Source organism: Phocoena phocoena, chromosome 21 (genome assembly GCF_963924675.1).
Source record: "Phocoena phocoena chromosome 21, mPhoPho1.1, whole genome shotgun sequence".
NCBI lineage: Eukaryota > Metazoa > Chordata > Mammalia > Artiodactyla > Phocoenidae > Phocoena > Phocoena phocoena.
Genome location: NC_089239.1, coordinates 30803582 through 30875670, shown reverse-complemented (window position 1 = coordinate 30875670; position 72089 = coordinate 30803582). Strand labels below are relative to the sequence as shown.

Here is a 72089-nt window from a genome sequence, read left to right as displayed (position 1 = left end):
TGCATTTTGACCTAGCTGGACATAATTGATAAAGTGGATTATCGTGAGATAAAACTGAGGTAGCAAAAAGCCTCAAGACTCCATATATTTAAAAGTTTCCAAAAGGGGATACTGTAGGCTATTTATTCCAATTAAACTGCTGTTGAATAAAGCTGCCCCCTGTTGACTGTGACCTAATTATGGTAATTGTGTGCTGGTGATTTATGATGATGTATTTTTATATCTGCATGCAGAAGTGAAAGAGAAAAATGGATCAGCAATTGATAATTATATTTATGACTCATAACTGACCAACAAGTATCATTTTTACCAGTCACAGTCGTCCCAAGAATTCAAAGGCTACTTTTTATCTTCCCAACTTCCTTCAAATAATATTTATTGGGTTTTTTTTTGTCCTTGGGAAACCTATGGATCAGGGTATAATTTCTCTTTAATGTTCAAGCCCAGGAACCTGTTTTGTTTTAAGAGAAGAATGCAGGCTCCATACGGACAGAGACTGTCTTGTTTACCACCATCTGCCCAGTTAACATGTAGAGGCCCTCAGTGAATATATTTTTATTGAACAATGAATATCACAGAGATTTGATGGAGTTAGACCAGGATCTTTCTATAATCATAAAAGGGTAATTTTATCAAAGACTTTTCTTTTCTCTGCCTTGTTTGTTTGTTTACTTTTAGTGCTACTCAACCTAGCAACAGAAACTCAAGTGCAAGGAATCACTTTCCTACTTTTTATGAATATTGCGATTGTTTGTTAAACTCCAAGAATCAACGCCTATTCCTCTATTACGTGTATTGAAAAATAAATGCTTCAGGTATTTTGAACGGCCTTTATTTCAAAGGACTTAGGCGTAACCATTTTAATAAATATTATTGATTTATTGAGTGAGTGACATAGAGCTTTACCTTCATTCCCTCGTTCTTCTGCCTGCGGGTTACGCTTAAAAAGTCAAAATAACTTTGAGTGTAATTCCTCGCCTATTGTTCCAATCCTTTGAGAGATTCTAAACATGCTTAAAGTTTAACAGGGACCCTTTGGAGGGGAATACTTCTTCTGAACTCCTTATGCCTTTTCCTAGGTATAGACACTCAGGTGATCTCTCTCCCCCCTTTCCCTCCCCTGCACTGAGAGACTATTCCGATTGCTAAGTGTAGGGAGAAAAATCTGGGCATGCTCCCCAGCATTCCATGTTCTACCTCTTGGGAGCTAGCTTCTTACCAGGAGGAGGCATCTCTGCTGCCCCGTCAGGGGCACACTCTTCCCTGCCTTGCAGAGCGGTCTAATTCCATCCAGGATTGCCAGCAGTTGGGTGGATAAATGTTCCTAATTCCTAGAGCAAATGGATGGTATCTTTCAACCTAGCATCCCTTGGTAATAAAGGTGATACATTGCCCCCCATCTTCCTAACTATTTGTCTTGTTCCTTGGGGAGGGATAAAAGGTGTTATTTACTGGACGCCCTCAAGCCTTCGTCATTTTGTTACATTGGCCGGGGTCCCTGAGAAATAAGTGAAAAGGAACAAAACCCAACACGGAGTTGTCAGAGCCTGGGCTTGGGGCCTGGACTTCCTGTGGGGCAGGGCATGTTGGCCTGATGTCAGGGACAGCTCACCCTGTAGACACAGTAAGCATGGCGCCTAAAGCCACGATACTTTCAGGGGCCCCTGAAAGTGTTTTCATTTCTCTTAAAATCTGAAGAAAAGAAAGAGATATAATCCAGTTTGGATTTGTCTTTATACCAATGCAGTCATAAAGCATAATTTTTGATAAATTTGTAATAATTTTTTAAAATTTCAGAGCCGTGGTCCCTGGAGGCATAGTGCCTAGGGTCCACAAAAGACTTAAAGCAGCCATGCTGGGTGGCCTGCAGGAGCTTTTCTTAGACTGGTCAGCCGCCCACAGTGGTGCACTCAGCTTCTCACTGCTCCGACCTAAGTTACTCTGGCCGTGTGGATGTGGCCCCCGCTGGGGGTGCGCAGCTGTGACCTCTCTATTTTGCCCACGGGTGAGGGGCTTCTCCTAATAAAGGTAGAACTGCAAGTAGGGGAGGCTCTGAGCAAACAGCGCCCGGTCAGCGTCTTTCTGAAACAAAGGCACAAGGACATCAGCACAGGTGCAGTCTCGGGGTACAGGTCACTACAGCTTGCCCCCGAGGTACACCCGGCAAACATTTGCAGAGTGTGTGACCTCAGCGATGATAGTGCGACATGAGCCGGAAGGAGTATTCATTATAGAGAAACAGGTCTTTCTGGAAAGACCTTTTAGGTACAAGAAGACAGAAGGTATCTGCTGCTTTCAGAAGGTAGGATAGCTGATTGCTGTGCTCCCACAAAACACTAGAAACGTTTTAGAATTAAAATTGAGATGCCCCCGGGCTTCCCTGGTGGCGCAGTGGTTGAGAGTCCGCCTGCCGATGCGGGGGACACGGGTTCGTGCCCTGGTCCGGGAAGATCCCACGTGCCGCGGAACGGCGGGGCCCGTGAGCCATGGCCGCTGAGGCTGCGCATCCGGAGCCTGTGCTCCGCAACGGGAGAGGCCACAACGGTGAGAGGCCCGCGTACCGCAAAAAAAAAAAAAAATTGAGATGCCCCGATCTACATTTAGGTGCTAGCTGGTCCAAGGGACAATGACCTTGAATTCATGTGGCTTATCCATGGGATTAAATATAAAAATACTCAAAGATGCAATAGGTAAACTTCAAAGGGACAGAGTAGCATGAAGACTAGAACCAAGCCGCTGATCAAACCTGTGCCCCCAGACTGAAGAAACACGCTTGGGATTCTAGAATTCACAGTGGAGCAAAGAAAGCACCTGGAGAAATTCATAAAGGCCTCCCCAGGCCTCTCAGGAAACAGGCATTAAAAATCCCCAAAGTAGCTTTCAGTTCAGCAGTTTGTTGAGGGTGATTTTCCAGTTGGAACAAATGTGGAGAACTTGCTGGACACTTTCTCTGAGATACAAGTCTCTTAAACCTAAGCAATTCCACAAGAAAAGACAGTGGCGGCAGCCTCTGTGGCACAAGACTAAGAGTGTCTGCTCACAAGAAACTGTTGGGACCAGCCCCCCCGGGGGGCTCACACACAGAGCCCAGAGTGCCCACGTGTGAGGCTCGAGGGGAAATGGAAAGGATGATGTTTCACTGGGTGGACAGAAAAGTACCCCAAACAAGATCCTGCGACTGGAACCATCTGCAGTGCAAACTCTGAATCTCTGCAAAAAGATTTCAGTGTCACAAATGTCACTCTAAGAAAGAAGAGTGTATATGGGTGGGCTTTTCCTTCCAGACATCAAAATTCCATAGTACACGAATTCAGCTCTTGCTGACAAATGTCTTCTCTTTAAGTTCACGGCATAGATGTTGTACAGTTCACATCCTTTGATAGGCAATCTGGTGAAGGTAAAACCCAGATTTTTCTTTTTTTTTTTTTTTTCTTCTCTACTCTCGTACGCTCAGATACTATTGAGTTTCTGCCATGGTTTTGGCAATATTAATACTGGGTTCTAGGAACGTAATTTTTCCTGGGATAACTGCCAGGACCTGGGAATTGGTTTATTTTCTGCATTTGGGATGGGGCTCGGGCTGTTGACAGTCCTTTATGACCTGGTATCTCTTTGAACTTTCCGATAAGTGAGGAATATCCAGGACCTGGCATTGAGCTGGTAGGACTTCTGATGCCCTGACAGTCATTCAAGTGAGAATCTAGGCTGCAGAGGTTGTAGGAACACTCCACCTCTACCCAGTTCCTGAGAACTCCTTGGACTGAGCAGAATAAGAAATTAGTAGAATCACGTTTGGATCTTATTTTAGCTTGAGATTTTTTTTTTTACTTTGAACTGGTAACCCAGAAGAGCAAATGATTTTGAATTTAGATTCCAGCTCCTTTACCCATTAACATGCTAAGGGACATACTCCCTTGTTAAAATTTGTGAAATTCAACAACATTGAAAAATGCACAAAACAAATGTATATCGTAACCAAGTATAAAGCGGTAACTCAGGTTCAAGAAATAGGATGTTGCCCCCTGCCATGTGCACTTCCCTTGTCACACCTCCTGCCCCTCAAAGATAACTACTAACCTGGTAAAACACTGCCTAGCTGTTCTTCATTGTACTTTTGCCACCTAAGTATGTGTCCCTAAAAACAATGGTTCAAATCTGCCTTTGTGTGAACTTTATCTAAATGAAAGTGTACAGTAGTTTTTGGGGGGTATAGGGAATCATTTTCTCAGCAGTGTGTCTGTGTGAGGCGTGCATGTGCACAGCTGCTGTTTGTTTTCATAATGAACTGAAACCCTGGGTCTGGTTCACTGCCGGTTTGGTCAAGCTGAAACCAGATGGTGTCCTTGGGCTGCAGGAGCTGTCCAGCCTCAGTGCCCGCAATGCAGACCTGCAAATTGGATGTGGTCTCTCCACTTGGTGGGTGGAATTCGATTCCATTCTCACAGTTCCAGCCAGCATTCCCCTTGATGAGCCCCATTCGTTAGATTTTTGTTGATTCTTGGGCTGTTGCCAGTGGCCTAGCTGTTCGGTCTCAACTTGGAAAACCACAAGCTCGCAAATTGAAGACACGCCTCTCGGAGGCCACAGATGATGGTAGCAAACAGTGCTACTGCACGAACCACTTGGCTCCCTCGTGTCGGCGCCCGTGGTAAGGGCCCATCCTGATGAGACCAAGCCAAGCTGCTGACTGAGCCTGCACCACCCAGTTTGCAAACATTGCTGCCTGGATCCATCATGGCACTGAACATGGCGACACATCCATCATAAGAGACTGGGCCAAAGGGAAAGAGTCTGGTTTTGGTGCAGAGGCCAACACTGCATGAGACGCGACCCCTGTCATTTGTCTCCAAGTGAAGGGGCTGCGTGGCCTGGGGCACGCCACCCGCCCCCCACTCCTGGCAGAGTGACTACATTGGAACTTGACCCTCTCCTGGACCTATTGGTGGTGCCTCACCACTGTTAACTTTTTTCTGTTTGTGATATTTTCTGTGTTTCCAGTCCTATCAGCTAAGCATGGGGCTCTTGAAAGTAATCTGCGTCATGTACTCAGCTTTCTGGACCATTTTCAGTCCCTCAGTGGTGTGTCTTTATCACAAAAACTACTCAGCATCAGATGGACAGTCAGGGTGTTGGATGAACCTTCCAAGCTCCCTGCCATCCACAGGCATCGGACACTTGATCATTGGAACGGCTTCCTTAAAAATAAACTAAAAAAGAATTTCTGACTTTACCTTCCTCGTTTCCTCCTGGGTCCACACACTTTGAGGAGGCAGACCAGACTCTGACTGTGGCTCTCTCCGGAAAAGGAGCATCTCCCCTCATCTGCTTCCTGGTCATGATCAGAATGAAAGGAGTGGGGAGTTACACGGATTCATTTTGAAAGTTCAGGATTCTGCCCTGCCCATTCCTAGGCATAATGCATCTTTCTTTCCCCCAGTGGTGACCCAGCCTGGATAGTATACCCTCCCGGTGACAGCCCCGACAAAAGGGGCCCATAGGGATCCAAAGTGATTTCTAGTTGAGCCACCTGGATATATTCCTTTGGAGTTGCCTGGTCCTAGATCCTCAGGACAGGGGTGTCTGTTTGTGGACACTGCTTGCCATCTCCCACTACAACGGGCTACATAGGCTACGCTCAGATGCAGGGGTCTCTGTGCCTTACAAAAATCCCCTTGTCCTTATTGCCTCTGACCCTTCTGGACAAAAGTTCTGAGTGTCAGTAAAGGGTAATCAGGAAAAAGGTGAAGTTACAGCTCTTGGAATGGAGGAAGACCATTTTGGGTCAGTGGAGGGGGCCTATACCCTGGGCACATGAAGAGGGGACACCTTAGACCTGGGAGGTGCAGGAAGGGAGGGACATCAATGATCTTTGCCCTTCAGATTTGCCCCGAGAGCCTTCCTCCAAAGAAAAATGGGCTGTTGCAGTTTTCCCAAACATTTAGGGCTCCTTCAGCTTAATGAATAACAACCTGGCATCTCCAGACAAGTGGTGCTAACCACCTCACCCCCTTTAACCATGTTGAGAAGTCTCTTAGAAAGAGCAGGGGTGACCTCAGCTCCCGCATCTCCCTGTCAATATCTCCGAGTGTTTTCTGCACTTCTGCACCCGTAGCCATCACTCAGATTTTCCTGAGGGTGGGTGAATGCTAGCAGCTGTAGCGGGGACCAGACTGGACCAGCTTTACCGACTGCTCTCGGTCTCTTTAAAAATAAGGCTAGATTCAATTATCAAACTAAACTGGGAACCCCAAGATTGACCAGCCATTGGGAGGCTATGTTAGAGATACCACCAACCCAAGTCCCTCTCCCCCTAAATAATGGAGGAATCACTCGGGGTGGCCCAACAATTGTAAATGATACTTTCTGTACAGGGACACCATGAGCATCCTTGGAATTGTCCATCTGTGTGGAAACCAGGCATTACCTTGCCTCCATCCTGAAACCAAAGTGCCTTGCACCTAAGAAGTGATTTAGAAAACACCACCAGTAGCTCATGTAGCTCTCAGAGGACTGCATAGATCTCTCCAAAATGAGGCTGCCCTTGATTACCCAGAGTCGCTCCCCAGAGAGACAAGTGACTCATTATTTATGCATACTCTGAGGATAATTATCCTTACAGTGGAGTCTTACATTTAGAGAAGATGGTTCGAAATTTGTTCCTAACTTTAGCTGAATTGATCAGTTAAACAAACTCGGTGCTGGAAAGCAGGCATGGATGGTTTAGGGGACTAGTTCAGCTGGTGGGGTCCAGGACTCTGCGGGGGAATGGTTGACATCAATACTGCAAGGTTTTCCTCATCCCGCTGTTTGGAGCCTTAATTACATGCTGTATGAGACACACTGGAGGGGTTTGGTCCCAGCCTCTGTTGATCAGATTAGTCACAGTGGCTGACACTGTGACGGACTCATGGGAAAATTAGCCAGAAACCAGAAATCATGGGAAAATTTGCTGGCACACAATTCTCCATGGGTCTGTGTGTCTGTGCTCTTCCGTAAGCAGAGGTACTTGCTGCCGTTTCCCTAGACTATCTTTTCGAGGACGTTTGTATAACATTCTTTGGGAGCTAGAGATCAGTGTCTTTCTCTGGAGCAGAGGGCAGGTTTGTGTATTACACAGTATAATAAAGATAATGGTCTCCCTCCAGGGCGAAGTTGAGGCAAGCTTACCGCCCATTAAGAAAGATCTGGGTTCCTAAATCTTAGAGTTCTCAGCTGTGACACAAACCACATGTGCAGGATATTCCTGGGACCCTGAGGGACGTGAGAGGCTGGAGGAATTGATGCAAACTCCTCTTGCTACCTTTCCGTACCTTGAATCATGGAGTCCTTTGACTTGAAATAGCCTTTGACCCAGGAGGCTGGTGTGTTCTGTCAGCAGCCATGAATCTATGGCAGGTAACTTATTACATTTTAAGTAGGGTAAAATCTCAGATCCTTCACGTTCTTGACAGGGGGGATTTTTTTTTTTTTAATTAGCCTACTTGGGAGTCATTGGGTTCTTGAATTTGTGGACTGATACCTTCCATTTGTGTTGGAAAATTCTCAGCCATTATCTTTCCAAATTTTGCTTTGGACCATTCTCTTTTTCCAAGACCTTGATTAAACATATGTTAGATTTTCTACTTGCATCTTCTCTCCCTCTTGTTCTTTCTTCTGTCTCTTTCATCTTGGCTGGTTTCTTCTGACTCATCTTCAGATGCACTAACTTTCTTTTAGTTAAAGCTGACCTGCTGGTGTACACGTCCATTGCTGACAGCGAGTCTTACAGTTCGCAGATATCTGTTTTCTTTAATTTTTTGCTTTCAAATCTGCGATGTCCTTTTTAAAGACCCCATTCCTGGGCTCCCCTGGTGGCGCAGTGGTTGAAAGTCCGCCTGCCGATGCAGGGGACACGGGTTCGTGCCCCAGTCCGGGAAGATCCCACATGCCGCAGAGCGGCTGGGCCCGTGAGCCATGGCCGCTGAGGCTGCGCATCCGGAGCCTGTGCTCCGCAACGGGAGAGGCCACAACAGTGAGAGCCCGCGTACCGCAAAAAAAAAAAAAAAAAAAATTAAAGACCCCATTCCTGCTGAGATGTTGTTTGGCATCTGTCTCTATAAGCTTAGTAAAATACTTGATACATGTTAGATTTCTGGAAACTTCACTATCCCGAATATTTATGGGTCTCTTTCTGTTGTTCTTTGTGCTGGTTCTGATTCATATCGATACACCTTTTTGTGTGTTTCCTTATTTTTCAATGAGTGCTAGATATGTTTTTAAAAAGATGTATAGAAATAATTTAAGGCCTGTGATATTGTCTTCTTCCAGAGAGCATGCTTTTTGTTGTTTCTTTCTGACAGGTGCCTATGAGTACTAGCAATCTTGAGTCACCTTAATCCAATCTGCAGGGTAGAAATTTTCTAGACCATGTAGATTGTAGTCCTTGAAAGCAGCTGGCTTACTTCTGGTTCATCCTTACTTCTATATTTTATGGCTTTTGGATATCAGCTCTAAGTGTGAGCCCTGTACCATGGTCCTCAATTTGGGCAGCCCTTGTACTTCAACTTTTATTTGTCCTTTCCTCCAGAGACTGTTAGGAGGATTGGTTAACCTCTCTGCCATCTCTTCCTGTCCCTAGGGCAAATGTGGCCCCAAACCCCTTGCTCCCCCCTCTGGATTTTCCTCTTGTCCTAAATTCTTGGTCCAATTACTTCTCACTTTCTTCAGAGTTTGTTGATATTACTAGGATCAGGGTCTTAATATTTCATCCAGCAATGTTTGTTGTCTCCACTGGGATGTCTGCTCTGAATTAACTAGCCTGCCATTACCAGAAGCCAGCATTTATTTACTTTGTCAGTTTTTATTTGATTGCATGTAATTCACTTAGAGTAAAATGCACAGATCTGAAATATACACTTGAGAAGATTTTTTTAAAATATCTATTCCATGTTACCAGCACCCAAATAAAGATAGATAATACTCCCATCTTCCTGGAAAGATACCTCATTCCCCTTTCCAGTCAATCCTCAACTCCAACCCCAGAAATCATCCTTTTAATCCATATCGCCATATATTTATATTGTTGATCTTGAACTTCCTATAAAAGAAATAATATAATTTGTACTCTTTTGCTCAGCGTAAGTTTTTGAGACTCTTCTATGTTTTGCACACATCAGTAGCTTAATCGGTTTCTTGTTCAACTGTATTATGTTTTATACATGTACCACAATTTGGTTATCCATTTCCTATTGATGGACATTTGGACTATTTCCAGTGTTGATTCATATGAATATATCCATTAGGAACATTTTTTTAGGATTCATCTTTTCTCATGGAAAATGAAAGGGCGTTCATATTTATATTTAGGGCATCTCTGTTACTGGAGATTCTTACACCAAGGTACATACCAAGCTACATCTTCCAACCTCATCTTCACCCGTTTGTTTCAGTTGCCATAGTTTTTGTTATTTTAAAGTTTATTTATTGAACAGCTTCTTGTAAAGCACTTAGTATGTGTTAGACATTGTTCCAAATACTGTTAAATAGTAGCTTATTTAATAGTCCTGACAACCAGTTGATGTCGTTCTTATTACTATTCACATTCTATGAATGAAAACACAGAGGCACAGAAAGCTTTAACTGACTTACTGCCGGTCCCAGAAATGGCAATTCAGAGGGTCAGGATTCAACGGCCCCAGAGGCATTGCTGCCTCTCCGGAAGTGTTCATATATGAGCAGGCAATACCTACAACATACCCTCCGATAACCCGAGAATAACTAGGCCCATTAAATATGCTGCAGATGTTCTTTATAAGAAACCATTGTGCAAAAGAAAGTGGGTCAATATTAAATGTGCTTGTTTGAACAGCCAGATTGTGAAACGGAAGGGACTTATCCCAACTCAGAGAGAGAGGAAAGATACACTTTAAAAACCTATTTGACCCCAATTAGCTCCTCACTGATGTTCCCTCACTTACTCAGACACTGATCTTTCGCTTTCTCCACATATGAGTTGCCAAATCCCCGTGACAAATACGTGAAGGGGTGAAGGGCACCCCAGTCTCTCCAGGACCCCCAGTTGTCTCGTGGAGTCTGCCTTCCCCACCCATCCACAAGGGTAATCTTATCTTGGTTTCGTGGACCTCAGCGTCATACATATTCATCTTTGTTTCTGCAAAATATTTCAAAAGCCCACTCCTGCCTTTGGTGATATTACAGACTAAGGCCAGTTTGGGGAGCTCCCCAAGAAAGCTGGACCAGACCAAACTCAGAGGCAGTTACCTCGAAGAAAATCAAGCCACAATGTGACTGTAAGGAAAAGCTGAGGGTTGAGAGTGTTTCCTGCATCAAGTGAGAAAGACAGGCGAGAATATAACACACTGAACCAACGTTGAGGTTGGTGGTCAAACGAAGGCTTCTCTTGACTTTTTGCCCCTTTTACATTCTGGGCCATCAGATAAAAGAGCACAAAAAGTTGCACACTCTCAAGAAAATCTACTGTAAAAAACTGGATGTTTTATTTGTTCCGCGTCCGGGCTGAGTCAGCTGATGTTGATTTAACAGTGTGAGAGCAAGGACCTTGTCTGCCTGCTGTGCGGCGTCTCCCAGCTCACAGGACCTGCCCCAGCAGATTGTGGTGAACCGGGAGCCCTATCTCGACCTGCTCAGCAGAGGCGTAGGTTGTGGTTACTTAGTAGTCAGAAACTGCAATTTATTACTGGAGGGTGAGCTTGGTTATGATTTTAGAAACAGTGATAAAATCAGGGGCTCTCAAATTCAGGGGTTGCCTTTATTTAAAAGGAAATCGAACAAAATTCAGGCCAAATTCTCATACACTCTTACAAGTCTGTGATAGCACTATCATCCCATTTCATAGGTAAGAAAACAGGCCAGAGGTTTAAGGAACTTGCCCAGGTTCACAGAGTTCACAGCTAGAGCTGGGTCTCTGAAAGACCTCACCCTAGCTCTTTGTGCTGCCTCACCCAGTTTATCCGGGGACATGTGTGATGCCAGCTGACAGATGCTCCTCAGGGGAAATGGCCAGGCTTTCAGATGGCCATACAGCTTCCACTGTCTGCATTCCCCTACTTGTACAACTTTAATTCACGGGCTGGTTTCGGGTTGCTGTAATACATAACAAAATATATTGTGCTGTTACCATGGCCTTATTACCGTTGCAATGATCACATCTTCAGATAAGGTTTTGCAGTTCCAGAACCTTGGTTTCTTTCTGTCTTTCTATTTATTTATTTATTCATTTATCTTTGGCTTCATTGTGTCTTTGTTGCTGAGCACGGGCCCCCTCCAGCTGTGGCGAGCGGGGGCTACTGTTCGTCGCGGAGCACAGGCTTCACACTGCGGTGGCCTCTCCTGCTCTGGAGCACGGGCTCTAGGCACACGGGCTTCCGTAGTTGTGGCGCGCAGGCTTCAGTAGTTGTGGCACACAGGCTCTAGAGCGCAGGCTCAGTAGTTGTGGCGCATGGGCGTAGTTGCTCCGCAGCTTGTGGGATCTTCCCGGACCAGGGCTCGAACCCGTGTCCCCTGCATTGGCAGGCAGATTCTTAACCACTGCGCCACCAGGGAAGCCCCAGAACCTTAGTTTCTTAAACGAGGAACCATGGATTCTAATGTGAGATCAGGTTTATTTCTAAGACCTGGAGTGTCTGCTCTCTTCCCTGTATCCAAGACTGTTGAGCATCTTTGTCCTGGGCCTGGGAAAATGAATAAAATATTCCAAAATATTTGTGATGAACAAATTTCTTAGGAAGTTATAGCTATCCTTCATATCTTGAAGCAAAATATATCAGTTAAGAAGATGTATACACACACACACACACACACACACACACACACACACACACACACACAAAGGAATATTACTCAGCCATAAAAAAGGAAGCAATGCCATTTACAGCTACACGTATGGACCTAGAGATTATCATACTAAGCAAAGTAAGTCAGAAAGAGAAAGACAAGTACCATATGATATCACTTATATGTGGAACCTAAAATATGACACAAATGAACTTATTTGTACAACAAAAACAGACTGACAGTTATAGAGAATAGACTTGTGTTTACCAAGGGGGAGGGAGCGTCAGGGAGGGATGGATGGGGAGTTTGGGGTTAGCAGATGCAAACTAGTATCTATAAGGATAGATAAGGAACAAGGTCCTATTGTACAGCACAGGGAACTATATTCAATATCCTGTAATGAACCATAATGGAAAAGAATATGAAAAAAGAGTATATATATCTCTGAATCGCTTTGCTGTACACCAGAAAGTAACACAACACTGTAAATCAACTATACTTCAATAAAAAAATTAAATATATCATTTATTTTATATAGAACATTGGTTATGAATCCCAGTTCCAGAAACGGGCCTATTTTCTTCTTTCTTTTTTTTTTTTACATCTTTATTGGAGTATAATTGCTTTACAATGGTGTGTTAGTTTCTGCTTTATAACAAAGTGAATCACTTATACATATACATATGTTCCCATATCTCTTCCCTCTTGCATCTCCCTCCCACCCTCCCTATCCCACCCCTCTAGGTGGTCACAAAGCACCGAGCTGATCTCCCTGTGCTATACGGCTGCTTCCCACTAGCTATCTACCTTACGTTTGGTACTGTATATATGTCCATGCCACTCTCTCGCTTTGTCACAGCTTACCCTTCCCCCTCCCCATATCATCAAGTCCATTCTCTAGTAGGTCTGTGTCTTTATTCCTGTCTTACCCCTAGGTTCTTCATGACATTTTTTTTCTTAAATTCCATATATAAGTGATATCATATGGTACTTGTCTTTCTCTTTCTGACTTACTTTGCTTAGTATGATAATCTCTAGGTCCATACATGTAGCTGTAAATGGCATTGCTTCCTTTTTTATGGCTGAGTAATATTCCATTGTATATATGTGCCACATCTTCTTTATCCATTCATCTGATGATGGACACTTAGGTTGTTACCGTCTCCTGGCTATTGTAAATAGAGCTGCAATGAACATTTTGGTACATGACTCTTTTTGAATGATGGTTTTCTCAGGGTATATGCCCAGTAGTGGGATTGCTGGGTCATATGGTAGTTCTATTTGTAGTTTTTTAAGGAACCTCCATACTGCTCTCCATAGTGGCTGTACCAATTCCCATTACCACCAGCAGTGCAAGAGGGTTCCCTTTTCTATTGGGCCTATTTTCTAACACCAGAGGGAGTTTAATAGATTTCTTTTATGTGAGTACATGTCTGTAGTTGGCAGAGAGTAAAGTACTGTTGGAATTTGGACATTTAATTAGACAAACACACAGCAAAATTGTAGTGTTTATTATGCAATGGATTCTAATTTAAATAACAAAATAATAGGAATCATTAGTTTTTTAAAACTATTAGTTTATTAAAACTAATAGTTGCTGGGCTCCTATCATGCACCATGAATGCTATGCATTACTGCATTTAAACCTGGCAACATGTGAGGTAGATTCTTTCATAATAAGGCTTATAATTGGAGATTTAAAAAATAGATTTAAAAGGAGAGCATACAGGCAGTACACGTGCTGTCAAAGACACTGAAATCTTAGCATCCTAGACAGGGGCACTTGTAGATCCCAGTTTTCTTAGCCAGTTGGCAACAACCCAGGGCAGTTGACATGTTTTAGCTCTTTGAAGAAATGATAACTATTAATTGTAAAAGTATACCTATAAAAGTATACCTATAAAAAAGTATACCTATAAAAAGGCAGATGAGATCGCCACGTTGTACCTGAAAGATCATTGTAACATCATTTCACTGCTCAGACGGCCTCACGCTCTGGATCTTCAAAACGATGCCATAAAGTGGAAGTCTTCCCTTTAAATCGTCTTGAAAATAGGTGGTTTGTTAAAATGAGAAGGTTACAACAAATTCTTAATCACCAACGATTTGGGCGGGGCCTGTCAGCTTCAGCCCAATGATATACTTGAGTATTCAGTTAAATACTATTTATAACCCAAATATGGCACAAACGTGCACTGTAGCTCAGGCCGAGATAGGGTGGGAAGACAGTGAGTACCCCAGACAATACGAATGTTGCAGCTCTAACCTGTGAGTGATAACATGAGAAGAGCTGCGGTGACAGAAGCTCAGGCATGAGTCCCAGCACGTCCACTTGAAGAGGCAGAATCTCAGCAGATTGCTTGGTCATTAAGTCTCTGCTTCCTCACCTTGTACAGAAGGGATGAATGATGCCTATGGTGTATTTTCTTTATAAGGACTCAAGAAAATATAAATATATCAGGACTTTTCCTGTAAATGTGAGAGAAATCCCAATCCACATGGGTTTAATTAACAACTAAAAGGAATGTATTATTTCATTTTACTGTCAAATCTGTATTACCATCAGGTCTGGCTGCTTCAGGTGCAGCTAGATCCAGGTATTCAGATGAAGGTGCCATGACACTACCTCCCCACATCCTGACTATGCTTTCCTTCCCATAGCTCCTAGCATCTTTAGGGTTAGATCTTGTTGTCTTAACTTTCCCTGCTGAATAAAAGCATCTTTCCCAAAACTCTAGCAGCAGTTCCAGAAATATCTTCATTGGCCTAATTTGGTCAACTGTCCTTTTCTGGAGCCAGGAGGTCAGGAACACGGACTGAGGTTGGGTGAGATATGATCCTCTAAACAAAAGATGGGTTTGCAGAAAATAAACAAACAAAAACCTCCATTATAACAGGTGAAATATCTAGAACAATGAGTGCTTGGCATGTAGTAGGTGTTAATAAGTATATATTAATTTTAAATTAGAATATATTTTTTAAACCCTCAACTATGTAGAGCTGCCAGCTCTCAGCCAAGTTTTTCTGGACCCCATATATGACTAGAATCTTTTTAACCTAAAGGAACCTCTACTCAGGGCTGACCGCATAGGTCGATTTAACGTGACTCAATTTTTAGGATAGAGGCTGTTCTGAGTTTTGGAGAAAGCCTGCAATTTTTCCCCAGAGAGCCTGGATGAAATCTAAGTCAATCACAACTTTGTGGATAGTATTTTATTCTTCTTATGGATTCTTCTAATGCTAGCAGGAATTACTCTTTTGTTCTGGAAGTATGGCTAGAGGCCAGAAGCAAGAACTTACCCCCCAAAAGTACAGTCAAACAGAATAGAACATCTCTCGTCCCAACTTCCCCCAACTAATAACATAAATAATTAATATGATGATTATAATCTTTATGAGCATTTATCCTTCATCAATAATTAGAGATATCTAATAGGAACCCGGGGCATCAGTATCTATAGTTCTGCTGTGAGTACGTTATTTTTTTAGGACAGAGGCATTACATCACAGTGCCTAAGTCCACGCCAGGAGTTTTGACAACGTACTTTGTGAAGTGTCTATTTCCATGATTACAGCTTTTGGGTAAGTGTAGATAAACTAATTAAACAGAACCTACAGAATGGAGATAAGGCTAAATTCAGTTATTAATTCCCTTTAAGGATTTCAACTTCAAGTGTAAACATTTCTGTTTTTCTTCAAATTCCTATGTATACAAACATGTAAAGCTCCCGTGTATTTTAACCATCTCAGACCTTTATTTTTTTCCTCATGAGATTTCATAAAATTAAAAAACAAGAGCTATGTTTTTAATGGTGTCTTAAGCACAGCAGTGAGCTATTATCCCACCGATAGCAACTTGCATATTTTTTTCTCTTTCATTTTATCAGCCCGGCCACCATTGAATTTCAGATTTATGAGCAAATGACTTTTCTCAGTTTGTATTCACTGTGCACAAACCCTCCTCAAAATCCCTGTTCCGGAGCAGGGAAGATGACTGCCATTGTACCGAACATTAGTAACTTTGCTATTTGAAATGTATCCCTGTAATTTTATTTTTTGGAAATTAGCAATAAAAAGTCACTTAGAACCTTTAGATTTCTACCAGAGAATATGGGATCACATTTTTTTTTTTAAAGGAAATGGTTATTTCAATGGGGTCACTCTATTTCCTCTACATAAACATCTTAAAAAAAAAATCTTTATGCTAAGATCTATCAACTGGAAAGCACTAGAAACAGGCAATTTTTATGATATCCCCTTGACATTTTTAGTATAACAGCTTGGGTCAAAACTGCAGTTAGGTCAAAACAATTTAGCACCATAATCTCTGGAAATGAAATTCTCTCTTCTATGAGAATTTGAAGACTAATCTGGCCACATTTGAAAGTCATTATGATATTCAGCATCTGAATGACATGAAATTAAGTCTCTGAAGCGCGTACGTGCGCGCCCACACACACACAGACACAATGCCAATTCACATAGTACCTGGGATGCTAAAGGAAGCTGATCAAGAACCTAGAAAGGGGAAAGATTAGGGGACGCAGGGGGCGCCTTACAGAGGAACTGTCCTCTGACAGCTGTACTGTGGGGAGGAGCAGAGACAATACCCAGAAAGGTGACAAAGGGAGGAACCCCAGGGGCCCTTTTTCTCTGGACATTGCTCTGAGGATCACCCCTGATCACCGGAGTCCTAATTCCTACTCCATTATCCTGTTGAGATACTGAGTTGAAGGTCACCAGCGAACGCCTCCTGTCCTTTCCGTGATCCTCATTCTTTTTGTTTTTACTCAGTTATTTGACCCTCTTTTGAACATTCAGCGTTGTTTTCAATGAACTAACTCTCGACTGCCCTGTTCTTTGGCCCTTCTATCGGCTTCCTCTCTGCTGTTTTCATGGGAGCTGCTCACCGACTCTTAACCTTGAATAATCGAGAAGTATTAGCCCAGTCACCAAACATTCCCCTTTTCCTTAGTTCCCAGGTATCAAGCACACACAAGATTCCATCTCATGTAATCATCAGAGCATGAATAGCTGCCCCACTCATTTAGGTGCTAATTTAGGTACCTGATTAAATGCCGTCTTAGACCGACCTCTCCACTGTGTGTGTAAGTCTCTGTGACTCTGTCTCACTCTGTATGTACAAATCGCACTTGCTCGTTCAGACGGTAAGTGCTTAAAAATAGAAAATATGGGCAGTAACTTGAGCACGTATTTTAGAGTCATAACTGTGTTCAAATACTCTTATAGGTCACTAACTCCCTGAATTACACTTTCTTCATCTTTAAAATGTAAATGACAATAATACCCCTCCAGGATAGAATAAGATAGTAAATGAGAAGATTTATGTAAAACATGTGGCTTATAGTGAACTCTCAATAAATGATTTCTGAGTTTCCCTGGTGGCGCAGTGGTTGAGAATCCACCTGCCAATGTAGGGGACACCGGTTAAGCCCTGGTCCTGGAAGATCCCACATGCCACGGAGCAACGAAGCCCGTGTACCGCAACTACTGAGCCTGAGCTCTAGAGCCCGCGAGCCACAACTGCTGAGCCCACACACTGCAACTACTGAAGCCGGCGCGCCTAGAGCCCATGCTCTGCAACAAGAGAAGCCACCGTAATGAGAAGCCCGCACACTGCAACGAAGAGTAGCCCCCGCTCCCCGCAACTAGAGAAAGCCTGCTTGCAGCAACAAAGACCCAATGCAGCCAAAAATAAATAAATAAATTTATATAAAAAAATGATTTCTTCCTGTGTTTTTATCTCCTCTCACATCGCCCATTCTAGTAACAAAACTGTTGAGCTCAACTTTGGTTTGATTGATTGATCAAAACTAACAAGATCAGTTGGGATATACTGGCTAATCACCAAATCATTCTACCACATCCTCTCAACATGGTAAATGATAAAAGGATTTATCTCAATAAACCCCTTAAATTACTAATCAATATTTTATTTTTTAAGAAAACACAAATGCCAGGAAAATAGGTGCACAATATTTTTCATGTGTCTTTTAAATATTAATAAAATAACTTATGATGTTGCGTGGAAGGGTCTATAATGTGAAAAATACAGCATCTAGTTTATATTTGATGAGTTCACTTACTATGAGTTATTTTATTTAGCCTTAATTTTTATTTAGTGATACTAGAACTAGAGATGGTAAAAGTTGCCAAGGGAGAGTTTGTGCTAACGAAAGAACTAGAGGTGGGAAATCAAGGAACTCATTAAAATAAAGCGTGACATCTTGACATAAAATCCTAAATATTGGAGAGCAGTATTTTTCTACTAGTAAAAGTATAAGGAGTTAAACTTACTGCTCCAATGATAGCAGCCTTATTGAAATAAAAGTGTTCCTCAACCCCAAAGAATCCAGTCCCCTGATGAGCTGATGTGGAGATAATTATAATAGCTCTTACTGGTAGAGAGGAAAGAGTGAAACCTTAGAAGACACTGAGGCATGACTTAGGTGGGTTTTATTTCGGATTCTAAAGCGCTGAACTGGATGTGGGTGCAGTGACTCAGAGTATCGTGATGGTCCAGCTGTCCACGGGGCATGCCTCTCTGGTGCCCACTCATGCATCGCCACGCCTGGGGAAAGACTAACTGGAGGGTCACCTCCTCCAGTCACTTAACTAACACAATCTCACATTTAGTTACTTCGTCTTCTATACTCTGCAGTGCATTTTGTGTGTGTGTGTGTGTGTGTGTGTGTGCGGTACGCGGGCCTCCCACTGTTGTGGCCCCTCTGGCCGCGGAGCACAGGCTCCGGACGCACGGGCTCAGCGGCCATGGCTCACGGGCCCAGCCGCTCCACGGCATGCAGGATCCTCCCGGACCGGGGCACGAACCCGTGTCCCACTGGAGCCAGTGGATAGCTGCTTAGTCTAGTTCTCTGCCTGTGAGAGCAAGACCAAGGGGCATTTCCAGAAAGAGGGCAGTGACTGCTTTCTAATATTTTATTTTATCTAATTTATTTTTCTGGGAACCACGCAGTCACTGGGGAAAGAAGAAACCTGCTTTATCTGACACGTTTACTTTACAGCAATACCTCCTTTGTCTTAGGGACGTTTCATATAAATCAGTGCAAGAAACACGGCATGAAAAGCATGCAGCACTGACCACTATGACCAATCACTGATATGCTCCTTTATTCCCAGAAAAGCCACTTCTGTTTTCTTGTTTTTGTTATTATTTGTGATTCCGGAACTTCTCGCAAGAATCGGGAAGCAGTACGACAATTAACAGGCCCCAAGCCTGGTCATATAAATGTATAAACAAGCCCCCTGTATAATATGTCATTTTGTATCTTGGCGTATTCTTGTTGGCTTAAATGCCAAAATACTGTCACTCTACATTATTGTTCTTAAATAACTTACTTGATTTCTCTTCTAAACAGATAGCTTGCCTAAGGATGCCCTTATAAGCAGTTGCACCTCATTTCTAAACTACATCAGATCGGGTTTCACAAAGATTATGGGGCTAAAAAATATATTGTTTTGCTTGGTTTGGGAGAGTCAAGATGAAATACTTACATTTACTTGAAATTCTCTGGATATTATATGTCCTCCAGGAAGCCTTTCTGGACTCTTCGCTACCAGGATTAGGCCCTTCCTCTTTGTGCTACCCTGTCCTCACTTGTATTTATTTTATGGTTGTTTCCTCCTCTAGACTCTGAGATCCTTGTGGCAGGGATTGGTCTGCCAGCATCCAGCAAAATACCTGACATATAGTAGGTGCTTAAAAAAGTGTTCAGTGGATGAATAAACACTCTAAGGTTATGAGCCTGTGACTTTCCAGTCTATCCACTTACACATTTTATTTTTCCGGACAACGGTGGAAGCCACAATTTGGCAAATTTGATGAGTGATCATTAAATCATCAAGTCTTGGACTATTTGATAATTTAGCTCATGGCCTACAAATACGACCATTTTCAAGGTTTGAATTGATGGGCTTAATTTTTCCTTGATATTATGAATAGCACTTACATTAACACCAGTAACCCCTTTTACGCAAAGTCTTCAGAGTGCCGCTGACACTGACCCCCCCCCCCCAAAGGGAAACAACAATCTGTATATAAATTTCAGTACCTGATTTTGAATTTCAGGGCAGGGGGGGCGGGATGTCATTTTGTAGCCAGCACGGAAAGTCAGGAGTGTCGGGAAGCGGCACGTGTTGCCATTGCCCCCGCGGAATAGTGTCAGACCAATAGGCGTGTGCGAAGCACTTTTATGGACGGTATAAATATTTTGAGCTGGAGGCATCGTTACCAGCTGCTATTTTCCTTCCTCAGGACCAGCTGTCCAGGAGCATCCCGGACCGGAGCCAGGCACATTCGGGACTTGGATCTGACCAAGGGCGGCAGCAGCCCGGCTGGTGCAGCGATGTCGGTGGTCGAAGAAAGCCGGCCCTTTGCCCAGCAGCTCTCTAACGTCTACTTCACCATCCTCTCACTGTTCTGTTTCAAGCTCTTTGTGAAAATCAGCCTCGCCATCCTCAGTCACTTCTACATAGTGAAAGGCAACCGCAAGGAGGCGGCCCGGATAGCGGCTGAATTTTACGGAGTAACCCAAGGACAAGGTATGTTCACGGCCTGCGCTCGTGTTTCGCGTTGACTTTATCTTGCATGCACAGTCCAAGAAAACATCCCATGTTTCCCTTAGGGACTGCTTCAGAGCGAATATTCTGCCAACTTCTCGTTGCGGGAAATATTTAACTCCCTTCATGGCCCCATAAAAAAGAAAATTACTTTTTCTGGGTTAATGAAATCAAGGCACCATTGCAGGATAGCCTCACGGAAGCATAGTTTTAAATATATATCAATATTTTCCTATTCATAAATATTTTCTAACTTTTAACATTTCATGTGCCACGCCATGCGTTCACAGGCTTCATTTACTGATTGCACTTCAACTGTCCTTTAATATACCTGAGATTTTATGATTTTTTAAATCAAGTCTTTAGTTATATGGAAAAATAATTGTTATAAGAGAAGATTTGAAGGTTTTATTGGTTTCTCACAATTTTTATTTGACCAAGGTTAACCGCTTCATTATAAAGTAAAGCACAATGTGGTGAATATTAAGATTTATGCCATATGTTTTCCTGATGGAATTGTTGTTGCCTTTGCTCAATCTGTAAAACATTGATTATATGAGGATAGGAACATGAATTAACAAATGTTAACATGTATGCAACCACGTACATCCATCATGCTTCGTACAAGAAATTAAAGTGTGAGCCTAAATGAGAAATGATCACTTTGACCCTCAACCTGAAAGGCTGTAAAACCATTTCCATTCTATTGCACTGATATTCTGTATAATAAAAGCAATTCTTAGGTTGGGCTTCAAGGTGACATTTTAATTTCTTAGAGCCTTTTGATTAATTTCTGGTTTGAAAATCATCAGGCAAGCATGCACATTTTACAGCCCTACATACCTCTAAAGTAACTTTAATTTTCAGAATCAAAATACACTATCACATAATTAGAGAGTGTAATTTATTTTTTTTAAAAAAAAGAATGCTTAGAGTAGAAAGCTTGCCTTCTTAAAATCTGTTTTTCTACATTTTTCAATGTGTGGAATAACTTATTTTAAAATCTAGGTGACTCTGTAGATACATGGAAAGTTGAATAAAGGTAGAAAATCTTTTTTGGTGTATGAGATAGATAAGGAGAGTACATTTTTCCTGAGGAAGATTTTGTTCTTATGCAAAGTGAACAAGGATGAAACTCTCACAAGGAAGATGCGATCTAGAGAAATAGACAATATTTAATCCCTCACCCACGAGCTCTGCTTCAGACCAGGTATAAGTATTTAAATGTGGCATACATCATGTTGGTAAATGGAATATTTTGTTGTTTAAAAACCAGCAAACATAGGAGACTAGATTTTAAAACAAAATCCGTATTTTAATTTTATTTTTTTAAACCCGTATCTTTAGATATATGACTGAATAGGCTATGCGATCATAAGGTGAGAAAGTTTACTGTCACGGGCAGCCCATAGCTCATTACCTTATACTCAAATCTCGTCTATGTATTGTGAGAATTGCCATGCATAAAAACTGAAGTATTGGCTAAAAATCCACCATTTTTGGTGGATTGACAAGGGTTTTATAGGAAGCTTTGGAATCTCCTTTTGTACTTATTTACAAATATAAAGAAATACTTGTCCCCTCTTTAGCCTGATCTCAGTGTGCTCATGCTGGGAGGTCATGGGAATATGTGAAATGGCTTCCATGTTCCTGCCTACTTTTATGAGTCTGTGTTAAGATATATTAGAGCTCTAGGATTATATCCCAAAAAGGAGAGAAAGAAATCCACACTCACTAATAGAAAATACTTTTCCTGGGAATAAAAATGGGGAACATAGAGTTTTCAAATGTCTGTTTTCTGTTATTTTTAATTTTGTATCTGTTTAACAAAATTCTCCCTTCCTAGAGCTTGCATTAGTCTATATACTAAACAATGCAATATATTATTATAATTTTTATTCAGTGTAAGCATAGTTAGTCTCCAATTTTATTTTAATATTAGGAGGACAGTCAGGAACCTTACAAGCTCTTTCTTGGTCTACCTCTAAGAATTAATTCTTCCTTGCCTAGGAAATTATTGCTTTCTCTATTTTAACATAGCTTTTTCTTTTATTTACTACTACTAAACTTATTTTTATTTTGTTTATGTTTTTATGATTTATCAGGCTTAATTATCTTTGTTTAATCTAGCAATTTCCTCCTTCCTAGCAGAGATTATCACCTTCATTCCATTCTGAATTAGGTTTCTCATTCCTGCTTTCAAGACTTAGCCAGATCATTCCCCAACATTTCTGATGTGGAGCTGCCAAAATCCATGAAATATGAGATGATGTGTGTATTTTCACGTCTTTCATAATCATGGAAGACCCTGTTGACAACTTTCTGGATGTCCTCCCCATGAGCTGTAGTGCTTTGGTATGAAATAAAAGGAACTCTGTCTTCCCAGATACGGTTGCAAATCAGCTCATTGTATTAGACAAATATGGGATGAGCTTTCTTAATGCACTTTCCAATCAGGCTTGAGACCAAGGTATGATTACACAACAAGAATACTGAAAAGCAGCATGGTAACTAAAATCGCTTAAGATTGCTCCCTTCTTGATCCCTTTGCTATGCCTATAAACCTTAGAAATCTGCTTTTTCATCCCTTTATTAACTCTGCCATCATATTGAAGGGACTCGATAGGATTTTCTGTGTCTCTGTCTCCCTGTATGGTTCTTGCTGTTAAGTGTCCTGGTGATAGTGTCCACATATCAGAGGTCTAGTCTGTGTTTAAAGCTAACACTTGACTTTGAGACTGAGTGAGACTAACGAGTGGAACAGTGTCTCCAGCTGTAACATCAGACAATGCGGAGAGCAGGGGAAGATGCAGGGGAGAACACTGATCTTCTGATATCACTCCAAGGGCTTGGAAGAAGCCACGTGCCACTAGTAACCCACGGACACTTGGAGAGAGAGCTCCCCTCCTCTGCTAAGGGTCATACCTTTCAAGTTCTATCTTAGGCTCTGAGGAGAGTTCAGTAGTTTTACCTACATGTGGACAAACAAGGTCAGTTCTAAGCACCTGTTTACTGAGCACCCCTGGTATGGAGGCATTGAAGAAACAGGATATAAAAAAGGCAAAATGTATTGTTCCCCACTGTAAGTAGGTTATTCTAGTTGAGGAGCTGGTATATCTACATATAATACTTACTTTCCAGATACATTAAATACCAAATGAGCCTAAAGACCGGAAAGGTCAGTTTCAGATTTGGACCTTCAGAGACATTTTTATGGAGGAGAAAGATCTTGAGTTGACCCCAGGAACCCAGGAACGAGCAGAGGCAGGAGTTGGAGTGCACCTAGGTTATTAAGAGACAGTAGATTTGACCGGAGTCGAACTTTCATGCAGTAGAAAAATGGTAATAAATTGGGCACAGATATGAAAGAATTTGAACATCAGGCCAAGCAATTCAAACTCAACTTTGAAGGCAGTAGGAGTCACTGAGAGTGTTTGGTATGAGTGAAGGTAGGAAAATGGGAAGAGACACGTACAAAACGCTAATTTAAGGTTGATTTATACAGTAGTGATCTTTGGAGTTGGGCAGTGGGACAGGTTTGAAGTAGGTAGACCAGTTAGGCCCGTGCCCCTCATAAAGAGATGAGGACCTAGACTTGTTTGGTGGTAGTGGTGGTGTGGATAGAAAAGAAAGGATGACAACAAAAAATAAATAAAAAGGAGAAAAGGAAAAAGAATGAATCTGATGATACCTTAAATAGCATTGGCAGAGAGAGTAAATGTTACCTTAGGGTCTCCCAGAATTAGTTATAACAAAGGAAAAGCCTGTCATTCAGAAAGATGAATTACCCACCCAGGCGAGCCTGCAGTTCCCAGCCTCTGCCACCCCAGAGAGCTGGGTCTTCAGCGGCTTGGTGAGTCTGGTGGGTCACCTGTCTCTAGTGTGAAATGTCAGTGTGAATCAGGAAGTCATAGAACTAGAATCTGAATTCCAGCCTTGCCCTTGATTTATTTACTGTTTATTCCCTTTGTTCCACCTTTTTATCACCAAGCGACATTCTGGTTATGACTTGGCTCTCCATCCGCGTCTGTCCACAGAGAGAGAATGTGCTGGCTTTTGCCCCTGGAGTGTTTCAGTCCGTCTGACATTTATGGTTCTCGCTGTAAATTACTATGTTTGCATCTTGACATCACTCTTTAGTGCTCTGTGCTCTTTGAGTTGTAAGTCCACCTCTGAGATGTGATTTTGCTCCAGCTTTGCTGACAGATCAGGTTTCCAAGCCTGCAAGGCCATGGGCCAAATGTTAGAGGGTGGAAAATTCATCGAGGTAATGTCTCTGTGAGGCTGCTTGAGAAACAATCTAGGGACACCCAACCTCTTTGGGTGCTCCTTTCAGGGTTGAGGCTTTATATAGACTACAGAATGTATGTAGAATCATCTGGTAGAATATTTGTGCTTGTGATTTCATAAATTTGATTTCAGGGTTGCCATTAAGCATGCTTTGTTTGTTTTTTGGTGAGTCTGTTGTTGACACTTGGAAATAGGATATGGGGTAAACGTGCACCACTAGTCAAACGGCAAAAGGACTTGTCATTCCAGAGAATAGTGTAACCTGGGTAGGAAAAGCAGCTAGAATTTTGTATGATGTAATATTCTTTCTCCATCGGTAAAGTCCATCCCAGGTTTAAAAACAGCTTTAAGAATTTAACTTTACAACAGACGCCAGCAAGTGCAGCAGTCATATCCATTATACCTGTGCCCAAGGAGCAACTTGTTTCATATGAGTTTTGGTGCTACCATGTTGGTTGTCTATGAGGTTAGTTATGTTGAGAACATTTCTCAGAATCTCAGCAATGACACACTTCAAGCCAACCTGTAGAATGACTTCTTTCATGCTGTTCATTGTATAAAGGTGTAAAAATACCTTGAAGATGTGAGAGTTTGGGGACACATTTTCTATACTTAGGTGGAAAAACACCACCTGAGAATAACTGGAATCAATGGAACTGCTCTTCTATCACAACAGACACGACATTATAATCAAAAGTGCTACCAAAAAACATTTTAAGAGACTTTAATTCTGCCCATGTTCTGCTATTTTTTGGAAATGCCAGAGCACTTTTTTTGGAAGGAACCATTATAATACTGTGAATTAGAACAGGAATCTGGGAGCAAACTTTCCAAGTTTACAAAAGACTTTGTCATAGTTTAATGTATTAATATTGTTCCTCTTCCTGTATATTTGGAGAAATGCATGGAATTTTGGAATTAAAGAACCCGGCATAGCTCATGATAGCTTAGGAGGGATGAGTTTTCCTAGGGCTATTCTTCCCATACCTTTTACTTGTGTGTCTTCTATGTCAAAGGCCTATGCTAGGCATGAAGGATAAAATATACACACAAACCACAGTCTCTCTCCTAAAGATGTGTATAGTCTAGTGGGAGAGACAAAGAGAGAAAATCAAGTAATTTAAAGCATGGTGAGTGCTATTATACAAAGCTGAAGAGGTGCTCGGGGAGCACAGAAGAGCAAGTATGCAGATAAGAAGAGCTCTGCCCTGGGTTCACCAGTTAAATAAAAGCTGTGCTAAGCCCATGCATATTCTCTCCCACAATCATGCATGTGTCCTTATTCATAATGCTTGAAAGCTCCCCCGTTCCCCACTGTTACCCTCTGTTCTTTCCATCGCTCAATCTACTATTATTATTATTTCTAAGAATTTGTTTTTTTAGGAAAAGAGCAAGTGTGCTCATTGCTTATCCACTAAGCCTTTTGAAGAATGACACGTATTCTGGGGAACAATTTCAAAATGAAATTTATATATAGGTGACATTGTTATAGTCAACTCTCAAATTTTTATATAATGAGGACAGTTAAAGGATGAAAACTAGGTCTCTGCTTTCCAATTTGGTATCTTTTTCAGAAGGTGGTAAATTATTAAAATAAGCTGCTTCTCTTGTTAATTGACATAACTGATACAATTTTGAATTTAATTCAGTTCAATAAATACTTGGATACCTACTCTGTTCCTGGTACAATATTATGTGCTACATGTACATGGACGGATACGTATATGTGTATATATGTGGGTGTACATGCAAATAATTACCATATATAGTATATGAGTTGCTTTCTGAGTAACAGGAGACTTGGGTCAGCGGAGCCAAACCTTGCACATATAAAACAAGCAAACAGCAAGCAAGTAGAAATTCATAAGGTGCTACATTGAACACAGTGAAGTTCTTCAATGAATGTTCTCTAAGAAGGTCCGTTGCGAGTATCAGTCCCTTCCTGAGAGAAGGTGGAGCTCAAGGTGAAACTTCAAAGGCAGAACATATCTGGTTATGTACAAGTGTGGATGAAACCAAGCTGACTCTAAAGAAAAAGAGAACTTTTAGTTGTGGAACTGAACAAGCGTGGCTCATGGGGGCAAATGTTAAAGGATAAATGTTAGGTGAGGAGACAGAGACAGATGGTTGGTGCCAAAGTGAAAAATAAATACACATGTTCTCAAATCACACATCCAAAGTAAAGGGTTCTATTAAGAGTTTTCTAATGACTTTACTGGATTCAGCCTACAAGAAAGAGCCACTAGGTAATGATGGAAATCAGGGCCACCATGAGTATTTTACAAAATCTTGTGTGTAATGAGTCAACATGTCATTGCATGTGTTCTGTGAACTACATCTCAGAGAAGGTCGAATACCTCCTGGGCGCTGAGTCGGCTGTGCACATCCTCAGGGTGGCTCCGTGGCAGCTCCTTGGATTCCGGCTTCAATCTTGACACATTAAGCTCATTTTCTAACCTGGGGAAGAGAGAGGAAAGTTTATCCCCAGCAACACATGGACCATGTCAGTGAAAGCAGGGGGGTTATTTGGAACACCTCTTCCTCCAAAATCACCCTCCAATAGATTTTTTTTAAAAAAAGAAAGTGTTTGGTTACAGGCTATGTAGAACTTTTGGCATTTCTTCTTTACCAGCTGCATAAAGAACAAATCATTCATTCTTTCCAGCCCTCTCACAGCAACGCTACCAAGCAGACCACTGGCTTTTGAGACTGGAAGTGCCCCAAGAACATCAGCTCAGGGAAGGAGAGGCTTACAGAGTCTCATAAATTGTTAAATTGTTAGCACTTCCAGGTGGCCTGTAATTAAACCAGTCCATTCTGTGAAATTTAGGTTGAAGAGGACATATATTAGAAGGGTCTCTTCTCTCAATCCTGTAATTCTTCATTGGCTACTGTGGGATGGGATTTTAAAAATCTGTCCGCTAAGTAGATTTAGGAGTTTTCTAGAAGAGCCTCAGGGACTGAGAGCCTAGGGCGGTGCTTGGGGACAAGTTCCCATGGGCCCCCTTTCCCTTCCTGAACAGAACAACTCTACTTTCATGAATCGCCGGACGTTGGACTTCAAGAGGCATTTTTCCTTAAAGAAAAGAAGAAAATAATGTTTAAAACTAAACTGTCCCAGTTTATTTAAAATATTATGTGAGTTACGTGCATCTTTACAGACCCTAACCACCCTGTAAAATGAGTCATAACTGAATATCCGTTCCACATTCTTTCCTAGGGATTAGAACAACAGCAAACATTTGGGGCCCGTCAGGAATGGACATAACTATGTCAGATGGCACAAAGGCAAATCTCTCTCCATGAGAGCAGCTAAAATTTCCATGTCACCATTACTTACTGAGCAAAATAGAAGCATTCAGAAATACATAAACTCTTTCCAGAAGGCTCATGGTCTTAAACTATGGGCAGAGTACAAAGAAACTGAAATTCAATATGGAAATGCCATTGATGTTCTTAAATAGAAACACCAGGTCGTCTCCGTCCTCAAGTATGCAGCTTGATTTAAATGAAAACTGACAATGATGCAATTAAAGTTAAGGCCTGTGCGTTGAAACTCTGCTCCTCGAACGTTCCTCGTCAGTTGATCGAGGCAGGTCGTCTGCTGCCAAAGTGCTAAAGGATGCCGGTCTTCCTCTAAAGAGTTCTCAACACACTGTGATAGCAGTTAAGTAATGAGCATGTAAGTCCTGATGACACTGTGAGTGAATTCCTCAGGAACAACCCCACACATCTTTGATTAACCGCTGGAAGATTGATAAGCCACTTCTGTTTTCCAAACTCGACCTCCTTCACTAGAAGAATGATGATTCCCCGCATCCATCAAGAGAAAGTAGTCATTTATAGAACGAAGTGATACACCGAAGGAATTTCTGAATTTCGGAAAGCTTGGTGTCTTATTTCCCTCGTGAGCCATGATCCAGGATGGGGAATTAGGACAAGGAAAAGAGCCAGTTCCTATAGAGTTCAAATACATAAAATCACAGATCTGTTGAGTCTGGGAAGGGAATGAATGCTTCTTCATAGTGACTCTCCAAGAACTAAAAGAAAAGGAGCTAAAGGAAAATTTGAGCATTTATCTCTGTGTCTTTTCCCTGCAGGTATGATGAAACTGCTCATCCAGTAATATCTAGCAGAGGAGTGAAGTTTTAGGGCTACTTACCATTTTTCAAAGAAATCAACAAAATAAGCCTGGTTTGCGTTGGAGAGACTATCTCCTGTATAGTGAATATTAAGTCCTAAAACGATGCTTGCGTATCTAATTGGTGTGACATTCCAGGAATGTGAAAGAAAGGGAAATCTGTTTAAGTAAGCTCAAATTTAGGGTCCATTGGAAGTAACGAAAATATTTTTTAAATGAGTTTTGTTTATGAAAGTTAATTGGATTCAATGATTGAGATTTTTATAATCATCTGAAGTTTAATTTTTAAAAGCACACACATGAGCAAAAACCTGATCTATAGCATTATAATGAATACTTTGATTATTTTTAAAAAATAAGATTTTCAAAAGACAAAGTATTTAACTAGAAGGAGAAAAAAAGTTTGTAATTATCTAAAGCTCATGAGGCAAACTTGATTCCTGCTAAAAACTTGGATACTGAATTGTAACAGGACTACAGGGGGAAACTGCTGTTAGTCTAGAGAAGGAAATTATAATTTACTAAGCGAAAAGTCAGTTGGTCCTTGAAATAACTGAAATGGCAAATAGGAAAAACAATGCCTTGAATATTGAAGAAACTCAGCAAATATTTGTGGAATGAATAAAAGACCCCTGCATAAATCACACTGCAGGTAACATAGCGATTTACTCACACATAAATTTTTCTATCATGGCACTTTTGAGATGTGTGGTCTTAGGAAAGTTGTTTAAAGTCTAGCCTCAGTTTCTTCATCACTAAAATGGACATAATGATATTTATTTCAGAGGGTTACCGTAAATTTTATCCGGGATATAGTGTATTACCTAAACCACATGCCACAGTGTCTGGCCCCATGAATGTTAATTCTTTATATTGTAATTAAAAAAATTTTTAAAAACAGTACAAAAGTTCCCACAATTCAGTAACACAGAGAAGCATCAATAAGAAAAGATGGTGGAATTATCATGTTATATTTGCTAAACAGTCGCCGTAAGCAGGTAGTCACACTAGGACAAGTAAGTGTTCTGTCCCAGCATCATGCTGGCTCTTCAGGTGTATTTCAGAACTTACGTGGTTGGTTTTATTTAAATGTCAATTTAAGAGTAACAAGCCGGAGCCCTGTGAAAGTTTAAGTTAAGTTGTCAACTGTTTCCAGTTAGTAACGAAAAGCATAGAATTTCAAGCCAAATCCAACTGGCTCCTGAGATTTTTCTCTCAACCACTTGGCTCTCCCACCACTGGTCTTTCACAAGGTGTGAACAGCGGCCTTGACAAAATCAAGCTTCAGGCTCCCCAGGTCTCTGTGCCGTCCACGGGATTTGTCTGCTGGCCCCTTCCAAACAGAATTTTACGTATTTAATATGCAAACTTTCCCCTAAATACAAGCAAAAAATGAGAAGTTGGTTCTGTGTCTTTAAGACTCAAGATATTCTTGTGATTCAGACATTTTTCTCTGACAGGCTTCACAAAAAACAAGATTTTCTGAGCCATCACCTGGGATCGGAGCAAAGGGAGATAGCAGGCTTGGTTAGGATGCCGAGGACCTGGAGGGGATGCTACGTGGGCGGGCCAGTTCACAGCACGGGGTTTTTTTTGTTTTGTTTTGTTTTGTTTTTTTGCGGTACGCGGGCCTCTCACCGCTGTGGCCTCTCCCGTTGCGGAGTACAGGCTCCGGACGCACAGGCTCAGCGGCCATGGCTCACGGGCGCAGCCGCTCCGCGGCATGTGGGATCTTCCCGGACCGGGGCACGAACCCGTGTCCCCTGCATCGACAGGCGGACTCTCAACCACTGCGCCACCAGGGAAGCCCCAGCACGGGGTTTTAAATGACTTGCAGACATTTTTTCTACCATCATATTACTCTAAGAAACTCCTCTTGCCAGAAATTCTTTGGACGGAAATGTTTTCCTGGGCAAACTGGTCAGGTACCTGGTTATGAGTATACTGTAGAAAGCCTGGGCTTTTCTGGAAGGGCTTTATGATGAGTGTGTCATGGCGTGTGACAGTGACATGGAACAGCTGCTCTGTTATCGTGGCCACCAGAGAAAGGGCTGAAGCTTCTTAACCTCCAGCATCGCAAAGCCCGGGATGTTAACTTCCTCCGCCAAACTGTCCTCCTCACCCTTTTATTTTTTTCTCTTAATCCCTGGCAGCTTTTTGAAAAGGGAAGACAAAAACCAATACTGACAGCACTAACAGTGAAGAGCTGAGTCAGCCTGTTCAGGGATTTGGCTTTTTTCCTTTATTTTCTCTGCTTTTCTTTCTGCCAGCTGGTCTCTCCAGGAAGCAAGGAAAACATAGTTTTTCACTGGACATATCTTACAAAAAAGTGGGGTTTTTTTCTTATGAAGAAAGAGGGAAAAAACTCTTTTTCTTAAAAAAAAATAAGCGGACTATATCTGGGAAGAGGATGCAGAATTATATCACAGAATCATTGAATAACCTCAAAGTCTATCAGTATTTTAAATTATCCGGGAACCTAGGCACAGGTTTGCAAAATAGCCCTCCAAGAACTTTTAAGGAGCCCTTGCTTCTTTATTGGGCCACGGCAAGGATTATCTGAAGCTGACTAAGCCTCTACTAAGAGAATAGTAAATCACAAATAATGATGGTGTCTTCTTTCTTCAGCATGAGACCATTAAGCTGTATATAGTACCATACCACGGGGGAACAGGAATATTAAGGCTGTTCGTTGGCAGGTCGGGCTAGCGTCCCTCCTTCAGTGTCCATGACCAAGCTCAAGCGCCAGTCAGAAACCAGCTTTACTACTGAAAGTTTGGCAGGAGCATGGTGATAGACAAGGAACTTTCTCAAATCAGAATGTCTTACGGTGACTTCACAAACCGGAGAGTAGCATTTCTGAGATCACAGCAGTAAGTGACGGTTCCCCCAGATTTTCGGAAGGTAGCTCAGACTAGCGTAGTCTTCGGTAGACTCTTAAGGAATAATGCTGCAGATAGAATACTGGCCATTCGTTTTATGAGGTGATAGAAATCCAGCTCTGTGTTGTAGTATCAGAAATTGAAATATTCTATAAGATATGCTATTTTTCAAAATAGCCAAATCTTAGGAGCTTTTAAAGCTATGTTTAGAACTTGCTAAAACACCAATCAAATGTATATACACCAGAATATGTGCACAGTTTTGCTTTATACGTTGTGTATAAAACAGCTTTTGGTAAATTACTGAATTTTCATATGATCATGTAAACTTGTTACTTAAAGGAGTTCCTTTGGAAATAATTCATTTTGTAAATATACATTTGTATGTACTACATTTTCTTAAATTGAGGTACATCTGTGTTGCTTTTCTAGTAAATATTCTGTGGCTAATAATTGTAGAAGGAGGAGAAAATGAGAAATGGAAAAAAGTAAACATCCTCTTTACCATAAAGTGAACCCTTAGTTTCTCAAATTCTCGGCAATTGAACTTAATAGGGGGTGGTCAGCAAGTGTCTTTCTATTTCTAGCTTTGACTCGACCTACCCCACACTTTCTAGTGATAATGTCATATTTTTATTGTAATCCACGAAGTCTTTCCACATACACGATCCCTTTTCATCTCATCACTGACCTCTACAAACTACTAGATGGTATTATGCTTCTTTTACAGAGATGGTAACAGAGGCTTAAATACATAGACTTGCTCAAGGTTATTGATCAAGTTAGAGGAAAGTGAGTCATGAGCCCTGGTCTTCTGACGTTGCCTCTGACATCGCCCATCTTGACCATTTGCGGCATTTTGTTTGTTTCATTTATACTATGAAACAAGCAGTGTTCTTTTTCCAGAGCTATCTCTGTGGCGGGTTGCAATCTTTGTAATAATCCTTCCTAGACCCAGAATTACTTAATACTTTCTGTGCTGTTTTTTCCCCATCTGTGTGGTATCCCAAACAGATTCAACATTGACTGTCCCACCAAGTCAGATCATCACCAGCTTGTGTGTCTCGTGAAGACAGAAGTTCCTTTCACTCTCAGAGCTTGGAAAGATGCCTAGCACATGGCGGGTACTAAGTAAATATCCAAGGAAGGAAGGGAGAAAGGAAGAAGGGGAAAAGGAAGGGAGAGGGTGAGGGGATTCAAATTTTAAAATATGGATCTTATTACCACTTACCCCGGGGCATTGCCAATTCTAACCTTGCCTCGGCCAGTGGTGTGGCCCCTCTACATGCTGAATAAATGTTAACGGAGGGACCCTCAGAGTTAATTCTCAAAGCACAAATGAAGACAGAAAGTCAGTACTGCCCAGAAATTAAATCTATCACAAATGCCCCCACTCCTTCTTCTTAATCAGACCTACTGTCCCTTTTCTCTGATTCCTTTCAGCTTTATGCCTTGGCATTAGCCCTCCTCCCCAAATAAAACAGACCCTCAATGTACATTTTTTAACAGGAATAGTTAATGGCTGTGAATATCTTCAAACATCTTCTTCATTTCATATCAACTCAAAGATCTCTTGCCTTGTGGTGAGGAATGCTAGTTGTTTACCTTTTAATTTCTCATTTTAAGTGAGTGCATTTTTATTCTTAATATTTTAAACTCTCTGAGCCAAACTTCAACTATTATGAAACGTTTTCTCTCTGTTCATTTAAAATTGAACGCTCAACATGGCACTTCAGAGTGTGTATCGTGAACTGAAAACACACCAGACACCAGATATCAGAACTATAACTGACAGGGGATCGTTCTTTTTCTGTCTCTACAGCAAACCAGGAAATTGTCAAGTCTTAGAAGGTGTTACAGAAGGGGTTTGGCTGATGTAACACTTGTTCTCAATACCTGCTGAGAACAATTCCTCTGGACTTCAGTTCTTCATCCTTTAAGCCACTCTGTATGTTACTCCTGGACCCCAGATTCATTCTTTCTTTCTTTCTTTCTTTGGCTGCACCGGGTCTTAGTTGTGGCATGCGGGCTCTTAGTTGTGGCATGCGAGGTCTTAGTTGCGGCATGCGAGGTCTTAGTTGCGGCATGCGGGATCTAGTTCCCTGACCAGGGATCCAACCCAGGCCCCCTGCATTGGGAGCGTGGGATCTTAACCACTGGACCACCAGGGAAGTCCCTGGACCCCAAATTCTTTAGTACCTGTTTAAGTTAGCAGAGTGGTAGGAATAATAAAAATAAGTAAAATTTTAAAAAATCTTGCTTTTGCCTATACACACAACTGGCTCCTCATACACGGGCAGCTAGAGGATTACAATAGGAGGAATGGTCTGTTCCAGCGTCAGGAGCTCTCTTCTCTGTGGTTAAGGTAACAACAGGGAGAGAGAGAGCAGTAGCCCCCCAGCGTGGGGTGGGCCTCCTACTGGGACGTAGTTGGGTGAGGACAGACTGCCCGCAGGACACTGGGCTGCTCTACCCGAGTGTATGGGACGTCGCCTTGCCAGGCAGATTTGGGGCTGAGGCCAGTACCCCTGGGCCTCTTGACTTCCTAGGCTCTCTGCTCTAAGACCTACTTCTGCAAGCACGTTCACATGTCAGAAACACACGTCAGTGTGCCCCCTCTTCCCTTTTCATGACAAATGTCAAGATAAAACAAGCTAGCTGCTGCCAGCGCCTAAACCTACCCTGAGCGTGTGGTTAGTGGTGATAAAACTATTTGTGGCTAGAACTGCGGGGAGGAGATGCATTACGTGTGAACTGTTCGGCCATTAAGCCCTTGTCCGTGGCGCATATCAGATTTTCCTCCCCGCAGCTGTCGTCCTCTGACTGGAGAACACGGGTTGCTAGTTTCATTCCTTGTATGGGTTTGTGGCCTTTTTAAAACTTCACGCTGGCGTTTGGGAGACCTGGAACAGTGTGATAACGAAGTGTGTAAAGAGAAGGAAAGGACAAGAAAAGTGTCATTTATGAGAAGAGTAAACACTACCCCAGTTCTTGGTTACTGCGCCAGCGGCTGTTCTAAACGTGTACAATTATAAACTCGTTTAATCCTGACAAAAGTCTGATGACGTAGGTGCCATCGGTTATTAGGTCTGTTTGCGCCTTCCATATTTTATGTTCACTGGTTTCGATTTGTCTGCCTGTGGTTAATGAGCAAATGTCACACGTTGGAAAAGCACATGCAGGAAGCAGACAGTCTCCGTTCCAGTCTTGCTTTGCTGGTAGCGCTCTGGGTTGCTCTGAGGACACCCCCTACACTCTCTCAACTTCAGTTTGTTTGTTTGTTTGTGTCTTCAACTTCAGCTTCTCTATCTGCAAAATGGAGGAGTTGGGCAAGATCGGTGGGTTTGGGACCTTTTATTTTTAAGCCATTGACTCTGTGTGTGTGTGTGTGTGTGTGTGTGTGTGTGTGTGTGTGTGTGTGTCTGAATCTGGAAGCTCAAATTGTAAAGCTGCTGGAGTGGAAGCTGCATCGTTGGGAGAGAGAACCCGTGTTTTACAGATGCACTCAAAGTAGCTCTGCTGAACTCATAGGGCTCTTTGAAGCCATCCGTAAATCACAGAAGTTGATGGTATCTGAAGTCCACTCTGCTCTGAAACACATAGCGTTTCTTTCACGTTAACTACTGGTGAATCCCTTTTGTACCAGAGAAGCTTTTAGCACTCAGAACCCAAGCTACTCTTTGTGAATATATCACCCCCGTGACGTCACCTGCCTTAATCCAGAGCATGTAGAATGTTCTCACCTGAGCTGCTCAGAACAACTGTTTTGAGTCACCGAATATGTGTAACTGCAGTGATTTGAAAACAGTTCCTGCGCTCTTGCAGACAAGTTTTCGCGTTTTTACTTTGAGGATCACCCAGGGTCATTTGATGCATGCTGTTGGCAGTTTTGCCCTCGAGCCACGCTTGGGCACTGTTCCATCCTCCCCACTGTGCACACTCTCGGTGCTAAGAGACAGTCCCTGGGTCATCTTGGTGCTCTGTGTGTCCCGTGGAGGCGAACAGTAACCCCTCTGCACATCTGGGAGAAGGTCTGAAGTCTCTCACTGCCCTCAGTCGTAGAGCAGGTGTTCGGCAGATTTAGGCTGTCAGGGTGAGCAGGGAGGCCCCGAGAGTAAAGGACATCAGGGTAAGAAGAGCCATGTGCTTCCTTATCTCTTACTGGGGTGTTATGTTTTCTGCCAACCTCATCCTCTATTTTAAAATCTTTTTGGCTGCCCTCTCTTTATTAATTCACATCTTCTTAATCAAAAAATAAACTACATCAGGAAAAAAAATGAACAGAACTCATTTATAGAATTTAATAAAAGGCTGTAAAGCAGAAACCTGTTTAACCACGACCCAAGTCAAGAAGTGGAGCATCGTGGGAAGCCCAGAAGCCCTCCAGGTAAACCTTTATAACCACAACACCCTCCCTGTCCCCAAAGAGAGGGCGACTAACTTTTATTGTAATCATTTTCTTGCCTTTCTTTCTGGTTTTCACTTCTCTGAATACATCCCAAATTTATAAGGTTTCATTTGGTCTGTTTTTATTTTTTTAATATTTATTTATTTAATATTTATTTTTGTCTGCGTTGGGTCTTTGTTTCTGCACGCAGGCTTTCTCTAGTTGCGGCGAGCGGGGGCCACTCTTCATGGCGGTGCACGGGCCTCTCACTGTCGCGGCCAGTCTTGTTGAGGAGCACAAGCTCCAGACGCACAGGCTCAGTAGTTGTGGCTTACAGGCCTAGTTGCTCCGCGGCATGTGGGATCTTCCCAGACCAGGACTCGAACCCGTGTCCCCTACATTGGCAGGCAGATTCTCAACCACTGCGCCACCAGGGAAGCCCCTGGTCTGTTTTTAAATTTTATATGAGTTGAGTCATCCACTAAACACTCTCTCATGACTTGCTTTTTTTCACTAAATGATATGATAGGAAGATTGATCTATGTGTATATGAAGTTCACTCATGTTCAATGCTATAAATTCCATTCCCAATTTAGAGTAATTACAAATGATATTGCTCTAAACGTCCAGTACAAATAAGTTGGTATAGCTCTAGGACTGGAATTGCCAGGTCAAACAGCATGAATATCTTTCGTTTTTTTACCTAGTGTTACACGGTTTTCCAACAGGGTTGTATCTATAGTGAAACCAGCAGCATATAAGAATTTGTGGTGCTTCCCATTGTTGCTAATATTTGGTATTGCCAATATTCTTAATTTTTGCCGATCTAGCGAGCATGTAGGGATATCTTATGGCTTAATTTTCATTTCTCTAATAATGCCATTTTCATGTTTATTAGCCATCTGTACTTCTCTTTTGTCATGTGCCTGCCAAATATTTTGCCATCTGTTCAACTGCATCATCTGCTCCTTTTTCGTGGGTTTTTAGAAGTTATTTTTATATTCTAATAATTAGATAGAAAATGAAAAAACACTTGAAGGAGCTCCTTATAAATATCCTTTGTGGCTTGTCTTTTCGCTTTTTATGGTTTTTCTTTTGGTGAACCGAGTTCTTAATTTTAAAATAGTCAAATTTATAAATCTTTTCCATTTTGGTTCATATTTTGTGTGTAATTTATTTGTTACAACCCTGCTGTATTTCAAGATAACGAAAGTATTTTCCTGAATTCTCTTCTTAAAGCTTTCCTTTCCAGTTCTCCACTTGGAATTGAGTTTTGGAATGGTATGATTTACAGTTGCTGCAGACCCACTCTGAATAAGTGTAGGGCCTATCATGCCGTCTGTTCATGGGCTTTCTAACTGGTTACATTTCCCCAGGCCTAAACCACATTATATTGGTTTCTACAGCTTTACACTATGTCTTGATACCTGGTAGAGCTATATCTATTTTAGAAGCAACTTCCGTGATTCCCAGAACACTTGTTGAGTTTATTGTTGGAATTCATTTAACCTGTCAGTCATTGATTTGAGAGAGAATTTACATCTTGGCAACACTTGACCTTCCAATGAATAAACATGATATGTTTTCCCATTTATATACGTTTTCTTTAATGTCTCTCAGTATTGTTTTATTATTATCCCCTGAGAAGGTCTTACATATTTTTTGTTTAATTTATTCCTGGGTACTGAATTGTTTTATGCTACTACTATAAATAGTATCTTGTTAGTTTTTTTCATTTTCCACCTGTACGTTGTAGGTTAATTTGTACAATTAATACAAATGAATTGTATTTACAATTAATTTTTGTATATTAATTTTATACCCAGAAGCTTTGTTAAACTCTCTTATTAATTCTAATAGGAATCTGTAGGTTCTGTGGGGTGTTTTCAGTAGAAAATCATATTATTTGTAAATAATGCCAGGTTTCTTTCTTTCTAATTGCCATACTACCATTTTTTAATTTCTTCTTCTTCCTTCAGTCTATGGATTAAAACCTTCAGCACAAAAATTAATTGACTATGATTCTGTTCTAGGTCCCCTTAAAGCTTGAGTCTGAATAAAATTTAAGGCACAGATAATGGTAAAAAATAAATACAATATATAACTTTCAGAGAAGAGCAGGAAACAGAATTATAAAATTAATCAAATCAAAAGAACTAAAGAAAGAGAACAAAGCTACAGAAAAGGTGGAGAAAATACAAAATACAAACTAATATAGGAAAAATAAATCTAAATCTATTAGTAATTTAAATAAGTATAAATTGAGTTCTCTAAAGATAATTTTCAGATTGAATTTTTTGAATGGCCCTTCTAAAACATAAGGATTCAGAAAAGTTGAAAATAAAAGGATCGTGAGAGATGTGCCTCAGGAAATAAAAGTGCTGTCACTATATTAATGTGAGATAAGTAAGATGTTTAGGCAAAAAAAAAATTACTGGATGCCACTATATAATGATAACAGGTTGAATCTACTAAGAAGCTGTAACAAGTCTGTGTATTCACCCAGTAAAATGGCTTCAAAATAGAAAATTGAAATATTGGCATAACTACAAGGAGAAAGAGAAAAAAAAATATATATATATATATATTTTGCAGTACGTGGGCCCCTCACTGTTGTGGCCTCTCCCGTTGCGGAGCACAGGCTCCGGACGCGCAGGCTCAGCGGCCATGGCTCACGGGCCCAGCCGCTCCGCGGCATGTGGGACCTTCCCGGACCGGGGCACGAACCCGTGTCCCCTGCATCTGCAGGCGGACTCTCAACCACTGCGCCACCAGGGAAGCCCAGAGAAAACATTTTAATAGAATTATCTTAGTAATTGATAGATTAAGGAGACAAACACTGCTCACTATATAAACATATAGAAGAAATTTAAGAGGTAGCTCTTATTGGTAAATGGAACTCTAAATTCACATTCTTTTCATGTAGATTTTGAACATTTACAAAAATTGAGCGTACACAGGGCCATAAAGCATGTCTTAAGAAATTTCAGATGTCTGGTATTATACAGACCAGAGGTTGGCAAACTTTTTCTGTAGAGGATCAAACAGTAGATATTTTCGTTTCTGTGTGCCATGTAGTCTCAGTTCTGCAGTTATAGTCTCAAAGCAAACATAGATGATGTACAATAGAATGGGTTTTGCTCTGTTCCGATAACACTTTATTTACCAAGACAGATGGATGGTAGGCCAGATGTGGCCCAGGAGCCATAGTCTGCTGACCTCTGATATAGAACACATCCATTCCTCTCAGTTAAATTAATGTAGAAATCATTAACAAAATGCAGTGAGAAAAAATCTCATTATGTTTGGAAACTGAGAAAATATCTTTAAGTAACTCATAGGTCAAGCAATCAAAATTATGAAAAGAGCAAAATCAACTTCCACAGACTGAAGGAAGAAAATAATAAAGCTGCAAGTGGAAATTAATAAAGTAACTTGTTATCAACAAATTATAAACAAGCTAAAAGATAACCTGTTGAAAAACTAGTAATTAGTATACCTCTGTCAGAACAGAGCTACAACAGATGGAATCCAAGAGAACATAATAGCAGACGTTGCTGAAATTTTTATAATAAGTGGTTGTTATATAACAACTTAATGCCAATAATTTTGACTATTTGGATGAAATAGGCAATTTCCTAAAACATATAACTTATCAAAGCTGAGTTTTTTTAAGAAATAAAGAACCTAAGTAGTCTGAAAATCACTAATATAATCATTAGTTTTTAAACTTCCTCCGAAAAATCTCCAAGAGTAGATGATTTTACCAGTGGCTTCTACCAAGCACCACAGGTAGAAATATTTCTAATAGGTGAACCATGACAGTAGACAAAACAAGAGACTAGCCTCTCTCATCTCACGGAGTCAGTGCCCTGCTACCTGTGGCGTCTTTGTACGGTGTCCTGAACAAAGTTAGTTATCCTGAACTGCTTCCCAGAATCCCCTCTCCTCTGTTGTTCTGGGTTGGGAGCAACCAGAAGAAAAATACGTACAGAGTGAAGAGCCACCATCTTTACACTCTGAAGTGTGCTGTGGACACGGCCCCACGGCTGCCGGCACAGGCCACTGCTCATCCAGCAACATCCAGACCCACGGCTGGTTCAGCTCCCTCCCGACTGCCTCTCAAGTGGTGAAGGGTACCGGCTTCTCCTCGGGTCACCTGCACCTTGGAAGTTGGAGGTGGTAAGAAACAAACACCATCCAGGTTTCCTTCTGGGTTCCAGTACGTCCTTGCTCTCCCCCACTTCACATTCAGCTCTCACTGCAGACCTGCAGCCAGGCAGTCTACAGTAAAGTCAAGCCCAACATACATGCAAAGACAACAGCCTTGCAGAGACTTAACCCGCAACTGTGGAAGGGCCCATTGGTATAAGAACTCCCTCGTTCTAAATATTCAGAGGGATCGAAATTTAACTGATACATTACCAAAACTTGAGAAGGTCAGTATATGGAGAATCAAAGGCTAATCTCACTCAGGAGTGTAGCTGCAAAACTCTTAAGTGAAATATCAGCAAACCAAAACTACCGTGAGAAATCACCTTTCTAAGAAATCTCTTATGGTAAGGGTTCCTGTTTTAAGTAACATCCTGGCCCGTAAACTGAGCAGAAAGATAACATCCTATTAGGAGATACAACCTTGCTTTTGCAGAAGCACACAATCAAAGCTGCTAAAGTTACCTTGGAACTATTTTGAAGCAGATCCCAAACATGTCACTTGATCAATAAAGAGAAAATGGGTTGAACGACAGCCAGAATGAATGGAAGCAGAACAGGGAATGACTGTTACAGTACGTAACGTACAGTAGCTCAGGCTAGGCCTTTAACTACAGGGTGGCGGTGTTGGAAATGAATGTATGCGGACATAACTAAGGGAATTTTTGCGGGGGGGGGGGGGGATTGGCATGATGAACTAACAGGTTGGTTTATGCACAGTTTCACATCAACATCTGGGGTAGAAGCCCTGGGGTAATGGCAAAGTTATTAAGGGACTTCCAGTGTAAGACGTCATAGCGCATTATTGCACATTTAAGAACTGCCATCAGTTCTTTGTCTGTTCAGGAAAAAACTTAGGTAAAATCCCACTTGATCTGAATTCAGTTCAACTCGGCAAACCTGGGGACTGTCCAGATCATCTTGGCTTCATCACCACTGGCAAAACCTTCCGGAACCAAGGGGCTGTTGATAAGGATATTTGAGAGACTGCCGTCTTTCAGAATATACTGCCTCAAAACATGTGGCTTCTTCCTCTTTTAAAAAATTTCCTCATTTCTAATATTTTTAGTGTTTCCTAAATTTTTGACTTTTCCATGAAAATGGCTGGTCTGTTATATATCAATGAGCGTTTCTTTCTTTGCAACCAGTAGACTCACCTGTGATATAGGATGGATGTATTTTTGAGCCTGCAACTTTTCTTCGGCAGTGTTTTCTGTTGCTTCATTTTCATGGGCTGTCTTTGTTTGGTTGTTTGTTTTGTTTTGTTTTGCTTATGAGGTAGCAAAGTCACATCTAGTATACCAGAAACTGTTTTATATACACCATAGTCACTAAACAACTAATGAACCATGAATATGTGTAGGGTTTACCAGTAACTGAAGTACTTGAGGGTTTTGATTTGCTTTTCAACTTTGCCACTAGATAGAAAGACAAGATTTGATGAAGAAAGCATGAATGATGCATTTATATCTACATTATAAACTAGTAAGAATAATGCCATAAAAACTAACATTAATAGGGGGCTCACTGGGTACCAGGCATTGTTCTGATTTATGTATTAATTCATTTAATTCTCAGAGAAATCCTGCAAGGTAGGCTTGTTATCCCATTTTCCATGTAAGGAAATTGAGGCACAAAGAAAGTAAGTAGCTTTCCCAAGGTAACAATTTTAGTATTTGGCTGAACTGGGAGATGAACCAGCTTTGGCAGTTGGATTGCAGAGCTGAGGCTCCTAATTAAGACACTAATACTGGAACAAGTAGTGTTGCTGAAATCTGGCCTCTGTGCACCGGTGCCGGGCTAAATCTCGGAGACAGAGTTTGGGGTGAGGTGGAAAGAAATAGCTTTATTGCTTTGCCAGGGGAAGGGGGCCACAGCGGGCTACTGCCCTCAAGACTGTGTGTCCCCCCTGGCGGGGTAGTGAGGAGTCTTACAGTGTTCAAGGAGCAGGGCGTGGTCAGCTCGTGGACATTCTTCTGATTGGTTGGTGGTGAGGTAATGGGGAATCAGCATCATCGGCCTTCTGGCTCCACCCGGTCTGCGGTCTACGTGCTGGTGGGCGGCGTGCGGTTAACTTCTTCCACCTGCTGGGAGTTTCAGTATCTGCAAAACAGCTCAAAGGACATGGCTCAGAGTGTTATCTGCAGTCCTTGAGGAAGAGCTAAACGTCCTTGACTTTGTTCGGTGGCTAGAGTATTATTATTTCGTTTTGCTTGACTATTTTCCTTTCTTTCTGCATTTTCTCACTTCTCTGATTAGATTTATTCTTTGACTGAAGTTTTTCTACAGACAAAAGACAGGTGGAGGACACAGGTGGGGGTCTGTTCTGGGAAGGCCTCGTAGGGTCCTGCTCCGTTACAGGAGCTCCATTAGAAAGTGGCTCTCCTGACATCTATCACATCAAATGTAGATAAATTGCTGATGTAAGTAAAATTGGCTAAAAAAAAAAAAGTCACATCAATGAGAGTTTAAAATCTTTTTTTCCTATGTATTGTGATAAAAAAAGTAAGAATTTTTTAATGCAATATGTACTTTATTTTAAATATATGCTTAGCAGAGGTCTGAAAAATGTGGAGTCCTGCTTTCAAAAACAGAATCGCTCTCTTTGGTTAGATCTTCCTTGTTTATTTTTTCTTTTACAATAGTATCTTTCATTTTGCTGTTTTTCCAGTGATTTCATAGCTTACAGGCTAGCCAAGTGCTTTCAAAGATACCACGTTAAGAATAACAGCAACAGCAAAAATTGGGTTTTCCTTACTCTTCCGCAAAGATCTGGGCTTCACAGAAGTCTTCGTGTTGGAAATATACCATCTGTGATAACGTCGTGTCCTCTTTATTGAGAATCACTGTTTACCACTTACGATTTATTAAACGTCGGTGAAAGTTACAGGCATAAATCAGATAATTTATGGATATCTCTAGCAGTTAAGGGGCACTGCTGCAACCTTGCTGTGGGAATTTCTGAGTTTGGCATGACTTGAAGAGCTTTTGATTCCCAGACATACAGAGGCTGCTTAGGTAGTGATCGAGGTTCACTCAATTCTAAGATGCCTCTGTAGAGTTTAAGGTTTAAGTGGGCAGTGACCACCTTTTCACTTTGTGTCCCCAGGAAGTAGCACCTGGTAGGCACCTAATAACTATTGAATGAATGGGTGAATGAATGAGTGAATGAATGACATCTCACTACCTTTACTCATTCATTACACAACTAGGAATTAATATACTTAGAGTTTATGCTAGTCTCTCATGGCTTAAGCATTCAGGTATTTTGAATTAAAGTTGTATTTTATTACTTTCTTTCTACATACAGGGATTATTTGTGTCTCTTAAAATATTGTTTGCGTCATTTGGTATAGCTTGAAATATTCCAAATTCAAGGGCATGTTTTATAATGTTATACAAGATGTTTGAAACATTTTGAGATTTTTAGCTCTCAAAATTAACATATTTGAGTTTGGTGGAAATCACCTGTAAGAACAGCTAAAGGAGAATGACTCCTCATAATTTAGTTTCCTGGACAATGCACACAGGTATATTTTCCTCAACAGAAGCCCCTTACCATCTTGTTTCAGTATCTACCATGAAAACGTGTTTTGTGTGGACATATATATTATTATTTCAAACTATATTGAACCGGAATTTTTTATTATGCTTATAGTTTTTTTCATCATACCCCCCCCAAAGTTGGTAACATTGGAAAGACCTTCTTATATGACATTTATTCTCAAAGGTTTGTGCACACAAGCTAATAAAATATCCTTCATCACATGGTTTAGGCACCACTGTTACACGTGTGGTTTTGTAATGATACCAACCGTATTTTCGTTAATTGGGATTTTTCAGGCCTCTTTGGCCTCTCCTAACCACTCTGTTCCAACTAAGACAGGAGCTGTCATGGACCACAAGATGTCGCTATAGGTTTCCCAGCAACCTTTATACAAGAGGTAGATAACCTTTGAAACAAGGGTTAACTGTTAGGTAACAATCCCTCTACTTTTCCCAAGAGGCTTCGGTCAGGTTTGCCGCCAGACACCATCTGCCCTCATTTCCCATCACTAGGCCAATAGATGTAGGTACTCATGTTTAGACAAAACAATAAAAAGTAAAATGGACCAAGAACGAGGCTCAGAGATGATGCTTAAGAGTTACACGTACACGTGGCTTTGTAATGAGGCGCACAGCAAGGAAGCCACCAAGACCTGAATAATGGCCTTTTCCAGATGAGACTTTGCAAGGGTGGAAATTTGGGACTTACGGGTAAAGGGACTCTACCTTATCTTCGTGATGATTTAAGACGATGATTGTGTCTTGTACTTAGTGAACCCTTGGTAACAGAGAAAACAGGCAATCTTTATGGGGGGGGGAACTCTTACGTTTTTTAAACAGACATTTAGAAAAGGGAGAGATCACTGATTTTTGCCCCAAGATAAAGGAGTTAACGGTTATATCAATTTAGGTATCATTATAGAAGGCAGTTTATGAATTGAGTGTCTCTTTAGAAAATAAAAACTACTGACCTGTAGATGCTGATATATTGGAAGTACTGTTTTTGTGGGATTATGGTATAGTAGTTATGACTGCAAAGAGTCTGCATCTTTTTTTTTTTTTAACTGGGATATAGCTGTTTTGCAATGTTGTGTTAGTTTCTACTGTACAGCGAAGTGGAGTTCCCTGTGCTATACAGCAGGTTCTCATTAGTTACCTATTTTATACATGTTAGTGTATATATGTTAGTCCCAATCTCGCAATTCATCCCACCCCCCACCTCGCCCCTTGGCGTCCATACGTTTGTTCTCTACATCTGTGTCTCTATTTCTGCCTTGAGTCTGCATCTTTTAGAGGTCTGTACTGAAATATTTATGGGTGGAACAATATGATGAGGTTTGCTTCAAAATAATCATAGGAATAGGGGTGGGGAGAGATGTGGGTAGGCTGTATATGAAACAAGACTCAGCATCAGTAACTGTTCAGCTGGGTGGTGGATGGCATATATGTCGGAAATATTCCATGGTCATAATGGGGGAAGGTGCCAACCCAGATCCAAGCAAGAGTCTGTTCATCTTGATCTTCTTTTTCTGACAGTGGAGGGACTCCATGATCAAGTCCCCCACCTCAGGCACACACCCTCAAAAACCTTCACCTATGGGTTATTCACTCATTAGTTCACCTAAATACCACCTTTCCGGGGCAACGAGCTCCTGCACTTTGTTACTGTGTCAACTAAAAATAAATAAATAAAAAGAGTTTACTTTTAAAAATCTAATTTCATTTAATTTTTTTATACAGCAGGTTCTTATGAGTTATCTATTTTATACATATTAGTGTATACATGTCAATCCCAACCTCCCAATTCATCCCACCTCTCCCCCACCAAGTTTTCCCCCCTTGGTGTGCATACGTTTGTTCTCTGCATCTGTGTCTCTATTTCTGCCTTGCAAACTGGTTCTTCTCTACCATTTTTCTAGATGCCACATACATGTGTTAATATACGATATTTGTTTTTCTTTTTCTGACTTACTTCATTCTGTATGACAGTCTCTAGGTCCATCCACGTCTCTACAAATGACCCAATTTCGTTCCTTTTTATGGCTGAGTAATATTCCATTGTATATATGTGCCACATCTTCTTTATCCATTCCTCTGTTGATGGGCATTTAGGTTGCTTCCATGTCCTGGCTATTGTAAATAGTGCTGCAGTGAACATTGGGGTGCATGTGTCTTTTTGAATTATGGTTTTCTCTGTGTATATGCCCAGTAGTGGGATTGCTGGGTCGTATGGTAGTTCTATTTTCAGTCTTTTAAGGAACCTCCATATTGTTCTTCATAGTGGCTATATCAATTTACATTCCCACCAACGTGCAAGAGGGTTCCCTTTTCTCCACACCCTCTCCAGCATTTGTTGTTTGTAGATTTTCTGATGATGGCCATTCTGACTGGTGTGAGGTAATACCTCATTGTAGTTTTGATTTGCATTTCTCTAATAATTAGTGATGTTGAGCATCTTTTCATGCGCCTCTTGGCCATCTGTATGTCTTCTTTGGAGAAATGTCTATTTAAGAGTTTACATTTGTGTCCCAAATTTAGCTTTTAAAACTGTCAGAACATGATCTAACTTCCTAGTATTTCAGAATGTCTTGAAAAGTTTATTCACACCTGTGACTTGTATGATTATGTAGATTTCGATCAAATTCCCTCTTAGATGTCAACTTTCCATTTTGAAGTATCTAAAAGTAATAAGGTTTCTCTCCTGTAGAAGTGCTCTGTCTCTCCGATGATTTCCAGTGTCCTTCTTTGAAGCTTTTGCAACCTTAGTATCACTGAGGATTGGCAACCAGAATAAACATAGGTCCCCATGTTTTCAGATACGCTAACGTTGTTAAAACGGGAATAGAATGGCTCCTGGGAATAGAATTACCCTGTTTCATTTCCCATGTCCTTCTTACAAGGGTTCAAACTTCATTTTAGCCTTTGTGGGTAGTAATAGCATGCCATCTCCAATCTGTAATCTATCTCAGATACTTTTTCTGAGACATGTTCAGAGTTCATTATCTTCTATGAAATAATTTTTCTTTTTTTCCTTATTGTTTTATCAATACCGCTTTCTTGAAAACTGCCTACTCGCAGAGCCTGATGATATCCCGCAATTGATCTGATCCACTTTTTTATTTACACTAGGCAAGATGCTAGATGCTTCTATATGTCTGGAGATTTCACCATGAGTTCTTATTTATACAATCGTAGATACCCAGCATTTAAATGATTCTGTGCCAAACATATTCACTTCACTGTGCATATTTTAATGAAATCATACAGCTGTGCATAATCGATGCAATCTTTCGTCCCTTATTTTCTCCAGTAAATAAACTGAAACATTTTCTTTCAATTCCATAGAGTCACTTTAGAAAACTACTTATACTTTTGATGTATTTAAAATTTATGTGTTCTGCAGGCCACACACACCTCAGTTAACTAAGTATGTGGTTATGGTCAAATGCAATGGCTTCTTTTCCCCCCGCTGCACTGGAAATTCGCTTATTACCCCCCATGGACTATAGAAAGCCTTCTTAAAGTATTCTAGGGAATTCCATATGCGGGCTACATTTTAAACTAATAAGTTTTTCACTGCCCATTGTAAGAGGTGCAGTGGTGGACCTGTTGAATAACAGGTGTATGTACTCAGAGTACACGACATAGTGTAGGAGACAGACATAGGAAGAGGCCATTAGAAGACCAGAGGTCCAAGATTGTTAAGACCAAAAATGTCCCAATTCTTATAAGAAAGCATCCCATGTTTATTTTACAATAACAAAAGTGCAAAGCCAAAAAGTCAAAAGTTTAAAATTGAAGTTTCTTTTGGAAACAAAAATTAGTATTTACTCTCACTGTGTGGCTCGTGTAGGTCCTTGCACTCCCCTTATGGGCACCGGTGAGGGCAGAGAGCCAGTGGTTCATGACAATTGGTTCCTGTAAATATGCTGGACTCCATAAGCCCCTTCCTGGACTACCTTTAAGGTTTTCTCACCACCTAGGAATGTTTCCCCCGTACAAATAGCCTCGGCTAAGTGTACCCCGAGTTCCAGGTTTACTGGGAGTGTCTGGCCTCCTTTGTGGTGATATAATATGCCCAAAGCTCACATACCACCCTGCCCTTTTATGTTAGTCCTAGACTCTGAATCAAAGAACGCTAGAGCCAGAAAACCACCATCTTCTCCAAGCTCCTCATTTTATAGAAAAGGAAACTGAGTTATCATTGTGCTATTTGCACCAGGTCACATAGTTCCAAGGATTAGAAATCAATCCAAGATAAGGAAAAGATATTCCCGGTATTCGTTCGTGGTAACTTTGAAGTAAATATTGGCAATGAAATGCAACAGCAGATATGAACACAGGAAATTATCTTACTCATGAGGTGTTTTCTTCTCTTACTCAGCTTGTTATAAGAAGGCAGTACCCCCAATAATTTTTTTTCTGTGTATACCAACAGAAGGTAGACCCTGGTAATAGTGATTGAAAAATATAGATAATAGAATCTGTGACCATTTTTCATCTAGACCAATCTCAGTAGGTTAATAGCATGTAACAGGATCACCAGCTCAGTTAATCCTTGGTGCCCTGTCATGGTTCAGCCACTGCTCTTGACTCAGTCATGGACCACGTTCCCAGTTCAGTTTTACGCGCCAGCAAAAAATACCAGGCACGTGTTTGGTTTTTCCTCTCTTCTCTCCAGCCACCCTTTCCTCTGCCTTTTAGGGTGAAAAATCTCAGCTGTACTTAAATTGACTGCTGACGTCTTTTGGTCTAGAAATGACCTCCAGAAAAAATCACAATGGAGAGCTATGCCTATATAAATAGGAAGACTGTGATTCTGTACGGAAGCCAATTCTAAACTTAGATCCTTACAAGATGAAAACATGAGCTAGCTCCCAGCTGACCCTAAGGCACACACACTATTTATTTCTGAGGATGGAGGAGACAAGGCTCTCTGGTCACCGGCCACGATTGAACTTTCTGGCTGCAACGTTGTTTATTGCTATCATCGACAGGCGATTCTACTTTGGATTGATTCGTATCAATAGATGTTTCAAATAGGCTCTCATGTTTTAAAGACAGGGCTGTTTCTATTCTGTTTCCGAATAGGAAAGGCAATTTAACACGTTTTTACTTTCTGTGTCACTCAGATAGTTAAATACTCAACTGGCAGCAGCCGAGTTTCCACTTTAAAAATAGAAAAGCTACTGCCTTTCTGACCCAGTCCCACCCCTACCGGCCCTGCTCCCCGTGTTTCTGAATAGAGTTCAATGTGGAGGCCATCCTCCAGTCAGCACGCAGGAATCTCTGTGAAAGCCCAAAGGGAAGGGAAAAAGTAGTTAGAAATCCAGCCGCTGACCTTTTTGTTCTGGCTGGAGCCCTTACACTGTGACATCTGGCTGTCTGGGCAGAAACGTCGTCCCCACTATGCCCACAGACAGTGCTGTTGAAGGGAACTGCATTAAGCAGACCCTCCCGAAAAGAAGGCTAGCGAGTGTAGAAGGATGCTCTTCTAAGCGAAAAGCTAGCTGGAGTATTCTGACCAGTCAAGGTTAGTAGAGCAGCCATTGCAAGTCTGTTGGTGTCCTGAAATAAACGATATTGACCTGTTTTTGCAAATACTAACTTGAAGCTGTGGGTGCTTTCCAGAATGCGGACTCTGACATGTAAACGTATGGCATGGCGAAGGGCTGCACTGTATCTTCACCTCTTAGCGTGTGGGAAATGCACCTGTGGGCTCTTCCTTATGACTGTGCGGTAAACGCTCTGGGGTGTTTACCTGTCCGGTTCAGCAGGTGTTTCTAAGTTGATGTGGGAGCCAGGAAAGTTGCTATTAAGCAGGAAAAGACTGTTGCCAAGCAACTAAATCTGGAAATTTCGAATCACTTAAATTGAACTCTAAAGTAGGAGGGTGATGTAGGCAAAAAAAATGAATAGAACCACTTCCCTAAAGCGCCCTGGCGCGAAGCTTTTAATTTTAATACTAGAAAAATAGGAAAGCTATCGAGGAAAATAAGCACAGTACCGAAAAGCAGCTGTGTAAGGAGATTCTTTTTTGAAAGAATAAGTGTCAACTTTTGTAGAACATCAATATGGTCGATGATAGACTTAAAGGTTGGAAATACAGGTTTAGACATAAAAGTGACCCCCTACTCCCCACAGTGTAAGAGCTGTATTTACTATGTAATGGTTGGGGCCTGATGAATATTATTTAGAAATTGTTATAAATTTAGAAAACACGCAAAACAACTTTTTAAGTAGGATAAAACACTGTCATTCCTTTAAAAGACCGAGAAAGCAACTTGATTCTTCCCCCTCACCCCTGACCCCAAAGTACATTTCCTTTTAATTTCTCTTTAACATTAAGATTGTCAGTAAAGATTAAGAACAAATTAGCATAGATAAAAAGCGGGTGACTACGAAGACAAGTTAATGGTTCAACAAGTGTTTATTGAGTACTTACTATGTTCTGGGCACTGTGCCGGCTGCAGGGAAGCCGTAATAAATAGTCTCATCATTCTCAGTCTCTAAAGATCCAGGAGGAATGCAGGCAATTATCGTAGAACAAAGATTATTCTGCCATTTCCTACATGAAGAGTCAGTTATCTAAATATGTGCTTGACCAGAGTTATGAGCAACAGAGTTGGATACGGTGGTAAAACATTTAAAACTAAGTAAACTCATTCACCTGGATGAGCCTCACACGCCTTCACTGAAGATAGACTCCAGAAGAAGTTGAAAATAAGCTTTAAAATTATGTTAAAATCTAATTTTCTGTAAAGAAGATGTAGTTTTAGACAATCCTCTTTGACACAGCTTAAATATATTGAAAATAGAACAAAACAAGAAATGGTCCACGGTTCAATTTAAAAAAAAGGAAAATGTCTTGGCAAATATTCATTAGATTTAATTCAAATTTTTCCAGCCTGTTAATGAGAATGTAAATAGGTCCAGTCTTGCTGGGGGTAATTTGATGACATGTTTAGAAATTTTAAGAATTTACCCTAAGAAGATAATTAGACACGTTCACAAAGATAAGAAATAATGTTGATTCCTCCAAACTAAAAGCCACCTAAACATCATTTAGTAGGGGATTAACTAAGTAAGTAATAGTGTACCTATACGATGACATACAATTCTACAATATTTTAAATGACTAATTTATATCATTTAAAATATTATAAAATTATATTTTATGCAGTGGAACAATGACCATGTGATATCTATAAATGAAAACAAAAGGTTAAAAGCAATATGAGTAGTACGGTTGCATCTTGATTAAAAATTGTATATTTAGAAAAAAAGTTGGGAAGGATGTACAACAAATGTTTGTAATGGTTATATTTGGAAAATGGCATTATGATTTTTTGTGTGTTTTACAATGTATTTATTGTCCTATTTAATGTACCACTTTTATAATTAGATAAGAATACAGCTGTTGTTGCTGTATTGCTATATTGTTGCTACTACTTCAAATATACATTATTATTATTATATGAAAATGTAGAAAACAGAATTCCACAGTTCTTTTCACTTTCAGGAGGTAACTCTTCGCTTGTTGAATTAGTTAGTTAGCTATAATATTTCTTATGGGCCCATTATGGATTAACAGCCCACACAGTACACTATGAGTTCTGGGGTTGAAGAGAAACTGTTGTATCATAAAATTTCATTGAACATTCCAAAGAACCAAGTGTGTTTCCTGCTTTGTCAGTTACTGATTATAACTTGAGGCAAATCATTTAATCTCTGTCTTAGTCTGCCCAGGCTACCATAACAAAATACCATAGACTGGGTGGCTTAAAGAACAGAAATTTATTTTCTCACAGTGTAGGGGCTGGAAAGTCCAAGCTTAAGATGCCAGCATGGTCAGACTTTGGTGAGCGCTCTTTTCCTGGCTTTAGAAAGCCACCTTCTCTCACTGTGCGCTCATATGGCTTTTCCTTGATGCCTGATCATGGAAGAGAGACAGAGACAGAGAGATCTTCCTTTTTTTTATAAGACCACCAACCCTATTGGATTAGGGCCCCATCCTCATGACCTGATTTAACCCAATTACCTCCTACAGCCCTATCTCCAAACACACATTGAATGTGAAGGCTTCAACATAGAAATTTGGGGTACACAATTCAGTCCTATTTTAATCCATTCAGGCTGTGATAACAAGATACCACAGATAGGGTAGTTTATCAACAACAGAAATTTATTTCTGTCAGTTCTGGAGCCTGGAAGTCCCAGACCAAGTGCCTGCATGGTCATGTTCTCATGAAGACCCTCTTCCTTGCCCATTGCTGGCACCTTCTCACTGTGTTCCCGCACGGTGAGGGGGCTGAGGATCTCTCTGGAGCCCCTTCTGTAAGGCACTGATCCCATACGTAAGGGCTCCACCCTCATGGCTTAAGCACCTCCCAAAATCTCCATCTCATAACACCATCACATTGGGCACTAGGGTTTCAACATGGTAACTTTGGGGTGACACATTCAGTCCATAGCACTTTGAATCTCCATACAATGAAAATAATAATTTTATTAAGTTTTAGCAAGTTTTATTAAGGGCATGCTTTGTGTCAAACACTTCTCACATGGGGCCCATTAACCCTTACAACAACTAGAAAATGTAGATATTATCGCCCCCATTTTATAGATGAGCAAACTGAAATTTAAAGAAATTTACCGAGTTGCATTAGCAAATATGTGATAGTCAGAGGTCCAGTGTAGACATTCCTTCCTGCACAGCCCATTCTTTAACCCCACTACACAGCTCCCCATGGCCTCTCAGACAGGGTTCTTGTGAGGATCAATGTGATTATGCCTGAGAAAGCAGAAAAAGCCCGAAGTAGAACAGCGGTGAGTGAGACTCTGATTTAAGAAAATCCGAGTTTGCAGACTCTGTACGAGCCGTGCTGGAAGGAGCAGAGGATTACAGGAGGAGAATGGGGCACTCTTGTTGGGGCTATCCGCGGGATTTGGGGAGGAGGAAGCTTTTGAGCTGGGTTTTGCAAGATGGGCGGGATGGAGCTTAGGGAGAAGCCCATTCTAGTCTGGGGAGAAAGAATCTGACTCCAGGAGCTGACATGGTCAAAAACGGCAGCCTTCTGTAGCTTCCGGATTAAATCTGGCCTCAAACTCCATCCCCCAAGCTTCCTTGGGGTGCCGTCTTTGCAGCCACATCTCCTGCCATCCTCTCCCTTAGACCTGGCGCAGAGGCTGGAGCTGAATCCAGCCCCATGAGGGAGGCACAGCCGGCCTTCAGCCCACACGCTTCCCCCGATGAACCCATTGTTCAAGCCCCTTGTATCCCTTGAAAAAGGTCCAGCAAATCAGCTGCCTCCACGCCAGACTAAAGCGTGTAACTCTGTCCTGAAGGTGGGGACACAGGAGCTCAGGGCGCATCTGGTTCCTGTGTCTTACCAGCGCTCGGGCGCAGCCAGGGCGTGGACCTGGGTTCCTGCCCTCACTCAGGGCCAGCACAGTACACTCTCTCTCTTGCCCTCTGCCTCTCCCTCTGTCTATTCCTATCTCTCCTCGGTCCTCACGAGCCCCTCCCCCCTCTTTATTCTTCTTCCTCTTCTTTTCTCTCTCCTTCTCACCCTAAGGTACCTCCCCACTCCCACCCACCCAGCCAGGAGCCTAACTCTTCACTTAAGAGAAGCTATCTTCAAGCCACTTCTCCTATTTGGACTTAATCAGCCCCTGGAAGCAGGGCAGGAAAAACAAGAAGCAAAGCACAGATACACCTGAACAAGTTACCCTGCGATATGAAAAAGAGAATTGAGTTGGGGGGAAGATGATAGAAAAAGGAAGGAAAAGAAATTGTTTGGGGGGACATGCACAACCGTCCAGTTTAGCTTAAATGAGGGTATGTGAAGGTCAGTGGTAGAACATAAAACAAAGGGGAAGATCTAATCCATATTGTAGGTAACCTTTACTTCCAGGATCAGAATGTTAGACTATATTCAGTGGGGGACGGGGGGCAGTAATGTTCTTGAGCCTGAGAACGACGAGATTCCAGAGGGGTTTTCGGGGCAGCCCGTGCTACTGTGAAGACGGAGCGTGTGTGCCCAGAGCAGGGGGGCTTCGCTGCCCCAGGAGAGGGGCACCGTTTTCTATTTCCCAAAAGGCACTCTATGGGCTAGCTAGCCAGAACTCTAGGTGCTTTTGGAAGTTTAATTCTGTGGCAGCATTCAGGCAAGATTGGTGAAATAGAGACTGGTGTCAGGAAAACCATCTGGGAGGGTAGAGTCCAAACTGAATTCAGGAGGACGCAGACATACTTCATTCATCTCTGTGTATCTCCAGCACCCAGAAGGGTCAGAGTTGCCTGGTAGGTGGATCACCATTTAATGAATGAATAAGTGGAGGATGAATGTGAGGCCCAAGGTTATTGCTTAAGGAAGTCCTCTCAGGGCCCATTGACGGCACAGTTTAAGAACCAATGAGTTTAGGAGTCAGAGCACCCCAGCTCTAAAGCGCCTCTACAACTCACGTGACTGTGCACATTCATCCATCAATAGACGTCATTGACGTGGCAGGTGCTGGGGATACGGCAGTGAGCAAACTGCACTTCTAAGAGCTGGTAATAAGCGCTATGAAGAAAGACACAGCAGGGAAGTGAGACAGAAAGAGTGCTGGAGAGGGGCCGGAGAGGACATTCTCACAGTCAAGGAAGGGCTGTCGCATGAGGCGCTTCCAGTGGAGAGCAGAAATCAGCGATAAGCCATGTGTGTATCTCAGAAGGAAGCCCCGCAGGCAGAGTCGACAGAAGCACAGATGGTCTGTTTGTTCAGGGTGGCTGAACTAGGACCACGGACACAGAGGATGTGTGGACACACCCTCGTAGGTCATAAGTTCCTGGGGGTTTACTGTGGGTGAGAAAGGAAGCCATCGGAGTCTTTCTGACTTTACAAAGATCCTCGTGTTTAGGACAGACTGTTGGAAGCGCACGGGTGGAAACACACAGACCAGTCAGGAGGCTTTTGCAGTAAGTCAGGCGAGGGTTACGGTGGCTCGGACTAGGGTAGTAGCAGTGGAGGTTATGAGATAATAGTGGAAGCTGGGTTATATTTGAATGGCCAAGGCCGACGGACTAATTGGTGTTTGCCTGTGGGGTGTGAGAAATAGAGACAAATTCAGGGTCACACAAAGGCCTTTGGTCTTGAAGTACCTGGATGATGGAGTTGCCATTTACTGATAGGAGATTTGGGAGGACCACAGCCAGAGTTCAGTCTGGGGCATGTTAAGTTGCATTGTCTGTTTAGATATCTAAGCGGAGAAGTTGAAGAGCCAGCTGGAAATACACGTCTTGAATTTAGAGGAGAGAGCTGGTCTGGAGATATAAATTTGGGATGATCACCATGTCGATAATATTTTCATCAGTGGGACTAGAAGAGATCCCCCCAAGAGTGAGCGTAGATTGATGCAAGGACTGAGCTTGCAATGAGGATCCGTGAAAAATAAAAGTACTACAAAGAAGTACCTCGTTTAATAATAACTGCCTCCCTGCAAAAAAAGCACAGGAAATAGTCAATACATATGAAGTTCCCCCGAAAACTGCTGTACTTAAGTTGAAGACCATATTATTAGTGCCAGGTGACAGGAGGAAAGCTAACACCGTTGAAAGCAATCGAGAAGCAAAAAGGAATCGCTGGTTTTGAGAGAAAGGTGATGAATTTGCTTTTAGAAATGTCTTGAGATGCCATCAAAATATCTACGTGAAGGTCAGGTCAGTTCTGTAATGTGTCACTAAAATGTGTGGGGGAGTCCGGGGAAGAGCTCTAGTTTGGAGCGCTATCCCTATGCATGTGATGATTTTCTCTGAATTTTGACCATTTCCTACCCATTTATATCTCCTACAGGTATATGTAAGAGGAATGAGGTGAGCTAAAGCTTTGTTATCTTAAATAAGGTAAATTACTCTGTCTCCTGTTGAGAAGATGTAGTGAAAAGCTTATGGGACAGATATACGGAGGTACCTGTTTAATATAGAATTAGGTTTGTCATATTTGAAACGTGTTTAGTACAAATGTGCTAAGTACTTTCACGTTCATTACAACGCTCTGATGGAGATAGAATTATCCTTCCCTTTATGGTTGGGAAAGCTGAGGTTCAAAAGTTTAAACAGCTACCAAAGCTCCCATAACTAGTGTCTGTGCTGGACTCTGAAACTTCTCTCTTGATTTTGGATATTCATGGGGGAAACCACTATCTTCATTCACTTTGTTGAAAATTTAGTCTTTTTTCTTGAGATAAACCACAGCGATGTTTTCACTTATCTGTGGTTTTTTTCCTGTTCGGGCCCATACCCTGTCTTCTTATAAGATCAGGAGGGCTCCTAGACCGTGAACAGGAAATCAGTCAGAGTAAGTGGCACATCCGTGCTAAGTCAGTACATATACCTGGCGTTCCCAAGGCACAGCTCGCTCTGGTGGTTTCAGATCCGGACTTGCACTGTTCTTAGGAAATGAAAGACAAGCACATGTTCTGAGAATGGAAAGACAAGGACGGTCTCAATCTCTGAAGAGACGGGTTTTGGCAACATGTGACTTCCCCGCTAATCAACCGCGTCCTCCAGGATTTATGTGACTCTATTAATCCGCTGAACAGAAAAGTACCCAGTAAGGGTCAGCAAATCCCTGGTGATTTTAAAAGTGTTTTATAAAATTGTGAATAGGGATGGGTCAGAAGTTGTTGAACCTGAAGCTTAGCCACATCTTCGGATCTTCTTTAAGACAAATAACGTGAAACTGCATACAGAGTCCTAGAAAGTGGCTGTGAAAGTGATGGGTTCTGAACTTCACGGTAAATCCAGGTCCACCATGAGGAGGACTGTTGATTTAAGATCGACAGTCTGTCAAGTGTATGAGCGTTTTGCACTCTGATTCATATATGAAGATGTCATTGTAATCCCCTATTTGAGATAACTGTCCTGGCTTTCCCGTTTGGGACCACTGAGGAAAACTGGGTGTGACCCAAACCCAGAGTGCCATCTGTACCACTGCTAAGACTGCTTCCCTATGAGTCTCGCTTCCACTTCTGGGGATGGGGCCAGGATGGAGAGAAGGCAAAGACTTTCTGAAAACGGAACCGGTTTCATCGTAGCCCCGAGCAGAGATCTAAGTGTAATGTTTTTCTTTCATTGCACAGAACGTACCCTGAGGAGAAAACAAAGTGAGTTAGGAACAGCCAGCTTCTCAAAGAGCAGTGAGCAATAAGAAAAGGCAATTTTGAAAAGAGATCAGATTTTTCAAAAGCTGTTTTTCTTTTTGGAGGTGAAAGGTCATATTCCAAGGAGCTTAGAGCTCCATAAACTGGCCGAACAGAGCTAGCACATGGCAAGTGATTTGTTGTTGTTGTTCTTAATGCTGATCAAAAACCGACATGAGTTGGATTTACCTCAACAGTGGCTGGCTTGAAGTGCCGTGGGGAGATGGTGATTTAGGTATGGTACAGACCCCCAGAAATCTGTAAATACCTAAGAACGTAAATGTTTTGCTCTGGTAAGGTGATGTTTACAGAACAGGGCAGGCTCTCTCCCTGTAAATGATATACCAGATGCCTGGGAGCCGGTGTTGTTTCTAAGTATAGGCGGTCACCTCCACTGTTGCTGCAGTGAGACCCATGACCGTAGACATTAGATTAGCTGGTGAAAGTCACAGGTATTTTGTAAGACAATTTTCACACCGAATGATTTATCCTAAGGAGTTAAACTGAACATTTTTTTTAAATCTTAGATACCCAATTTAAAGTCTAACAGGATTGTAAAGTTAAAAATTTGCAGGATTGTAAAGTTAAAAATTTGCTGCAAGCGAAGATGTCTATCTTCTGTTTGGTCTTGAGAAAGCGTATAAATCTTTCTACTATAAAGCATATCCACGTTGGAAGGTAAGGTATTTAATATTGAACACATTTGAATGGAAATTTGCGGTTGCTAACTTTCAGATATTGAAAGGGAGAAACGGGGAGGGGTGCAGATTTAGTTCAGAGCGGAAACTGGAGCATGATGTATCCTTTGATTCTCACGTGTTACCAGATTAATTATAGAAATTCATCTGAGGAATTATAAGGAAGAAAATGAGAGGGGGGTGCTTGGGAGTTAAGCAAGCAGAATTCAAAACAAAAACTTTTTTTTTCCATTGACCTCAAGCATGTACTATAAATTACTCCTTTACTGGACTGATATGACTTTATTTCTTATACCTTACTTAGGAAAGAAGAATACAGCAGCAGTGTTGACTGTTGGCTTAAAAACATTTATAAATCATTCAGTCGCTTTATATGGTTTATTTAATTAAGCTGATAGCACTGAAAATCATTTTGGTCAATAGATGCTCTTATCTATGGCTTGAGTTTCCCTACTTTTGGAGAAAAAAGGATTGTTCCTTAAAATTCATATTAAAATGTCCCCTGTGGATCAGTTCATATTTAACGAAGAATGCTAGGTGCTAATCTGCCCTCAATCCTGTCTCATAGGTAGTGTTTTTCCTATTTTATGGGCAATCTGACTCGCAGAGGGGTTAGGTACTTCCCGAAGACCACCGCCCCAAGCTGGGCTGCAAAGCCAGGCCTTCCCGGCCCCTCGGTCTTTTTCCTCCGTGAACTTCTGGCCTCCGACCCGCACCTGGTTTCTCACTTCCTTCTGGTTTCCATTTCCTTCTCCTCCTCTCCTGCCCACCTCCTTCTTTAAGGCACCACAGGCAGCAGGGGTCCTGTTTAAGGCAGGTGAGCAGAGCTGAGTTCATCCCAGGAAGTAACAGAGCGGTGGCTCTCAGAAGCCTGGTCCCTGCCCGATGGGCCAAGGGAGCCCTCATCCAGCACTATGTATTCTCGGTGCTTCTCTCACTGACCACCGTCTGCCCTCTCCTGGAGATTGTGTGACACTTAACTCCTTGTTCATGCCAGTGAGGTCATATGAAGAGAGATAATAGCAAATGCACCTACAAAACTCTGGCTTCAGTTTTTTTTCTTCCACTCTAAGGGACTTAAGCCTTGGTGATCAAGAAGATGACAGCGGGGACAGAAAGCTATGTGACAGTCTTGGGGGAGAGCCCGGGTTGTGACGGGATGGTAAATTCAACGAATACTTGCATTTCTTTATTTTGGCCCTGGAGTGGCCTGGTTTCTAAATGGCCCTCTTCCTGCTTTTCTCTCTTTTGAACATCTGCAAGCAATGCTGAAATGGTTCAGAAGACAAACGCAGTTGTTTCGGTGGATAAATTGTATGCAAGACAGGAATACCTAGTACCCTCAGCTGCAAATATTGTTAATTTTGCTGCCCCTTAAATGTCTTCATGATGTACTAGAAAGAAAGAAGTCCAAAATGAATCCAAAGGGCCATTCCTATAGGCTTTTCCCAGTCCCAACATCTGGTTAATTGCTACATTAGCCAGTGACAGCGGAAGAATAGGCGGTGATAACAAATTGGCATCGTACAATCCAGCAAACAGCTTTCAGAGGTAAATTAAGGATAATGACATTTATTAACCCATTATACAGGAGGGAGCACATGATCATTATAAATATTATAAATGAATATTTAACTTCAAACATATATTTAAGCGTTGATTACTTAAGACCTTATCAATTTACTACTGCTCTGCTGACTAAACCGAATATAGAGGTTTCACGCATGCAGTCTGTTGGGAAAGTTAATATTATAGTTTTCTTATTTAAATGGTCGCAATGAAAACTGATATATGTTCTGAACTCCTCTAGAGCTTCACACTGCCATCAAGTTGTTTAATGATAAAACAAACAGATGTGTATGATTTTTAAAGCATTGAATATTATCTTCGTAGGTGGAACTTGAGACACAGTTGTTCGCCAAAAGAATATTATTTATGATGGTGACTTTTGCATAATGTTTGAATTTCTTATAAATTATTATTTTGCCACCAAATTTTGTCCTATCAACAAATATTTACTGGGGTGCATTAATTCAACTCCGCTTTTAATAAAGTACAGGAGTGTTGCCCACTGGAAAGAAATAATACACAAAAACTAGTAACAGTAACTCTTTGTTCAGTTGAGAATTCTAAGATCGGGACGTTGGCTTTATTAATCTTCTGGACAAGCAGGAAATACTGCTTGATCCGAAGGCGAAACAACGGCAGTGCAGTTGGAACTACAAGAGCATCAGCTCTGCAGTTAGACTATGTGACTCGTTTTAAATGTTTTCATTTCTTCTACAGCTCTCATTTCCTCAACTTTAAAACAGAAATATTCATTATTTATTAATACATTATTATTAATTGATGTACCTCAAAGAGCTGTGAGAACGAAATGAGATTCATACACACTGCTTAGACCAGTGTCACGCACGTAGTAAACACTACTCAACATCAGCTGTGATTTCCGTCACTCGAAAATCAGCCGTAAGGAAAAGAAAGATTCGTATTTTCAATAATCCCCCATAATATCATTGGATATAAAAAGACTGATGATTGTCAGTTGACTTCTGCCCTCTCTACTGGGTTCACTGGGTCATTTCATTAACCTTGTGATATCTGTCCCACATTTTAGCCAGTGGAACTGTTTGGACCTCACTTGTGGCAAAGTTCTACTATAAGACCATCATACAGAAGCATAGGTGTATGTCTGGGCATTTTCAAAGGTACGAAGTGTAGGAATAATGCAGTGCTTTCCTGACCTATATAAGCAAGCTTTACACATGCTTTTCATGAAATTTATGTTTCTGACCAACAGCTAAGTGACTTTATTTAAATTGCACTAGGACTGATCAGTAGTTTATTTCTTTAAATTATTTATATTTATTGCATCCTATGGATCCACAAAAAGGGTAGTAGACAAGGAGACATGTATTCGCACACCGTCACATTGCATCGGGAAGATGTTCTGTCTTGTCAGCATTGCTTTACTTTATCAGCCGATGATACCCTGTAAGTGAGTATTTTTCTGATGGGCATAGTCTGTGTGTTTAATCACTCTAAGGTGATCTCTCATGTCCGTTAAATAAAACTGACAGTGCTGGTCTTGCCTACAAGAAAATCACTGTGCACCAACCCACTATCTTATAAAGTCACCTGGGCGGACCACAGCGGGGGAGGGGTGGGAGGGGCAGGTGATGGATGGGCAGGTGCTGGCTGGGTGCTGAGAGGGGCCTGGGAGAGAAGGAAAAGGGGGCTTCTACATGGGAGGGCACTGATGTTCCTAATGGGGAGGTGCCAAAGGCCTGTCAGAAGAGGGGTCACTCATGGGGCGCATGACAGGTCAGGGCTTTATCCACCAGGGCACACGGTTGGAGGCTTTGGTACCTCCATCCGTCCACTGCTGGCACAAGGAGAATCGGTGACCCCGAGCAAGCCCTTGGTGCTCTCAGCACCGTTTCAGACACCGATGAGAAATATCGTATGATATCAGTTATATGCGGAATCTAAAAAAACGGATACAAATGAACTTATTTACAAAACACACTCAGAGAACGAACTTATGGTTACCAGGGAGAAGGGTGGCGGAGAGGGGTCTTTGGGGAGTTTGGGACTGACATGTACACACCGCTGTATTTAACATGGGTAACCAACAAGGACCCATTGTATAGCACAGGGAACTCGGCTCACTATTACATAACAGCCTAAATGGGAAAAGAATTCGAAAAAGAAGAGATACATGTATACGTATAACTGAGTCACTTTGCTGCATACCTGAAACTACACTCCAATATAAAATAAAAAGTTAAACCAAAAAACCAAAACCCCAGCGACAGTCTGCCCCTCCCAGCCTGTGACACCCCCTTTCTGGGACCCGCCTGGCGTATTGCTGTTTCAGGACTTGGAGCTCAGCTCCTTGAGACACTTGCAGCCCCTCACACCGAGGGCAGGCCACCGTCGGGGTGCAGAGAGCAGGGGGACAGCAGGGTGGGCAGGGGTGGGGAGAGGTCGGTGTGCCCGCTGCCGTTCCTGCTGATGGTGCCAAAAGTTGTTTTTCTGGGGTCTGCCTGAAAAACCATAGAACGGCGGCTTCTGGGCAGATCTAGTGACTTTAATCCTTCTCTTCTTTGGAGAGTAATGCAAAAGGTACAGTAGGTCTGGGATAGGCCTATTCCAGAACATGCATCACAGCCCTCTGAGTTTGGAAACCGCCCATCGGGGTCCCTTAGATCAGCATGGAATTTCTGGGACGTGGTGAGTCATCCTGGTCACTTCACTGAACACGGAGCCTCAATAATGTCTCTCCCGCGTGAATTAACTGTATCTCTCAGGGTTTACTCCGACTCACAGATTTTTGTTTTCTTTCTTTTCCGGCAGGTTCCTGGGCAGATCGGTCACCACTTCATGAAGCGGCAAGTCAAGGTCGTCTTCTCGCTCTGAGAACATTATTATCGCAGGTAAAATATAACGTGTACTTTAAAATATGCCCTCGTCCCATGAGCGTAGCGTCTGAACATTCGTTGCCAGTAGTACTTAACTCAAAATAATAAAATTGCTTAATAAATTTTACTAGTCTTTTTAACTCACATTATTAGCCAAGTTCACAGTTTCTCACTTATCTCCAAAACTTCTTTTTCAATATTTTGGTGTAGTCTTGGGTCTTACTGTCTCAAATTTCTCATACCGTATATTTGTTCATTGATAGTCATATTTAAGCAGGAAGTAATTGGAGGTAGGTATCATTCATCACACATTTGTAATATGCTTAACTCAGTACAACGTGTACAGCTAATTGCAGCCTTAGTTCAGTCCTAAAACATCCAAGAGGAGGTGATCAGACCGGATGCCTAAGCAGTCTTTTTTACATTATGGTGATCTGTAGTGTGTTACAGGGGTTCGCCTAGGAAAGCTGCAAAACAATCATTTTTACACCTGTCTGTAGACCAGACTCACCTGAGGAAAAACTGAAAAGCACAGATTCCTTATTGACGTAGAAGGGACTGTGCCTTGGCCAGCGTGATTTAAATGCACACCCAGATCTGGAAGTCCTTGCCCTGGTGCTTCCCAGTATCAGGCAGACAGGAATGTTCTCGGATGACTCCAAGGGAAGGAAGGGCTGTCACCCACTTTAAGCAGCGTTGCCGGGGGCTTGGAGCACCTGGATTCCAGGCTGGCACCTGAGGTGAATCACAACCTGTCTGAGCCTTCTTTTTCTCACCTGTACAGTAAGGATGCAGGCACCCCCCGTGGCCTTCCAGTTCTGGGATAACCCTGTGACTATGTTGTTTGCTCATCACTTGATGAAAAATACAATAAAAACTGCAAAAACGTCACTAACTTCTAAAGGGTAACCTCCCTGAAAGGGTCCTGCAGTTCTCGGAGAGGAGAGTGATCTTAGGATATTTCTCAACACGTAGCTCATGTCCATGGATGGGGCAGCCGAGAGGAGTCAGAGGATGCCCCCAGCCAGGCTTTGTGAGGCGGAATCTTGACCTTCACAGAAGCTTCTGTCACGGGTCACCTTAGTGGGCAGCAGCCGGGAATTAGCTCTCCAAGTCTGGCTGCGGGCTAGCCGATTCAAAACCCCCCGGAGGATAATTTAAGGGATCTTAAAAATTGCCACTTGCTAGTGACAGAGCTTTGGGGTGATATTTATTTTCTTGCCTTCATTTTAAGATTCTTCGTGTGCATTCTGGTATTATCACAGAGCATGGTAATCTATAAGATGTTACGGGGGTTTGGCCACGAAAATCTTCCTATTACCTTGCTTAGAACGATTGTCAATAGACAGTGAATTACCAAAAATAGCAAGAAGGCTAGGAATCTCATATCCTAGCAATATTTGATTATTTTAGTCTGATATCGTTAGTTTAATTGGAATAAAAATATTTTAAGTTGTACTTAGTTTTCATTGAATAATAAAATCAAATCAAACATTTCCTGTATACTTAGTTTTCATTGAGTAATAAAATAAAATCAAACATTTCCTATATGCTGGGCATTGTAATCATTATTGCTTTGCATATATCATCTCATTTAATCCTCATGGTAACCCTAAAATTTAGCCGTTAGAGTAGTTGTCCAAATTAAAATAATTACTGCATTATGGAGCTTCAAACCCACATCTAACTGACTCGGTATTCAGATCTCTTAACCACTGACATACAATCTCGTTGATGGGGTTCAGAGCAGTCTGCCCCAAAATACGCCCAGATAGCATATTGATTATTTTGAGTTAAAGCTATATGAGAAACAGCCAGTATAAAGAAGGACACTCTGCCTCTCCTTTGTCCCCCTGAAATCGGGAAACAAAGCTCCCAGGGGAGGTATCCTCCCCCTGCTGGGCATCCTTGTCACCAGAGAAGGCGAACTTGGGGTGGAGGAAGCTGTATAAACAAACTTTACTTACTTTTAAGTTGCTACTCCAAAAGCCCAAATCCTTTTGTCTCGTCAAATCTTCACAAACAATTGATTCTTTGTTTATAAAATTAGGTAAACAGCCTACGGCAGACAAATTCTAGGTCCTATACCTATGGGGCCTCCATACGTATGAAATTAAACTTGTTTTCCTTCTGTTCATTGGCCTTATGTCAATTTGATTATTAGACCAGCCAAAAGAACCTAGAAGAGTAGAAAAAAGGTTTTTCTCCCCTACGTAGTCGTACCTATTTAGTGACAAAAATTCATGGAGCAACTTAAGACAATTTCTTTTTACCCCAGTCTAGGCTGACCTGAAATTTTATATCCCCCATCAAAACAGGGGATCCAGCCCAGAAACAGTCTTCAGTTCTACAAAACAAAAGACAAAATAGCAATAGCAGCCAAAGCGATTCATAAAGTCAAAAAAAAAAAACGTTAAGGAAGCAGAGCTTAGAGAAAACATCCAGAATCCTTTGGGTGCACTGCTTAAGGCAGTACGGGGTGCAGATAGGATGGTCACAACAGTTTGGCTCAAGGGATCTGACAGCCGACTGGCTGTGGGCATTTGAACTGGCCGTTCCTCCTAACTAAAACCTGACGTGCCTGAAATTCTCTGATCTTTGATATCGCCCTCTAATGACAATTATAGAGAGGATTTTTTCTGACGTTTTGCTCACATTTCAAAATTATTGATGTCACATTTAGGGCTATAATGTCAATGCAGTAACCATAGACCACGTCACCCCGTTACACGAGGCCTGCCTTGGAGATCACGTGGCCTGTGCCAGGACACTTCTGCAAGCTGGAGCTAACGTAAGTGCCTCTGAGAAGCGTTATACGTTTCCATATCACCCGGCTGAGAGAATCAAGCAAAGTGCTCCATTTGCTTCTCTTTCCTTCTTCGTAGTTTTCAAAAAATAGGAGAACAAAAATAAAGCTCTCAAATCGCCCCCTTGAACTCTAAGCAGGCTTTCCAGTCATTGCAGAGGAATGGGCAGCGTGCTGCGTCATATGGAGTATTCTTCAGGCTGTTTGCTGCTGTCGAGATTCTAAATAGCCGTAGATGAATATCGTTATGCCTGTAATGTTCGCTCATCTTTTCAATGATTCTTTTAAGATAAATTCTCAGAAATGGAATTTCCAATTTCAACTGCCATGAGCAAAATGGCTTCACCACAACTGTCATCACTATTACATTTGTACCTTTTTTTCCTAATTATGGAGCCTAATCATTGAATCCTTTTTTTTTTTTTTTTTTTTTTTTTTTTGCGGTACGCGGGCCTCTCACTGTTGTGGCCTCTCCCGCTGCGGAGCACAGTCTCCGGACACGCAGGCTCAGCGGCCATGGCTCACGGGCCCAGCCGCTCCGCGGCATGTGGGATCTTCCCGGATCGGGGCACGAACCCGCGTCCCCTGCATCGGCAGGCAGACTCTCAACCACTGCGCCACCAGGGAAGCCCTGAATCCATTTTTGTGTATTTGATCCTCAGGTATTTTCTTTTTCATGATTCCCCTAGTCGCACGCCCACTCCTCTGGATTATCTACCACATCATATTTCTATTTATCCTTGTAGTTTTTAAGCTTTGCTTATGGATATGTGTGAGCTAAATAGACTTTGTCATCTTTACTGGCCACATGTTCTCAATTATCTGTTCCCAGGTCACGTACCTGTTTTTAAGTGCCTGACAGCGAGTGCTGTATGATTCTGTGACTCTCATTCTCAGAGCTCTGGTTTGGTTTAGGTAAATGCGATCACCATAGACGGTGTGACCCCGTTATTCAATGCGTGCTCACAAGGCAGCCCCAGCTGCACAGAACTGCTTCTGGAATATGGTGCCAAACCCCAGCAGGAGTCCTGTCTTCCTTCCCCTACACACGAGGCCGCCAGCAAAGGTACCCGTGACCCCAGCTTAAGTGACAAGGGGAGAAAGCTCCTTCAGCAACATGCTGTTTATAGTGAATAACTGCAGGGAGAAACCTAGGTGGAGGTGTACGTTTTGCGGGGGGAACAGGTATTCAGGAAACATAAACTCACCTGTACTTTGTGTTGGCAGGTCACCATGAATGTCTGGAAATCCTCATATCCTGGGGCATAGATGTTGATCAAGACATTCCTCATCTGGGAACCCCTCTGTATGTAGCTTCTATGTCTCAGCAGTTCCACTGCATCCGGAAGCTTCTTTACGCTGGTAATTTTCTGTACAACATCTTCCATTCTATTCGTACACACAAGCAATTATTCAGCTCCATGTTGATTTCTGTAAATAAGCATCTTTAAAAATTACATCGCATGGCTAAAAATGTTCTTATTCTAAGCATTCTCACATATAACTATAAAACCCATAAAAAGAACCTCATTTATGGTAACTCCACTTCACCTCAAAACTCCAAAAGCCATATAAAAGGTCATAAGATTAAAATCCTCAAGGGTGGATATAATGGTGCCAAGTATGTATATCTCTGTGAACAAACCCATCAAAAGAAATGTTAGGGATTATAAATGATTAGATACCTTTTCTTCCAAGACTTTCCCAGACTTTGTAATCTACCTGAAAAGACTTAATCCCTCTTCACTTACTTGAAACAAACCAGTTCCTCAAGGTTCAGCTTTAGCCCCTGAGAAACTATTCCTAATCTTTTGAGACCATAGTGATCTCTCCCACTATAGAACTGGGAGCCCTCTTAGGATATAAATTATGTCTTTTTTTCCCATCATCTCTTTTCCCTAGCACAATGCCTCTCACGTGGCAGGTGCTTCAAATATACATAAAATTAGTAAGCGGATTTCTATGGTTTTTATTGTCTATGACACTCATTTGGCCTCTGATATATACTGACACATATTTTTAGTAATCCCTTTATGTGTTACTCACATCATCTTGGCAAAATTATAAACTTCTGCAAGCAGTGTCTCCATCCCTTTACATCTAGTAAGAGTCCTAAATGTGAGTTCTGCTAATAACAGCTGACAGATGGTTATTTTCTGGTTACATTCTCCCATAAATTTGTATAACAGAAGAGTTTATTCTTTATCACCTTCCTTTACTTTGCTAGCAATATTCTTTTCCAAATATTTTATATTGGGTTAAAAAAAAACTGGAAAATTATTGTTAGTAACTGTGGATCGATTGTTATTCTCAGGCTCTGTTCTCCCATAAAACTGATATAACCAACAGAATTTACGCTTTCTCTGTGGAGATTTTGTTATGGAATATAATTTTTCCACTGTTTTACATTTGATTTGAAAATATTGAAAGCAATTACATTTATTGAAACTTGAGCGTAGCAAGAGGGCCGTAAAGGGACTATTAAAATGTACTGCTTCTTATAAGCATCATTAGTTTTACCGATGGTATCGGACAACAGAAATGAGAAGGACTTGATGGGTTTTTACTAATAGACATGTCTTGGTGTTGTAACTATTTATGTCCTGGAAATATTATTGTTTACAATATTAAACGGTATGTATTCATTGCACGTGATGACCCCCGTGTACCAGGGGCTTGCACTAAGATAAAACAACTATGTAATAGATAATTTAACATGTAAGAGCATTTTAATATAAGCATTTAAAAAACTTGCTTTGCATGCAGAAATATAGTGTGCCTTTCCGTTTAAGAGGCTCAGTACCCTTATATATTTATTGAATTAAACTACATGAGTGAGAAGTAAGGGGAAAATCTATATACATTTTACCCAAAGAGCTCACCTATCTAGATTCATGAGTTTTCCAAGAAACCAAAGTGCTCTATTGCCTTAAAATAAATGAAAAGAATAAGAGCAATAAGCTCTGGAATAATCCTAAAAACTGTCCATTATGATGAAAAGGGATGAGTCAACCTAACTGTGCGCTCTTTGTAATACTAATTAATATGACTCCTTTGGGAACTGCTTAAAATTTAAAAACATTTTTTTTTATTATGAGATCTTTCAAGCACAGAGAAAAATGTTAGAGAATCTAACAAAAGTGTGCATTCTGCAACCAGCTATATCACGTTTTAAGATGAAATATGCATGTTTATGTATATTATACATAAAGAAAGAACTCCTTGCAGAAAGAGTTGAGGCCCTCTTTGTGGCTGACGCACCTGCCTCGCCTTGGTGAGGTTAAGTGACTCATTTAACTAATTCTGTTTGTATCTACCATCATTCCTCATTTCCATGTAGGCGCTGACGTACAAAAAGGCAAATATTGGGATACCCCATTACACGCTGCTGCTCAACAGTCCTGTACAGAAATTGTAAACTTACTGCTAGAATTTGGAGCGGACGTCAATGCCAGAAACACAGAGCTTCTGAGACCTGTCGACGTAGCGACCTCTAGCAGCTTGGTGGAAAGATTACTGCTTCAGCATGAAGGTAAGAACAATCCATGTGGGCATTAAAAAAGTTTTGTTTGCCTGAAGTAGATGAAATTTAAAGACTTTTTTGTTGGCATGTAAAATAACAATGGGGGCTTCCCTGGTGGCGCAGTGGTTGAGAGTCCGCCTGCTGATGCAGGGGACACGGGTTCGTGCCCCGGTCCGGGAGGATCCCACATGCCGCGGAGCGGCTGGGCCCGTGAGCCGTGGCCGCTGAGCCTGCGCGTCCGGAGCCTGTGCTCCGCAGCGGGAGAGGCCACAGCAGTGAGAGGCCCGCGTACCGCAAAAAAAATAAAAATTAAAAAAAAATAACAATGGCATAACATTTGGAATATTTTTTGAAAGAAGATAATTTTTTGCCTTGGGTTCCACCTGTAAAGAAGGGATCATCTTGATTTCCTTTGTGCTCATCTTACCTAGATTCTGTGCTCGTTTGGTGAAGTTAAACATAGTGTTTCTTTTGACAATAAACGATATGTAATTCTGTTTAATATTTTAATAAATATTTGGAAACATGCCCCATTTTATAAGGGCATGCATTATCTATAACGTGTTATAGAAACATAATCATGAAGTATTTTTGTTCTAAAACAGAAATTCTAAAGCCTGGTCCAGACACTGTAGTAAAACTTGCTTTGGCTTAAATAGTAAACCTAATCTGAGAAAAAAATAATTTTAAAAATTCCCCTTTTAGTGCATAACACTTCTTGAGGCTTTTGATTTATATCTCCTTCTAAAAGCAGAAATTTTTTTGAAGGTTTACATGCAACAATAATTTCATAAGCCTGAAGATTATAATGTTTTAAAGAACATGCATGGGCATAGACTATACCTCAATTATAATAAAGTCTTATAAATAAAAGCATTACAAGTGCTTATATAAATTTTCCTGGGATAATGGTCATATTCCCCTAGTTTACTGCAAAGCACTGTAGTTTTTTTGTGGTTTGATCTCATGTATGTTACAACATAGAAAACTCCATTTTGATTTTAATGAACAAATACTTTCATGTCTTTTGCAGCTACCCCAAGCTCTCTGTGCCAACTTTGCAGACTCTGTATCAGAAACTACATTGGAAGACCAAGATTACACCTTATCCCACAGCTCCAGCTGCCAACATTATTGCAGAATTTCTTACAGTATCGATAAGGCAGTAAAATAATTCTAAATGTTTGAAAATCAAAAATTTCTATTTCATCTGCATAGTGTATATTTCATATTAAAATATGCTAAAGATAGGGGAAAGAGATATGAGAACACCCCGGAGAAGAAGTGAAATAGCAATTTTAGTTAAAGAGTACTAGTACATACTATTGTTTTTTGCATTTTTACTGTTTTTGAACTATAGTATGTTTAAAGTATCTATATATTACTAGCTATTCCCATATATCCCTTTGTTGATTTAGAAAAAAATGAGAAATTCACCATTTCATTTTTAGAATGAAACAGAAAAATGTGAACCCTTACTAAAAGTATTTGTATATTATATTTTTAAAGGTCTATATTTTTCAAATAATGTGTTAGCTTTTAAATCTTGGCCTCTGTAATTGACTATCTCTGTATTTTTTATATTAATATGAAATATGAGTATGGTTTCGAAAAGAGCAAGTTATATCCTTTTTGAAATAAAGTTGACTCTCATTCAGGAAACCCACCCTGTTAGATGTACACTTGTCATTATAATGATTAATTCTGTAAAGAAAGGATAAATTGCCCCTTCCCTGCAAAGATCCCACTGGTCACTTCACCGCTTTAAATGGACCTATTTCAGAAACTGGTAGGACTAAAATGGTCACTACTGCCCTCTCACCCTGAGAACTTTGGAACATTACACACCTGCTCAAACCATCTGAAGACCCTCTCCTTCTCAAGGGTGGCCTCTCAAGGTTTCCCTTCTGTGCTTTTACACGTATCACTCCAGCCTTCCCCCAGTTCAGAGACTGCTGATAGCTGGTGATACCTGGACCCAGGAAAATGAACTTCATATCTAGTTGATAAAGAGGACCTGGGTCACACTTCAGGGATCAGGGCAGTCCAAGGCTATAGAAAATGGAAGACGAAAAATGCCTTAACTTGTGGGGTTTTCAAAGAAAGGGACAAGGGGGTATCACTTAGCAAATGTAGAAAACTCAGAAAATGTACGCTATCTGTGGACCTTCACTGTGGTGTTTCTAACCCTTCGTACACAAAGCCAGGGTTCTGCACAGACTGTACTGCAAGGGAATGCTGTACACCAGAAGGTATTAGTGTAGCGGTGTCCCCTGCAGGGGTTTATTCTCTTCTGCTTAACTGTACTTGAGTGCGATGTAAAACATAATTTAAAAAATTAAATAAAAAATTTTTAAAATCCTTTGTGCCTTCTTTGTAATTTAGACTATATTTGAGTTTATTATGGATTTAGAAATAAGATAATCAAGATACTTGTAATACTGTGTAAAGTAGAAGAAAATATTTTGATGAGTTTTATATAATAAATTTATCAAATTTTGATAAAATATTTTGACCACTATTTTGATGACCCAGGGGCCTAGTAACTTAGTTCTTGGCTGACTTTCAGAGACCCATGGGAAATAAACTATTATTGTATGTAACCCCAAAGTTACTAAGATTTGCCTTTTAAAAAAAATCATCTTAGATATTCGAAAGTAGAAATAAGGCTGTAGCATGTTTGTTTAAAAAATGTCTTCTATGTGGGTAGAGACTTTTAACTTAGTCTGTTTTACAAAATATCTCAGTTTAATAAATTTGTAATACCCTCAGAAGAATTTGCATTTAACTGTTGTTTTATTATAGAGTAACCCTATTAAGTATAATTATGTATTAAAACTGCTTTTATAAAACAGTTTTCTACTAGCATTTTCCCTGAGCTAGAGGTCATCTTGGAGTATAAGAGTAATGCAGGGCATCCCTCTTAATTGATCTTGTGCCAATAAGAGAAGTAAATATTAAAACAAAAATTGACACTTGAAACTTTTAGTATGCTGGTACCTTGTATCTTAGCTTGAGTACAATTGTCTTATCAAAGATGTGTTCTAATTTAAATATATCATATTTGTTAATATATTAAAGTGGGATGTTTATCCCTGGAATAAAGCACTTTTTTTCCCTCTTCTAATTAGTATTTGATTTTATAATGGAAGATAATGGGAGAATATGATTCAATTTGCCCTAGTTTTGTTTACCACTGGTTTTCAAATCACTGTATCACAGGCAGTGAGAGTAGGATTGAAAATTATACCTTGAAGTTCCTCTAATCCAAATCTTATAATATATATGTCTATAAAGGTGCAAGGATAACATTCCACAAAGACAAAGACAAAAAAAAAAAATACTACAGATCTTCCTATACTTAGTATGAGGTTACCTCCTGATCAACCCACCTTAAGTTGAAAATACCGTATGTGGAAAATGCATTTAATACACCTTCCCCACAGAACATCAGAGCTCAGCCTGGCCCACTTTAAACGTGCTCAGATCATATATGTTAGCCTACAGTTGAGCAAAATCGTCTAACACAAAGCCTATTTGACAGCACAGCATGGAATATCTCATGCAATTTATCGAATACTGAAAGTGAAAAGCACAGTGG

General features: G+C 41.2%; 1 protein-coding gene across 2 annotated transcripts; it reads left to right on the top strand.

Annotated features, from left to right (window-relative positions):
• The first annotated feature begins 20180 nt into the window (after nucleotides 1-20180).
• On the top strand, nucleotides 20181-69649 carry ASB5 (ankyrin repeat and SOCS box containing 5). 2 transcript variants are annotated; one of them, XM_065899936.1, is made up of 7 exons: nucleotides 20181-20376; nucleotides 62095-62174; nucleotides 64843-64950; nucleotides 65881-66031; nucleotides 66193-66327; nucleotides 68306-68497; nucleotides 69522-69649. In XM_065899936.1, the coding sequence occupies exons 1-7, from the start codon at nucleotides 20181-20183 to the stop codon at nucleotides 69647-69649; spliced, it is 990 nt and encodes a 329-aa protein (XP_065756008.1). The 2 variants fall into 2 exon arrangements, with proteins under 2 accessions (XP_065756008.1, XP_065756009.1); XM_065899937.1 differs by lacking the exon at nucleotides 20181-20376 and adding an exon at nucleotides 57212-57272.
• Nucleotides 69650-72089: the final 2440 nt, after the last annotated feature.

Bases quoted from the DNA above. Each gene is read 5' to 3' on its own strand.
- ASB5 (XM_065899936.1), top strand. From the start codon at position 20,181: ATGTCGGTGGTCGAAGAAAGCCGGCCCTTTGCCCAGCAGCTCTCTAAC. The intron at 20,377-62,094 runs GTATGTTCACGG...CTTTTCCGGCAG, and splicing joins CGGAGTAACCCAAGGACAAG to GTTCCTGGGCAGATCGGTCA. The intron at 68,498-69,521 runs GTAAGAACAATC...TGTCTTTTGCAG, and splicing joins ATTACTGCTTCAGCATGAAG to CTACCCCAAGCTCTCTGTGC.